We start from the raw sequence: 71,522 nt of genomic DNA on the forward strand, positions 1-71,522 counted from the left end.
ACTCTCAATAACTTCGTGTGAGGAACAGATAGAGCGGAAATTCGGCCCTTGTTGTTTGGAGCAAACTGATCAATATAGCAATGAGAAGCTCCGTAACCCCCTGCGGCTTGGACATGGGTGGCATCAGATGCAGAACTCTGGCTGGGTTCAAAAGTAGGAAAGGCGTGTCTTGCTTGAAATGAAATGAGATGAACATAGAATTTAAGTCGATTTGTGCACGGATCTTACCTCTTCCGACAACGCATCAGGATGGCCGAGCAGTCTAAGGCGCTGCGTTTAGGTCGCAGTCTCCTCTGGAGGCGTGGGTTCGAATCCCACTCCTGATATTGAGTTTTCTTCCACGAGGTTAAATTTCTCCAGCTAGATTATCAACCTCAGGAAGATCCAATATCTCCATTCCAAAGGAAATGATTTGTTCCCAGGACATGAGATTTCTTCTCAAATACGCACAGCAACACACCAAAGGGTCAGTTAAAGAGTCGACAATCTGCTTCAGTGACTCTGGTTGAGGAATTAATAATGATCCCAGGACTCCGCGTAAAATTCGTCGTCCCTTGTTGTAAACAGCGAAAGCTTTATTTCCTTATTGGCCCCCTGTGAGGTATTACTGGATTTCAGTATTATCTATATTGCTCCTCTGTGGGGTATTACTGGATAACGTTACCTGTTTGGACACTGGAGGGGTTCTTCGGCTGCTTGTCTGTGAAAGCAGCATCGGAAGCATCTGCGGAGAGAGATTCCAGTCGCCAGGATGCAACTCTCCAATTGGATACTTCACGTCTCTCAGATCTTAGACTCTCAATATCTTCGTGTGAGGAACACGTAAAGCGGAATTTCGGTCCTTGTTGATTGAGGGAAACTGATCAATGAGAAGCTCCTTAACCCCCAGCAGCTTGGACAAGGATGGTACTCAGATACAGGACTCTGGCTGGGGTTCAAAAGTAGGAAAAGCATATCTTGTTTGAAAAGAAATGACGATGAAGACCGCATTGAAAACGATTTGTGCACGGAGCACGATTTTGGCGGCAACACGTCAGGATGGCCCAGCGGTCAAAGGCGCTGCGTTAAGGTCGACGTCTCTCCTTGAGGCGTGGGTTCAAATCTCACTTCTGATATCAACTTTTCCTCCACCTAGCTACGTTTCTCCAGCAAAATGTTCAATCCCAGGATAATCCATTACCTCCCATTCAATGGGGAAGCGATGACCCCAGGACATCAGATTTCGCCTGAAATACTTACATCAAGAAGCGCAGTTCATGACTGGATGATCTGCGCATTACATCTGTCTGATGAATTAATGTTGATCCCAGGACTCTGGGTAAAATTGGTCTTCTCTTGTAAGCAACATGTTGCGTTGGATTGTCGAGGTGACTCAGTTGGCATCTCCCAGAATCCTCTTCTGCCGCCTTCACTGGATGAACCTCCTCCTGTTTGGACACTGAACGGGTTCTTTGGCTACTTGTCTGTGAAAGCTGCACCGGAAGCAGCTGTGGAGAGATATTCCAGTCGCCAGGATGCAACTGTCTAATTGGATCCTTCTCGCCGCTCAGATCTTAGACTCTCAACACCTCCGTGTGAGGAAAAGGTCTGCGGCATTTGGGTCTTTGTTAATTGGAGCAAACGCATCAATTCAGCAGTGAGAAGCTCCTTAACACACAGTCCCTTGGACAAGGATGGAACACAGATACAGGACTCTGGCTGGGGTTCAAAAATAGGAAAAAAACGTCCAGTTTGAAATGAAATGACGATGAAGATAGAATTTAAACCCATTTGTGCACGGAGCATATATTTTGCCGCAACATGTCAGGATGGCCGAGCCGTCGAAGGCGGTGCGTTTATCAACTCAATGGGCTTCATAATTCCTTTTGAATTTGGTTTGATTGTTAAAGTAACATCAAAACAAACTCTTTTTTGTCCCTCGCTTTTCTTTTCGGGATCATTGGGTCAATTCGGTTTTTTCTGGTTTGTTGGCCTCCACTGCGAGCAGAACAATAGACATTCTGGACCAGGCGTCAAGGAGCAGTTGAGCCCCAAACACGCCCCTTCCTCCTTTTCCTCCAAATTGCTCCCAATGCAGTTGGGAGTGCAGTGGCACCAAATCGATCGCCGAGATGTTAAAAAGTGCCTTGCAGGGCTCGTCCGGGATTTGAACCCGGGACCACTCGCATATCACCGCAGCAGAAGACCCTAAGCGAGAATCATACCCCTAGACCAACGAGCCAGACGGTGGTCCGTGTCCCGCTGAAACCACCTTACCATTACCTCCCAAAGCAAATGGGCTTCTTAATTCCTGTTGAATTTGGTTTGTTTGTTAAAGTAAAATCAAAATAAACTCTTTTTTTGTCTCTCGCTTTTCTTATCGGGATCATTGGGTCAATTTGGTTCTTTCTGGTTTGTTGGCCTCCACTGCGAACAGAACAATAGGCATCTGGGACCAGTCTTTATAAATGGAAGCATCGACCACAAAGGCAATGTCGCAATGGAGATTCTTCATAAAATCCTGAAAGAGCAATAGAAAATGTTGGATAACTCGGCTGGTCTGGCAACATCTGTTAAGAGAGAAAAACAGTTCCAGTTCCAAACCCAGTATGACCCTGCTTCCCATTCTCTGTTTCCCTCTCCACGGCTGCTGTCAGCCTGTTGAGACTTTCCAGCATTTTCTGTTTAAATCACGGGACAACACGCCAGCTCTCAACGACTGACATGGACACGATGGGCAGAATGGACTCACCCCGATCTGTCACCATTCTCTGATTCTCGAAACGAGAGTGTAAGATCTGAGCAACGTGAAGTATCCAATTGGAGAGTTGCATCCTGGTGATTGGAATCTCTCTCCCCCGCTGCTTCCGGTGCTGCTTTCACAGACAAGTAGCCGAACAGCGGACAAACAGGAGGAAATTCATTCAGTTGAAGAGGCAGAGGAGGATTCTGGAAGAGGTCAACTGAGTCACCTCGACTCCACTGTGGGTAGCCGAAGAACAGGTGTCAAGGAGCGGTTTAGCCCCAAACATTCTCATTGTCTTTCTTTATAACTCGTCAAATCTATATTGCAGAAAGGATTCGAGCAAATGGTAGAACAATATAAACCCTTCCTGCTCCCCCCCCCCCCCCCCCCGCCCCTCCGCAGCAGAAGGCACTCCGATGGCATCTTCAACATAACTGTTGCAGGTATTGGATTATGTCCGACCTAATGATTATTGCGATGGCCAGGAATCGCACCCGGCTGTACTCCTTGGATGGCAGCTGTGCTCACCACGATACTACCATCGTTCACTGACGGCGACCAAAACCTTTTGGTGCTTTACATTAGTTTGAGAACAGTTGTGGTGATATGAGTGGTAGCACTGCCATTGGTGCAGAGCATTGGTTTCCCATTGGCTCTGGCTGGTCATGTGCCACTCGTCTGATTGGCTGGGACTAGTCATGTAACTGCTCACCAATTGGTCCAGAGGCAAGTAGACCCCGCCTCGGAGGCGGGGTATAAGTACCCAGGTTTCCCGGCGGTCGGCTTTTCTCTGTAGTCGACCACCGGGCTAACGACTGGCTGATTAAAGCCACAGTTCGGATCTTCATCGTGTCTAGCGTCCAATTGATTACACTGCTTCTGAAGATCCTCCACCCAGACTATAGAAAAGGGGGATTCTATGGACTACTTCATGCAACGTTATCTGGTTGCTCGTGAAATCCATTCTCACTCCTGTACTCATCCAGATTTCACTTTAAAACATTTCTGCTCTGCGTCTTAACTGCTCCTTAAGATAGACACTTCCAAATTCTACCACCTCAATTGGAAAATACATGAATATTGACTGTTTAACTTGTATTTACTCCAAACCCTACCTCTCCATCGACCGGATCACATCCCATCACTGATTGATCATGTTGATCTGTTTCTGCAACACCAACAGTTTAAGTGAATGTCTCCCTCTCTGTTGCGGTTCTGTGTTGTGGCCAGTAGATTGAAGGAGACAGCGAAATTCACAGATCAGAGAGACAGAACTGATCAGAACAGTCGAACACTGTTCATGTTGAAACCACATGATAAAAAGGTGGAAAAGTTGCTTAATTCACTCCCCGCCCTAATAGCGCATACATTACGTGTTGGAAACCATTTCTTTCCCTCAGTTTAAAAGTTATGAAGTCGCGCAAAAGAGAGGTTCGTCAGATATTAAGCCATTAGACGCATCGAATCTGCCCGCCATTCTATCATGACTGATATGTTCCTGATCTGATACCTTGAATCTTACAGACCAAAAGATCGATTGTGATATCAGCCAGAACATCTTCTCCCGAGAACACATGACCTCGGAGCGGGAGTAGGTAATTTAGCTTCCTGAGCCTCACACATGCCATGTGATCTTGGCTGATTTCATCCTGGCCTCTCCTGCACCGTCCTGAACGTTTTCCATAACCCTTCAACTCCTTACAAATAAAAATCTCTCTAACTCCTCCTTAAATTTACTCCCTCTCCGTGCATCCAACACTGCCTGGCGTAGCGAATTCCGCAGAATCACAACCCTTTGGAGAAGTAGTTTTTCCTCAAATCTTTTTTAAATTTGCAATCTCTTATTCTAAGATGATGACCTCAGGTTTTAGCATGCCCCACAAGAGGAAGCATCAACTCCATGTATACCTTGTCCGTAGCTTTTGACGTCTTACACGTCTCAATTAGATAATTGCGCATAAATTCGGAGTGAAAAACTGCTGGTGAGTCTCCCTCAGTTTGAAACTCACGATGTTGCGCAAAAACATCCAATACAACTATTCCTGCGCCGGCTGGGAATATAATCCTCGTCAACTGCTTGGAAGGTGCTATGCTCACCACTATACCACCATCACTGCATTTTGCATCTTAACACCGGGTTGAATAGAAAGAGGAAGAGAACTCCATCAGTTCATAGATGAAAAACAAATTCAGGCGTGTTGACGTCGAAACTTATGGGACGATGTGGCTGAGCAGTTAAGGCGATGGACTGTTCGTCCATTATGCTGAGCACGAGTCGGTTTCAAACACTAGCGTTCGGAGCACTGCTCCTTCCTCAGGTGAATTAGAGGAATGTTCCAGAAACATGTATATAAACAAATTCAAAGATGCCAGACAATGCTTAGAATGCAAGCATTTGCAGGTAATTAAGTATTTACAGATCGAGAGACAGGGGTAACTCCAGGTTAAAGAGGTATGAATTGTCTCAAGCCAGGACAGTTCCTAGGATTTCGCAAGCCCAGTCCAGATGGTGGGGGATGAATGTAATGCAACGTGAATCTCAGGTCCCGTTTGAGGCCGTACTCATGTGTGCGGAACTTGGCTATAAGTTTCTGCTAGGCGATTCTGCATTGTCGCATGCCCTGAAGGCCGACTTGGAGAACGCCTACCCGGAGATCAGAGGCTGAATGCCCTTGACTGATGAATTGTTCCCCGACTGGAAGGGAACATTCCTCCCAGGTGATTGTCGCGCGATGTCCGTTCATTCGTTGTCGCAGTGTCTGCATGGTCTAGCAGCCAATGTACCACACTTCGGGACATTGTTTCCTGCAGCGTATGAGGTCGACAACGTTGGCCGAGTCGCACGACTAATTACCGCATATGCGATGGGTGGTGTTCCCATGTGTAATGGTGGTGTCTATGTCGATGATCTGGCGTGTCTTGCAGAGATTGCCATGGCTGGGTTGCGTGGTGTCGTGGTCGCTGTTCTGATGGCTGGGTAGTTTGCTGCAGCAATGGTTTGTTTGAGGTTGAAGGCAAGTAGTGGGGGTGTGGGGAGAACATTGGCAAGACTTTCCTCAACATCAATGACGTGTTTAAGGCTGCAAAGAAGATGTTGTAGTTTTTCCGCTCCGGGACAGTAGTAGAGAACAAAGGATAATCTGTTGGTTGTAGAACATAGAACAGTACAGCACAGAACAGGCCCTTCGGCCCTCTATGTTGTGCCGAGCCATGATCACCCTACTCAAACCCACGTATCCACCCTATACCCGTAACCCAACACCCCCCCCCCCTTAACCTTACTTTTTAGGACACTACGGGCAATTTAGCATGGCCAATCCACCTAACCCGCAAATCTTTGGACTGTGGGAGGAAACCAGAGCACCCGGAGGAAACCCACGCACACACAGGGAGGACGTGCAGACTCCGCACAGACAGTGACCCAGCCGGGAATCGAACCTGGGACTTTGGAGCTGTGAAGCATTTATGCTAACCACCATGCTACCGTGCTGCCCGTGTCCTGTGTTTGTCTTCTGAGGAGGTCTGTGCGGGTTTTTGCTGTGGCGCATTGGAACAGTCGATCAATGAGTCGAGCTCCAGATCCCGTTTGTACGAGAGCATCTTTCAGCGTTTCTAGATGTCTGTTACGTTCCACTTCGTCTGAGCAGATCCTGAGGGCTTGTCCATAGCGGATGGCTTCTTTCATGTGTTTAGGGTGGAACCTGGAGAAGTGGAGCATCGTGAGGTGATCTGTGGGCTTGCGGTAAAGCAAAGTGCTGAGGTGACCATCCTTTATAGAGACGAGTGTGTCCGAGAATGCAACTGATTTTGTAGAATAGTCCATGGCGAGTCTGATGGTGGGATCGAACTTATTGATGTCATCGTGTAGTCGTTTCAGTGATTCTTCTCCGTGGGTCCAAAGGAAAAAAATTTCATCGATGTACCTGGTGTATAACGTCGGTTGAAGGTCCTGTGCGGTGAGGAGGTCATGTTCAAACCTATGCTTGAAGATGTTGGCATATTGAGGTGCGAATGTGGTCCCCGTGGCTGTTCCGTGTGGCTGGATGAAGAACTTGTCGAAGGTGAAGATGTTGTGATCCAGAATGAAGCGGATGAGTTGCAGAATTGCGTCTGGAGATTGGCAGCTGTCGGTGTTAAGCACCGAGGCTGTTGCAGCAATGCCGTCGTCATGGGGGACGCTGGTGTAGAGTGCCGAGACATCCATTGTGACGAGGAATGTTCCTGGTTCAACTGGTCCATGGGTGCTGAGTTTCTGTAGGAAGTCCGTTGTGTCGCGACAGAAGCTGAGCATACCTTGTACGATGGGATTCAAGATGCCCTCGATATAGCCAGAGAGGTTCTCACACAGGATCCCATTGCCTGAAACGATAGGACAGCCTGGTGTGTTGGCAAGGTGTATTTTCGGGAGGCAGTAGAGATGTCCAATGCGGGGATTACGTGGGATGAGAGCACGTAGGGTGCTCTGAACGTCTGGATCCAAAGTCTTAATCAGTCTGTTGAGTTGGCGGATGTGTTCCTTGGTCGGATCTGCGTGTATCTGTCTGTAGTGTTCCTGGTTGTTGAGTTGTCGGTATACTTCTTTGCAGTAGTCCGTTCTGGTCAGTATGACGGTTGCCTCTCCTTTGACTGCTGGTTTGATGACGATGTTGCGGTTGGTTTTGAGAGCGCGGATGGCGTTGCGTTGTGCTTGGGTGACGTTTGGGGCTCTCTTGTGAATGCGACTGATGAATCTGGCATTGACGCAACACCGGACGGCTTGAGCATACATGTCGAGTCTACGGCAGCGGCTACTTGCCTTCAAACAGCCGCGCAAGCTCAAACAAACCATTGTTTGCAACAAACTACCCAGCCATCAGAACAGCGGCCACGACACCACAAAACCCTGCCATGGCAACTTCTGCAAGATGTGCCAGATCATTGACATGGATACCACCATTACACGTGGGAACACCACCCACCATGTATGCGGTACCTACACGTGCGACTCGGCCAACGTTGTCTATCTCATACACTGCAGGAAAGGATATCCGAAAGTGTGGTCCATTGGCGTGACCATGCAGATGCTGCAACAATGAATCGACATATATAGCGCGACAATCACCAGGCAGGAATGTTCCCTTCCAGTCGGGGAACACTTCAGCAGTCAAGGGCATTCAGCCTCTGATCTCCGGGTGAGCATTCTCGAAGGCAGCATTCAGGATGCGCGACAATGCAGAATCGCCGAGCAGAAACTTATGGCCAAGTTCCTCACACATGAGTCCGGCCTCAACCGGGACCTGGGATTCATGTCGCATTACATTCATCCCCCACCATCTGGCCTGGGCTTGCGAAATCCTACCAACTGTCCTGGCTTGAGACAATTCACATCTCTTTAACCTGGGGTTACACCCATCTCTGGATCTGTAAAGACTGAATTACCTGCAAACGCTTGCATTCTAAGCATTGTCTGGCATCTTTGAACTTGTCTATATGTATGTTTCCGGAACAGACCTCTTCATTCACCTGAGGAAGGAGCAGTGCTCCTAATGCTAGTGTTTGAAACAAACATGTTGGACTTTAACCTGGTGTTGTAAGACTTCTTACTGTGCTCACCCCAGTCCAAAGCCGGCATCTCCACATCATTCTACTCAACCCGGTGTTAAGATGCGAAATGCAGCGATGGTGGTTTAGTGGTGAGCATAGCGCCTTCCAAGCAGTTGACCAGGGTTCTATTCCCAGCCGGCGCAGGAATAGTTGTATTGGATGTTTTGCGCAACATCGTGAGTTTCAAACTGAGGAAGACTCACCAGCAGTTATTCACTCCGAAATTATGCGCAATTATTTAATTGAGATGTATATGATGTCAAAAGGTATGGAGAAAGTAGACTTGGTGTTGATGCTTCCTATTCTCGGGTGTTCTGATACCTGAGGTCATCATCTTAGAATAAAAGATTGCAAATTTAAAAAAGATTTGAGGAAAAACAACTTCTCCCAAAGGGTTGTGATTCTGCGGAATTCGCTACACCAGGCAGTGTTGGATGCACGGAGAGGGAGTAAATTTAAGGAGGAGTTAGAGAGATTTTTATAGGTAAGGAGTTGAAGGGTTATGGAAGACATTCAGGACGGTGTAGTTGAGGCCAGGATGAGATCAGCCAAGATCACATGGAATGTGTGAGTCTCAGGAAGCTAAATTACCTACTCCCGCTCCGAGGCCATGTGTTCTCGTGAGAAGATGTTCTGGCTGATATCACAATCGATCTTTTGGTCTGTAATATTTTAGGTGGCAGATGATGAACATAGCAGCCATGATAGAATGGTGGGCAGATTCGATGCGTCTAATGGCTTAATATCTGAATAACTTCTCTTTTGCGCGACTTCATAACTTTTAAGCTGAGGGTAAGAAATAGTTTCCAACACGGAATGTATGCGCTATTAGGGCGGAGAGTGAATTAAGCATCATTCTCACCTTTTTATAATGTTGTTTCAACATGGACAGTGTTCGACTATTCACTACCCGCCAATCCCTTAAACAAAAACTAAAAATCACAACATTTTTACTTTACCCTCATGAAGTGAAGCAAACCGAAACGCAACAGATACATCCCAGGCGAGGATTAGATACGAACCCACGTGCGGAGAGCACAAAGGGTTATTATACATCCCCTTAACCACGTGGTACAACGCCTTTATTTCTGAAGAACTTGAATATACGATCTTCTCACGGACAAGTAGCCGAAAAACCCTTCCAGTGTACAAACAGAAGGAGTTTCATCCAGGAGAGGTGGCTGAAGAGAATTATGGGAGAAGCGAGCCCGGTAACCTGGACTGTCCTGTTGGTAGCTGTGGAAGAACTGGTGGCAATGAGCGGTTAAACACTGAACCCGTCTGCCTCCATTAGTCTATCCTCGAACCGAACTCGATGTAATGTGGCCTGATAACTTGGAATAGATTGTCACATCAGAGATTGCAGATCCATCTTGGAAAAGTGAGCCTCACTACCGAGAATCAGTGGATGAAAAATCGACGAGGATGTGATTCAAACCGCCTCGTGCTCAGCATAATGGACTAACAGTCCATCGCCTTAACCACTCGGCCACATCGTCCCATAAGTTTCGACGTCAACATGCCTGAATTTGTTTTGCATCTATGAACTGATGGATTTCTCTGCCTCTTTCTATTCAACCCGGTGTTTAAGGTGAGAAATGCAGCGATGGTGGGATAGTGCTGAGCATCGCTGCCTTCGAAGCATGTGACCCGGGTTGTATTCCCAGCCGGCGCAGGAATAGTTCAAACGGATGTTTTTGCGCCACATCATGCGTTTCAACTGAGGGAGACTGGCCAGCAGTTTCTCGCTCAGAATTTATGCGCAATTATCTAATTGAGGTGTAGAAGGTTCAAAAATATATGGATAAAGTAGACGTGGTGCTGATGCTTCCTCTGTGGGCCATTCTAAAACACGAGCTCATAATCGTAGAATAAGAGATTGCAAATTTGAAAAAGGGTTGAGGAAATGAAATGAAAATGACTTATTGTCACAAGTAGGCTTCAAATGAAGTTACTGTGAAAAGTCGCTAGTCGCCACATTCCGGCGCTTGTTCGGGGAGGCAGATACGGGAATTGAACCGTGCTGCTGGTTTGCCTTAGCCTGCTTTCAAAGCCAGCGATTGAACTCTGTGCGCTAAATAACCAGTTCTTCCAAAGGGTTGTTATTCTGTGGAATTCGCTACCCCAGCGTGCGCTGAATGCAGGAAGAGTGAATGAATTAAAAGGGGAGTTAGAGAGATTTTTATCGGTGAGGACTTGAAGGGTTCTGGAGAACGGGAAGGCCGGTGGATTTTTGGCCAGGATGGGATCAGCATGGAAGCACATGCGCACCGCAGAGCACAATGGATTATTATGCACCTCCTGAACCAAATGGGCCAACACCTTTACTTCAATAGAACTGTAAAATGCGCTCTTCTGACAGACAAGTAGCCGAAGAACACCTCCAGTGCATAAACAGGCGGAGGTTCATTCAAGAGAGGTGGCTAAAGAGAATTATGAGAGAAGTGAAACCGGTAACCTGGACTGTCCTGTGAGTAGTTGAAGAAGAACTCAGGAGGCTAAATTGCCTACTCCCGCTCCTGCGCCATGTCTTATGGGGAGTAGGTGCTCTGGCTGATATCGCAATCGACCTCTTCATCTGTAACATTGTTGGGCAGCAGATGAGGAACATATCAGCCAGGATAGAATGGCGGAGCAGCCTCGATGGGTCAAATGGATTAATTCTGCTCCAGTATGACAGCCCCCCCCCCCCCCCCGACAGGCCGGACGGCGGAGGAGCCGGAGCGGGAGCCGAGGAGACGGAGCCGAGGAGCCGGAGCGGAGGAGCCGAGGAGCCGAGGAGCCGGGGAGCCGAGGAGCCGGGGAGCCGGGGAGCCGAGGAGCCGAGGAGCCGAGGAGCCGGGGAGCCGAGGAGCCGGGGAGCCGAGGAGCCGGGGAGCCGAGGAGCCGGGGAGCCGAGGAGCCGGGGAGCCGAGGAGCCGGGGAGCCGAGGAGCCGGGGAGCCGAGGAGCCGGGGAGCCGAGGAGCCGGGGAGCCGAGGAGCCGAGGAGCCGGAGCGGAGGAGCCGAGGAGCCGGGGAGCCGAGGAGCCGAGGAGCCGAGGAGCCGGGGCGGAGGAGCCGAGGAGCCGAGGAGCCGGAACGGGAGCCGAGGAGCCGGAGCCGAGGAGCCGGAGCGGGAGCGGAGGAGCCGAGGAGCCGGAGCGGGAGCGGAGGAGCCGGAGCGGAGGAGCCGGAGCGGCGACAGGGGGGCCCAACAGCAGCAGGTCCATCCCCTCTCCCTCCCCCCCCCCCCCCACGCGGGCCAGGAGCGGTGCGGCGGCGGCCCCTCTTCTCTCCCCCCCCCCCCACGCGACCCAGGAGCGGTGCGGCGGCCCCTCTTCTCTCCCCCCCCCCCCACGCGGGCCAGGAGCGGTGCGGCGGCGGCGGCCCCTCTTCTCTCTCCCCCCCCCCCCCCACGCGGGCCAGGAGCGGTGCGGCGGCGGCGGCCCCTCTTCTCCCCCCCCCCCCCAGCCAGCAGCGGGGACCCCCCCCCCCCCCCAGCCAGCAGCGGGGACACAACCCCCCCCCCCCAGCCAGCAGCGGGGACACAACCCCCCCCCCAGCCAGCAGCGGGGACACAACCCCCCCCCCCCAGCCAGCAGCGGGGACACAACCCCCCCCCCCAGCCAGCAGCGGGGACACAACCCCCCCCCAGCCAGCAGCGGGGACCCCCCCCCCAACCAGCAGCGGGGCCCCCCCCCCCCCCAACCAGCAGCGACCACCGGCCCACTCGCCCCTCCCCCCCCCCCCAACTGCTGTGACCACCACGTGGCAAAGACAAAGGGACTCTCTCTCCTGGTTGAGTGGGGAAAAAAGAAAAAAGAGACTTGTATTTCTGTTCTTCCCAAAAGAAAACTGGTAAAGAGAAAAGGGGTAGGGGAAATAAATTTAAAAAAAAAAAATATATATATATATATATATATACATATATAGATATATAATAATAAATAAAATAAAAATAGGGTGCGGAAAAGGGGGAAAAAGAAGAACAAGGAGAGAAGAAAAGATGAAGGGGAAGGGGGAGAAAAAAGTGCCAGAAAGGAGCCAAGAGAAAGGGGGCACCGGAAGTAGACTGGGCAAAGGGAAAGCCAGCTCGGGCGAACGAGTCAACACGCGAAGCGGCGGGAAGGATGCTTCGCCGCATCCAGAAGAGCTGGACGGGCGGGCAACCTCTCCCCTGGGGTTAGAGGGGGGCGTGAATTGGAAGGAAGCCTTTGCCGAGGTGGTGAGGGAGCAGCTGCAGGCATTCAAGGCAGAGTTAAAAGCAGACGCAGAGGCCGCAGCACAGGCAGCAGCGACCAGGGCCATGTCAGGGGTGCAGCAGGTTCTGACCAGATTGGAGAAGAAAGTGGATGCCCAAGGGAAGATACTGGAAGCCCAAGGGAAGATACTGGAAGCCCAGGGGGCAACCATTAAAGAGCTGGAGAAGGCAGCGACTGACGCGAGCGACCGGGTCATATCCCTGGAGAGGGGAATGGTGAAACTGAGTGCAACACAGGGGAGCCTGAAGGGCAGGGTAGACGACCAGGAGATCAGCTCGAGAAGGCAAAATATCAAGATAGTGGGCCTGCCAGAGGGGATAGAGGGTAGAAATCCCACAACATTCGTGGCTGCGATGCTGGGCTCCTTAGTGGGGCGGGAAACTTTTCCCACCCCACCGGAAATGGACAGAGCTCATCGGTCACTGCGCCCGAAGCCCAAGGAAGGGGAAAAACCGAGAGCAGTTATAGCCAGACTGCACCGGTACCGGGATAGGGAGACAATCCTGCGCTGGGCCAAGGAGAATAGAGTCTGCAATTGGGACGGGCACGCCATCCGAATCTACGAGGATTTTGGAGCGGACATAGCTAAGAGACGGGCGGAGTTCAACAGAGCGAAAGCAGCTCTCTATAAGAACAAAGTACGTTTTGGTATGCTGTACCCAGCAAAACTCTGGGTCACATACCAACACAAGGAATATTTCTTTACAGCCCCTGCCGAGGCGAATAGATTCGTCGAGGAGCACGGGCTGGAAAAACGCCATGGGAAGTAGGGACGAGGGGCCCATGGCAACGAGACACGTCATGCCGACGGGGGGGTGGGGAGGGGCGAGGCAAAGCCAGCCCCCTCCCCCCTGGCAGAAACACCCAGAACGGAAAACAACCCAATGCCCTAGGGCCCGCTCCAGGTGGGAGGCCAGGCCCCGGCACGAGGGAACGGGAGTACTGGAGAGGGGAGAGGGGAAGCGGGACAGCAACCTCCGAGAGGGGAGCCACCGTGCTAGCAGGAAAGCTAGCGAAGGGGGCGCGCAACAGAGCAGGGCCGCAGCGCACCCCCAACAGGGGGGAAGGCGCCAGGCAGGGGAGGGGGGGGATCACCCATCAAAGGTGGGAGAGCAAATGGGGACAGGAATGGGGGAGAGAGGGGCAATGGAGGGGTACACAGGGGTATCCCCGAAAGGGATAGAGCGGGGGGGGGGGCACCCGGGGGGCGAGAGACCAGGGAGGGGAAACGCAGGGACGAAGGGACAAAAGAGGCCAGTAAGGGAATAGGGCCACAAAGTGCCACAGACAAGGGCTCGAAACAGGGAACTGCTGCAAGCACCCACCCAGTACGGTCTGTGGGTGAAGGGGCCCCCCGGAGTGCAGGGGACTACCCGCGTGGCGGACACAAAGTGGACGGCCATGGCGGGTGTCCCCGGGACAAGGGGGAACCCCGGAGCGCAGGGACCCGACCGCATGGGGAGAGCAGTGATAGTGGACATCCTGGACGGCCCCCTAACATAGGGAAACCCCAGAGGGCAGGGGCGCGTCCACCGGACAAATATGGTTAACCCCACAGGAGCAAGGGGGCAGAAGCCCCCCACCAGAATAGTCACCTGGAACGTAAGGGGACTTAACGGCCCAGTGAAGAGATCTAGAGTCCTCACCCACCTTAGAAACATGAGGGCCGACATAGTCTTCCTCCAAGAGACGCACTTGAGGGAGCGGGACCAACTGCGGGTAAGAAAGGGCTGGGTGGGACAAACCTATCATTCCTGTTATGGGGCAAGGGCCAGGGGGGTGGCGATCCTGATTGGCAAGAGGACAATGTTTAGGGCGACAAAGACGGTTACGGACCCAGGGGGACGGTATGTCATGGTCAGCGGGGCCCTGGATGGGGCGCCGGTAGTTCTAGTTAACGTGTACGCGCCCAACTGGGACGACACGAGCTTCATCCAAAAGACCATGGCAGAAATCCCGGACATAGCGACGCACCGACTAATCATGGGGGGGGACTTCAACTGTGTACAGGACCCAACGACGGACAGATCAAACCCCAGAACGGGGAAAACCTCAAACATGGCAAGGGAACTCAGCCACTATATGGAGCAGATGGGAGCAGTAGACCCCTGGAGATTCGCCCACCCGGGGGAGAAAGAATTCTCTTTCTTCTCCCCAGTACACAACGTGTACACCAGAATTGACTTCTTTGTGGTGGGGAAAACGGTGCTTCCAGAGATAGACAAGGTGGAATACTCCGCAATTGTGATATCAGACCACGCTCCACACTACATGGATGTACGGCTAGAGACGGGAAGGGCCCAGCGCCCCAAATGGAGGTTGGACGGTGCCTTACTAGCTGACAAGGCCTTCAGCGAAAGGATAGCGCAGGCCATAGCGGAGTACACTGAGATCAACCAAAACGGGGAGGTCTCACCCTCCACGTTCTGGGAAGCGCTTAAGGCCGTACTAAGAGGGGAAATCATAGCCTACAAAGCGCAAAGAGATAGGGAGGAAAGGGTGGCTAGGCAGAAGCTGGTCGACTCCATACTGGAGGTAGACCATAAATACTCCGAGGCCCCGACTGTAGAACTCCTGGCGGAGAGAAAAGAATTACAAAGGAACTTTGACCTGCTCTCCACCAGGAAAGCAGTACACCAACTCCGCCAGGCACGCGGGGCCCTATACGAACACGGAGACAAAGCCAGCCGCCTGTTGGCCCACCAGCTGAGAAAGCAGGCAGCCAGCAGAGAAATCGCGCAAATCAGAGATACCAGAGGCACGTTGGAAACAGAACCAGAGAAGATTAACAAAACCTTCAAGGCCTTCTACCAAGAGCTGTACACCTCAGAGCCCCCAACGGGGAAGGCTGGGATGAACCGGTTTCTTGACGGACTGAACATACCAGTTGTGGGAGAGGGCAGAAAACGGGATCTGGAAGCACCACTAGCACTGGGAGAGATCATGGACAGCATTAGCTCCATGCAGGCGGGGAAGGCGCCGGGACCGGACGGATTCCCGGCGGACTTCTACAAAAAATTTGCGACAGCGCTGGCCCCGCACATGCGGGAGATGTTCACAGACTCGCTAGCTAGGGGCACGTTGCCACCCACGTTAGCACAGGCCTCAATCTCGCTGATACCTAAGAAAGACAAAGACCCAACGGAATGTGGGTCATACAGACCCATATCTCTGCTGAATGCAGACGCCAAAATACTGGCCAAAATCCTAGCCAAAAGGCGAGAAGACTGTGTACCTGAGGTGGTCACAGAGGACCAGACGGGCTTTGTCAAAGGTAGACAGCTGACCGCGAACATCAGGCGCCTGCTGAACGTGATAATGACCCCCTCCGGGGAGAGAACACAAGAGGTGATCGTCTCCCTGGACGCAGAAAAGGCCTTCGACAGAGTCGAATGGAAATACCTCATAGAGGTACTGGAGCGGTTCGGGCTTGGAACAGGGTTCACCGCTTGGGTAAAGCTCCTGTACAACGCTCCCATGGCGAGTGTACAGACCAACAATACCAACTCCCAATACTTCCAGCTGCACAGGGGCACCAGACAAGGATGCCCACTGTCCCCGCTGCTGTTCGCACTAGCAATCGAACCGCTAGCAATCGCGCTCAGGGCAGCAAAAAATTGGAGGGGGATCCGAAGGGGAGGTAGAGAGCACAGAGTCTCACTCTATGCGGATGATCTGCTCCTCTATATTTCGGACCCACAAAGCAGCATGGACGGAATCATCGCGCTCCTGAAAGAGTTTGGAGCCTTCTCGGGCTACAAACTCAACATGAGCAAAAGTGAGATCTTCCCATTACACCCGCAAGGGGGGGGGGGGGGGCAGCACTAAAGGGGCTGCCGTTCAAACAAGCCCGACATAAATTCCGCTACCTGGGGATCCAAATAGCCCATGACTGGAAAGGGATCCACAAATGGAACCTCACCATCCTGACGGAGGAAGTTAAAAAGGACCTGCAAAGATGGAACACACTCCCGCTCTCCCTCGCGGGGAGAGTTCAGACGATCAAAATGAACGTACTGCCCAGGTTCCTCTTCCTGTTTAGATCCATTCCGATCTACATCCCCAAGGCCTTTTTCAAAGCGCTGGACAAACTCATCATGGCGTTCGTATGGGGGGGTAAAAATGCTAGGATCCCAAAGAAGGTCTTACAAAAAACAAAAACCAGGGGAGGGTTAGCCCTCCCGAATCTACAATTCTACCACTGGGCAGCAACAGCCGAGCGAGTAAGGGGATGGATCCAGGAGCCAGAAGCTGAGTGGGTGCGTGCGGAGGAGGCCTCCTGCATGGGAACCTCCCTCCGGGCCCTCGCCACGGCAGCACTCCCATCCCCACCCAAAAAACACTCCAGCAGCCCAGTGGTGACAGCCACCCTCCAATCCTGGAACCAACTGCGGCAGCAACTTGGCCTGACCAAAATGTCGAACAGGGCTCCCATCTGCAACAACCATAGGTTCAAACCAGCACTGACCGACGCCACCTTCAAAAGGTGGAGGCAGGACGGGGGGACACTGACAGTCAGGGACCTATACACGGACGACAGGATCGCAACACTGGACGAACTGACAGAGAAATTTCAGCTAGCTGGGGGGAACGAGCTACGGTACCTGCAGCTCAAAAACTTCCTACGAAAGGAGACAAGGACGTACCCACAACCGCCACGACAGACACTACTGGAAGACCTACTGGACGCAAGTATCCTAGAGAAAGGGAACTGTAGTGACATGTATGACCGACTGGTAGATAGGGACGACACCGTACTGGACGCAACAAGGAGGAAATGGGAGGACGACCTGGGGATGGAGATCGGGTGGGGACTCTGGAGCGAAGCACTGCATAGGGTCAACTCCACCTCCACGTGCGCAAGGCTCAGCCTGACGCAACTAAAAGTGGTACATAGAGCCCACTTAACAAGAACCCGTATGAGTAGGTTCTTCCCGGAGGTGGAAGACAGATGTGAACGGTGCCAAAGAGGCCCGGCCAACCACGCCCACATGTTCTGGTCCTGCCCCAGACTCGTGGAGTACTGGACAGCCTTCTTCGAGGTAATGTCCAAAGTGGTGGGAGTGAGGGTGGAGCCATGCCCGATAGTGGCGGTCTTCGGGGTTTCAGAACAGCCAGATCTATTCCTGGGGAGGAGGGCGGATGCCCTTGCCTTTGCCTCCCTGATCGCCCGCCGTAGAATCCTGTTTGGCTGGCGGTCAGCAGCACCGCCCAGAGCTGCGGACTGGCTGTCCGACCTCTCGGAATCTCTCCAAATGGAGAAAATCAAATTTGCCATCCGAGGGTCGGACGACGGCTTCCACAGAACGTGGGAGCCATTCATGCGACTGTTCCGGGACCTATTTGTGGCCAATGTACAAGAGGAAGAATAGTCGGGGGAAGGTAGCGGGAGGGGGGGGGGGGCTACAGGTTCGTTACGGGGGTTCGATGGCTAGCTAAGGCCCAAAACCAAGCTAAATAAACATGTTGAGGGGGGGAGGGGGGGGGGGGGGGGCGCAGTTACTACTACGAAGATGCTTACCTGTAAATATGTGTGTTAATTTTTGCGTGTTTGTTTTTGTTTGTTTTTTTTTTTCTCTCTCCTAACAATTTGTAATTTGTTCAATATAAAATACGAAAACTGAATAAAAACATTTATAAAAAAAAAAAAAAATTCTGCTCCAGTATTTTCTGAACTTCTCTTTTCCGCGACATCGTGAGTTTCAAACTGAGGGAAAGAAACGGTTTCCAACTAAGAATTTATGCTCGATTAGGACAGTGAGTGAAATAAGTAACGTTCTCTGCGTTTTACAATATGTTTTCGACATGGGCAGTGTTCGACTATTCACATCCCGCCAAGCCCTTAAATAAAAGCTAAAAATCGCAGCATTTTTCTTGATCCTCATGCATTGGAACAAACGGGACAAACAACAGACACGTTTTTGACGAGGATGGGATTGGATTCCACGTGCGCAGAACACAATGGATTATTGTTTATCTCCTGAACCACCTCCTTTACTTTAATAGAACTTTAATATACGATCTTCTCACAGACAAGTAGCCGAAGAACACCTCCAGTGTGCAAACAGGAGGAGGTTCATTCAAGAGAGGTGCCAGAAAAGAATTATGGGAGAAGTGAAGCTGGTAACATGGACTGTCCTGTGGGTAGCTGAAGAAGAACTGGCAGCAATGAGCGGTTCGGCCCCAAACACGTCTCCCTCCGTTCGTCCCTCCTGGAACCCAACTCGATGTATTCTGTCCTGCCAACTTGGTTGTCACATCAGTGATTGCAGATCCATCTTGGAAAAATGAAGCGCACTACCGAGAACCATAGGATGAAAAATCGACGAGGATGGGATTCGAACCCACGCGTGCAGAGCACAATGGATTAGCAGTCCATCGCCTTAACCACTCGGCCACCTCGTCCCATATTGCTACGTGCCAATACGTGTAATTTCCATTAGCATTCATGAGCTGATGGAATTATCTGCCTCTTTCTCTTCACCATGGAGGCAAAATGTCGAAATGCAGCGATGGTGGTATAGTGGTGAGCATAGCTGCCTTCCAAGCAGTTGACTCGGGTTCGATTCCCGGCCATCGCAGTAACAGATGTATTGTATGTTTCTGTGCGACATGGTGAGTTTCAAACTAAGGAAAGCTGATCAACAGTTTTTAACCTCAGAATTTATGCGCAATTATCTAAATTGAGATGTATTAGATGTCAAAAGGTATGGATAAAGTAGACCTGGAGTTGATGCTTCCTCTTGTAGGGCATTCTGAAAGCTGAGGTCATGCTCTAAGAATAAGAGATTGCGTATTTAAAAAAGATTTCAGGAAAAACTACTCCTCCCAAAGGGTTGTGATTCTGTGGACCTCTCTACCCCAAGCGTGCGCTGAATGCAGGAAGAGTCGGTGAATTTAAGGAGGAGTTACAGAATATTTTTTGGTAAGGAGTTGAAGTGTTATTGGGAACGGGTAGGCCGGTGGAGCTGAGGCCAGGATGGGATCAGCATGGACAGTGCGCAGAGCACAATGGATTATTATGCACCTCCTGAACAAAATGGTACAACTCCTTTACTTCAATAGAACTTTAATATACGAGCTTCTCACAGACAAGTAGCAGAAGAACACCTCCAGTGTACAAACAGTACACTGTTCAAGAGAGGTGGCTGAAGTGAATTATGGGAGATGTGAAACCTGTAACATGGACTGTCCTGTGGGTAGCTGAAGAATAACTCAGGAGGCTAAATAGCCTACTCCCGCTTCTGCGCCATTTCTTATGGGTTATAGGTGCTCTGGCTGATATCGCAATCGACCTTTTCATCTGTAACATTGTTCGGCAGCAGATGGGGCACATATCAGCCATGATAGGGTGGCGGAGCAGACACGATGCGTCAAACGGATTAATTCTGCTTCTGTATTTTCTGAAGTTATCTTTCCACGACATCGTAAGCTTCAAACGAAGGGAAAGAAACGGTCTCCAACTCAGATTTATGCTCGATTAGGACAGTGAGTGAAATAAGTCACGTTCTCAGCGTTTTAGAATATGATTTCGACATGAACGGTGTTCGACTAGTCACCTCCCGCCAAGCCCTTAAATAAAAGCTACAAATCGCAGCATTTTTATTTGATCCTCATGAAGTGGAACAAACAAACAAACTTGGCACATTTTTGACGAGGAAGGGATTGGATTTCATGTGCACAGAGCACAATGGATTATTGTGAATCTCCTGAAGCACATGGTACACCTCCTTTACTTTAATAGAACTTTAATATACGAACTTGTCACAGACAAGTAGCCGAAGAACACCTCCAGTGTACAAACCAGAGGAGGTTCATTCAAGAGAGGTGCCTGAAGAGAATGATGGGACAAGTGAAACCGGTAACCTTGACTGTCCTGTGGATAGCTGTTGAAGAACTGGCGGCAATGAGCCGTTCGGCCCCAAACACGGGTACCTCAGTTCGTCCCTCCTGGAACCCAACTCGATGCAATCTGTCCTGACAACTTGGAATAGATTGTCACATCAATTATTGCAGATCCATCTTGGCAAAATGATAAACACTGCCGAGAACTATTGGATGAAAAATCGACGGAAATGGGATTCGAACCCCCGGGTGCAGAACACAACAGATTAGCAATCCAGCGCCTTAACCACGTGGCCACCTCGTCCCAATATTCGTATGTGTCAATACGTGTAATTTCGGTTAGCATACATGAGCTGATGGAAATGATCTGCCTCTTTCTGTTCACCATGGTGGCAAAATCGCGAACTGCAGCGATAGTGGTATAGTGGTGAGCATAGCTGCCTTCCAAGCAGTTGACCTGAGTTCGATTCCCGGCCATCACAGTAACAGTTGCATTGGATGTTTTTGCGCGACATGGTGAGTTTCAAACTGTGGAGGACTGGCCAATAGTTTTTAACCTCAGAATGTATGCGCAATTATCTAATTGGGATGTATTAGATGTCAAAAGATATGGAGAAAGTAAACCTGGAGTTGATGCTTCCTCTTGCAGGGCATTCTGAAACCAGAGGCCCTGCTCTTAGAATAAGAGATTGCGTATTTAAAAAAGATTTCAGGAAAAAATACCTCATCCAAAGGGTTGTGATTCTGTGGAATTCGCTACCCCAGCGTGCGCTGAATGCAGGAAGAGTGAGTGAATTTAAGGAGGAGTGAGAATTTTTTTTTTTTGGTAAGGAGATGAAGGCTTATGGAGAACTGGCAGGCCGGTGGAGTTGAGGCCAGGATGGGATCAGCATGGAAGCACATGCGCACCGCAGAGCACAATGGATTATTATGCACCTCCTGAACCAAATGGGCCAACATCTTTACTTCAATAGAACTGTAATATGCGCTCTTCTGACAGACAAGTAGCCGAAGAACACCGCCAGCGCACAAAAAGGAGGAGGTTCATTCAAGAGAGGTGGCTGAAGAGAATTATGAGAGAAGTGAAACTGGTAACCTGGACTGTCCAGTGAGTAGCTGAAGAAGAACTCAGGAGACTAAATTGCCTACTCCCGCTCCTGCGCCATGTCTTATGGGGAGTAGGTGCTCTGGCTGATATCGCAATCGACCTCTTCATCGTTCAACATTGTTGGGCAGCAGATGGGGCACATATCAGCCAGGATAGAATGGCGGAGCAGCCTCGATGGGTGAAATGGATTAATTCTGCTCCAGTATTTTCTGAACTTCTCTTTTCCGCGACATCGTGAGTTTCAAACTGAGGGAAAGAAACGGTTTCCAACTAAGAATTTATGCTCGATTAGGACAGTGAGTGAAATAAGTAACGTTCTCTGCGTTTTACAATATGTTTTCGACATGGGCAGTGTTCGACTATTCACATCCCGCCAAGCCCTTAAATAAAAGCTAAAAATCGCAGCATTTTTCTTGATCCTCATGAATTGGAACAAACGGACAAACAACAGACACGTTTTTGACGAGGATTGGATTGGATTCCACGTGCGCAGAACACAATGGATTATTGTTTATCTCCTGAACCACCTCCTTTACTTCAATAGAACTTTAATATACGATCTTCTCACAGACAAGTAGCCGAAGAACACCTCCAGTGTACAAACAGGAGGAGGTTCATTCAAGAGAGGTGCCTGAAGAGAATGATGGGAGAAGTGAAACCGGTAACCTGGACTGTCCTGTGGGTAGCTGAAGAAGAACTGGCAGCAATGAGCGGTTCGGCGCCAAACACGTCTGCCTCCATTCGTCCCTCTTGGAACCCAACTCGATGTATTCTGTCCTGCCAACTTGGTTGTCACATCAATTATTGCAGATCCATCTTGGAAAAATGAACCACACTACCGAGAACCATAGGATGAAAAATCGACGAGGATGGGATTCGAACCCACGCGTGCAGCGCACAATGGATTAGCAGTCCATCGCCTTAACCACTCGGCCACCTCGTCCCACATTACTACGTGCCAATACGTGTAATTGCTATTAGCATACATGAGCTGATGGAAATTATCTGCCTCTTTCTCTTCACCATGGAGGCTAAATGTCGAAATGTCGAAGTGAATTATGGGAGAAGTGAAACCGGTAACCTGGACTGTCCTGTGGGTAGCTGAAGAATAACTCAGGAGGCTAAATAGCCTACACCCGCTCCTGCGCCATTTCATATGGGTTATAGGTGCTCTGGCTGATATCGCAATCGACCTCTTCATCTGTAACATTGTTCGGCAGCAGATGGGGCACATATCAGCCATGATCGAATGGCGGAGCAGACACGATGGGTCAAACGGATTAATTCTGCTCCTGTATTTTCTGAACTTATCTTTCCACGACATCGTGAGTTTCAAACGGAGGGAAAGAAACGGTTTCGAACTCAGAATTTATGGTCGATTAGGATAGTGAGTGAAATAAGTCACGTTCTCAGCGTTTTACAATATGGTTTCGACATGGACAGTTTTCGACTATTCACCTCCCGCCAAGCCCTTAAATAAAAGACAAAAATCGCAGCATTTTTACTCGATCCTCATGAAGTGGAACAAACAAACAGACTTGATACATGTTTGACGAGGATGGGATTGGATTCCATGTGCGCAGATTACAATGGATTATTGTGTATCTCCTGAACCACATGGTGCACCTCCTTTACTTTAATAGAACTTTAATATACGATCTTCTCACAGACAAGTAGCCGAAGAACACCTCCAGTGTACAAACAGGAGGAGGTTCATTTTTGAGAGGTGCCTGAAGAGAATGATGGGACAAGTGAAACCGGTAACCTGGACTGTCCTGTGGGTAGCTGAAGGTGAACTGGCGGCAATGAGCGGTTCGGCCACAAACACGTCTGCCTCCGTTCGTCCCTCCTGGAACCCAACTCGATGCAATCTGTCCTGGCAACTTCGAGTAGATTGTCACATCAATTATTGCAATCCATCTTGGAAAAATGATTAACACTACCGAGAACCATTGGATAAAAAATCGACGAAGATGGGATTCGAACCCACGCGTGCCGAACATAACAGATTAGTAATCCATCGCCTTAACCACTCGGCCACATCGTCCACATCCCTCCGTGTCAATACGTGTAATTTCGGTTAGCACACATGAGCTGATGGAAATTAATTGCCTTTTTCTATACAGCACGGTGCCACAGACTCGAAATGCAGCGATGGTGGTATAGTGGTGAGCATAGCTGCGTTCTGAGCAGTTGACCTGCGTTCGATTCCCGACCATCACAGTAATAGTTGCATTGAACATTTTCGCGCGACTCGCTGAGTTTCAAACTGAGCAAAGCTGATCAACAGTGTTTACGTGAAAATTTATGCGCAATTATCTAATTGAGATGTATTAAGGTATGGAGAAAGTAGATGCTTCCTCTTGTAGGGCGTTCTGAAACCAGAGGTCATGCTCTTAGAATAAGAGATTGCGTATTTTAAAAAGATTTCAGGAAAAACTACTCCTCCCAAATGGTTGTGATTCTGTGGAATTCTCTACCCCAGCGTGCGCTGAATGCAGAAAGGGCTCAGTGAATATTAGGAGGAGTTAGAGAATATTTTCTTGGTAAGGAGTTGAAAGGTTATTGGGAACGGGCAGGCCGTTGGAGTTGAGGCCAGGATGGGATCAGCATGGAAGGTGCGCAGAGCAGAATGGATAATTATGCATCTCCTGAACCAAATGGTACAACACCTTTACGTCAATAGAACTTTAATATACGATCTTCTCACAGACATGTAGCCGAAGCACACCTCCAGTGTACAAACAGGAGGAGGTTCATTTCAGGGACGTGGCTGAAGTGAATTTAGGGAGAAGTGAAATCGGTAGCTGAAGAAGAACTCAGGAGGCTAAATAGCCTACACCCGCTCCTGCGCCATGTCTTAGGTGCTCTGGCTGATATCACAATCGACCTCTTCATCTGTAACATTGTAGGCAGCAGATGGGGAACACATCAGCCATGATAGAATGGCGGAGCAGACTCGATGGGTTTAATGGCTTAATTCTGCTCCTATATTTTCTGAAATTATCTTTTCCACGACATCGTGAGTTTCAAAAGGAGGGAAAGGAACGTTTTCTATCTCAGAATTTATTATTAATTTTGGTATGATGCAAAAGTTCCACATTGCCTGTCACCCGCTGTCCAGCGGCATTGTGGAACACATGAATCGGTCACTAAAGGCCACACTTAGAAAAATGGTGCAGCAGCACAACATGACATGGGACGCAGCGCTCCAATTCGCACTGATGTTTGTTAGGAACACAGTGTCGAGTTCAACAGGATATACCCACCAAACCCTCATGACAGGACGACCCATGAAGGGTACCGAGTATTTATTTGGGCTTGATTTGGCCAGCCCCGCAGTCACCGCCCTGACCCATGAGAAAGCAGTCCAGCACATGGTAGAAAATATTAAAGCAGCACAATTCCCTGCAGCTGTTCGTCTAGGCGCTAAACAATAGCAGAGTAAGGCCTGCTTTGATAAGACAGTACACCCGACAGAGTACACAGTCAGACAGCAAATAATGATCAGCTTATACAACCCCAGCTCATTTCTCTCCCCTGGGTTTGCAGGCCCCTATTCAAACTCGGACAAACTAAGCTAATCAGTTTATAAAATCACGTATCGAACGGAAAATCAGGATGGTTCCATGTAATTCAGCTTAAGGTTATGGAACGCAGTGCAGCCACTCGCACCACCTCTCGTTCGCGTTTGCACACAATGAAGACCCGCCCACTGATAACCCAATCCCCCACTCCCCCAGCAGCAGCAACACGTCCAGAGACACAACCTTGACCCCGCGCCCAGAATCCAATTTCACCCTGAAGCTTGATTCGGCTGCTAGTGACAGCGACAGGACAACTGAAGCCCCTGTGAAATCTGAACAATGGACACTCAGACCAGGCCGCAGTCACTACAGCCCGAGAGACACCGACAGGATATGTTCAGCCCCTTTGTGACCATTTATTTGCCCACATCAGAAACAGACCCACCATCCGACGATAGCGACAACCCCCCTTACCCAGACCGCCTTACGGAAAATGAAACACTGGCACCACGAAAATTCCTGCCGTCTGACACGGAATGATGAAATGGACCCCACATCAGCACAGGCCGCATTAGCACGAAAACTCTACACGCGACTTTGGCACCCGGTAGATGGTGATGACTCCGAGTCTGACTCCCACCATGGTAACCCCTTTGAAACCCTTTTTGGAATGGAATCTTGAGTTGTCCAGATGATTAGTGACAGGAACCGATTGGGATTTACGGTGTCCTATACTATGATGGAACCTGCCCACTTTTCTTCTTTAGTTCGGTTTTAAATATTGTACGTTCTTTCTTGTACGATTTTGTGTGTCAGACTCATGAATAATTCCCTGATACAGTAATAATTGCTGACGCACATGGCAGATAAGGAAACAAGTTTGTTCGAGCCCATATATTTCCAAATCCTTACCGCTCTTGGAAGGTCAGTCAGGCAGTGGAGTAATGGCACTTATCCCCGCCCTGCCTGAGGACCCCCTATACATTTGGTCAGCCAAGCTGGGGTAGTGGAGTAACGGCACTGGTCACCATCCTGCCCGGGGATTCCACCCATTCTTACCCTGCCACGGATCATACACACCCCATTCGGAGAATTGTTTGCGAAACTCTTTTGCTGTTCTTTTTCATTCCTGTGGTTTAAAGAATGCATTTTGCCACAACTTTGCCTCTTTCCGCCAACCCTTCGGGTGATATCCCCCCACCTACTATTTACATGTCAGAATCACTTGGTTAGAAACGAGTTTGCAGAGGACAGAGAAATTGTCCAACCACCCAGCCCATCAAACACAGGCTGCGAGAGTGCTCGCACCGTGACAGAATTTTTATTTTCGGATGTCTTGTCTCCGCAAATTGTTGGTTTAAAAAAAATGAAGGAGGCTGATATGGTGACGATTCTAACAGGAAATTGACGTTAAGGAGAAACAGACAGACAACCGAGATGTTAAGCAACAAGATAATAACAGATATTATGCTTCACCCCGAGGAAGATACAAAGATACTTTCAGACGGAGAAAAGCCTGAACAAGATGAAGACCACCCTGATGATCAAGATCATGATCGTCGCTGAAACAGTACAGTTGCACGTGTTACCTATCTCTACCTCCCTCACCACACAGGCCCCGAACACGAATACCCAAAACAACAACCCCATCCTGGACACTACACAACACATAGACCCAGCCACCGATACCCCCACATGGTGTGAGAATCTCATTAAATGTTACTCCCTGTGATACACAGCAGAGGCTTTCCCAGTGGGAGTCATACTGTGCAGTGTCATCCAGACAATCAGATTGCGGAAATGGAGAAGGAGAGCCTCCCGCCCTCCAGTACACACCTTTGGAGCCCCTTTCCTCGGACTTCAGCAAACCCCACAAACTTTCTGAACCTTTTTCTTTAATAAATTCCGCGGTTGGGCGGCACGGTGGCACAGTGGTTAGCATTGCTGCCTACGGCGCTGAGGACCCGGGTTTCGAATCCTGGCCCTGGGTCACTGTCCATGAGGAGTTTGCACATTCTCCCCGTGTCTGCGTGGGTTTCACCCCCACAACCCAAAGATGTGCAGGACAGGATAGGTGGATTTGCTACGCTAAATTGCCCCTTAATTGGAAAAAATAATTGGGTACTCTAAATTAAAAAAAAACATATTTTTATTTTAAAATATTCCGCGGTTGTTGTTTCATTATTAAAGCTTATTTTCTGTTCATGAATGTTCGCGATAAGAGAAAATGTGATGCTGCAATGTGATGTGGTTTTTGTATTGTAAGATAAGTTCTTTGATGGTTAAGAAGCAGCATGAGTGTAGTGTAGTTAGAGACAGTTAGAGGTCCCCTTTTTTGTTATTTACAAGGAGAATGAAAGACAGGATTGAATGTTAAATGGCCCCTTCGGAATTTTTAGTTATGTGTTGAATTATGGAAATTTGGGTAAATGCTTATGACCCGTATCACAGAGTAGGGAAGAATCTTTCCTTGATTGAGGGTACCCGGCATTTCAGAGAACAGAAGACCCAGTATTGTGATCCATCACGGTGCGCGTTGAGGATCAAGAGGACGGAGTGTCGCCATCTGGGAAGGTCTCTTACAACTAGGGACAGAGAAACTCCCAAAGCCTAGTGGGTAAAACTGAGAAGGCAAGACTCAGACAGCCTCAGAGCCTGAAATAGATTTAGATAGAACAGTACAGTACAGAACAGGCCCTTCGGCCCTCAATGTTGTGCCGAACCATGATCACCCTACTCAAACCCACATATCCACCGTATACCCGTAACCCTTTACCTTACATTTATTAGGACACTATGGGCAATTTAGCATGGCCAACCCACCTAACCCGCACATCTTTGGACTGTGGGAGTAAACCGGAGCACCCGGAGAAAACCCACACACACAGGGGGAGGACGTGCAGACTCCACACAGACAGTGACCCAGCCGGGAATCGAACCTGGGACCCTGGAGCTGTGAAGCATTTATGCTAACCACCATGCTACCCTGCTGCCCCTTTAAGGAAGGAAGAATTCCAAACGGTATCGAAACTCCGACCAATTAGTATTTTGATGGGGCCGATTAACATTTGATGGCCCATCTTCATCAAAACAAAGGACTAGTACTCGAGTGAACGGTACAGTCCCAGACATTTCGGCGCCACTCCCTGTTGAGGGGAAGCGTAAACAACGGGATCACCCAATTAGTAGGGTCCGAAATTGGCCGCCCAAAAGAGCGCGAAAACCCCCAAGTATAAGAAGAAGAGTTCGCCATATGTTCGTCCTCTCTTGGACTTGGCGCCCCGGCCACGACCATTTCCAAGTGCAGCAACACCAGAAGCAATTCCAAGTTCAACGCTCGCTGCCAGACGGATGAGCCCAGCAGAGCAGCCGTTACTTCTCCAGACTCGATTGCTCCAGAATCGGACTGCGGCCACTGTTGCTCTCACCTAAGGTGGGTGCCTGAAGTTAAGTGCAGGTTGTCTTAGTCGATAGGTGAGTTAACAATGTAGCCACTGTAGCCACCTAAAATGGACACTGGACTGACAAGATGGAGAATTGCTAAGACTGCAGGGAAAAGCAGTTTAGCCAAGACAGCAGTCTGCAAAGACTGATTAGCATTTTGCAAGCAGCAAAACTAGTTTCTGGCCAGGTGGAAGATCTCAAACCAAAGGTATTAATGGCAAAACGCTTTGCATATTAATGAGGCAATCCAGATCTGGGCACACACAATGGCAACATTCAGGTTTGAATAGATACTTTAAGTGGATGTCCAGACAGAGCGGCACCAGAAGTATCCACTATAGAAACCGCCCCCTCCATCAAGAAGAGACCCTCACATTGGGGGGGAATTCAAAAGATATCGATTAGAATTCGGTCCAATCGATACCTGAAGGTAAAGCCCGCCCCAAAAGAGGCACGGACATTGGGGTGCTATAAAAGATAGACCCCACACATGGTCCTGTCTGTTGTTTTCGTGCTCCGGCTTTGACCAAGAACTTCGACCTGTATCCTGACTCCAGCCGTTGAGCACCAGCCGCCGAACCATAAGTGACAATACGATGCTCGCTACGCGAACCAGGCCCACTAGACCCCCAGCGACCAGCACACTCTCTGAAGGTTGCAGACCAAGATCGGAACGAAGGCCTCGCTCCCTGTCCTTGCCTGTTCCTGTTTAGTTAAGTATTCTGATCGCTTAGTTTAGTTATAGCTTAGTCGCTTAGCGTGTGCATACGTTTTTATTACATTTGTATAATAAATATTGATCGTTTGGAACTTACTAATCGGTGTATCGTTTTATTACTTTGAACCTGACCTTGGAATATTTGTGAGTTGTCTAGGTACGGCAACTGGCGACTCCCGAGCTGAAAATACATACATAGAGCCTAGCAGTGTTAAGCACAAGGCCTTTAAACGGAGGCGTGTTAATACACTCCAATAAACGAATTACACTCAAGTAAAACGTGCAACAACTAGCAGTGTTTGTGTTGCATGACTAATTGTGTGTAAATAAAGTAGCTTGACCTTGAACTAACTAACTCGTGTTTGGCTCTTTAATCGACAGCCGGTTGTACCTTGTGGTGGTATCATTGTGGTGACTCTGAATATTAGAACATAGATATCAAAAGAAAGGAGGGTAAACTCACTGATTGCCATAATTGGAACAGAGCCATAGAAAAAGACAATTAAAGAAAAAGCAACACCTTTCATTCTGTTTTCAATCACGACAAAATACATTGATACACAAAGCAGCTCAACACAAACTGATTGAGAGATAACAGAAATAAACACACAATTATTCAGCACTATCACGCTGATACACACAAAATTCAATTGCAAATATCGCAATAGTAATCATGAATATTGTTTTATTTTGAGCATGATATAATCCAATACCTGCAACAGCTACGTTGAAGATGCTATCGGAGTGCGTTCTTCTCCGGGAGGAACCCGAATGTTTTATATTCTTCTGGCATTTGTCGCATTCATTCTGCAATTTAGATTTGCGGAGATTTAAATAGGAACATGTGAATTCCATCGGCTAGAACGAAATAAACTGATATGTGTCTGTAGAATACAAGCTGGAAATGCAATGAATAGTAGATTCAGAGGCAGTCAGTAAAGATGTGCGGTGCTACACAACAGACTTACATTGCAGGACCAGTGGGAAATTGGAGTATTTTGCAGATGGTGAGAAACGATAGACCTTGGAGGAGCAAGGGGATTGGAGACACTGGGTACGGAATCATTCACCGTCAGTGGAATTATCCGATAACTAGTTTCTAGCTCTCAACTTCCAGGTTGTCATATCAGAGGAGCCATTCATTCCTCCAGTTCGTTATCAGGGCACCTCTCTAGAATGAGTTGCTGCAATTAATGGAAACATAGATTGCCTGGAGGGCAGAGTGGGGCCATCACGTCTTCACGGACCCTCCGAACGAGCATCATACCGAGGCCCTGTCCATTCCCTGCCCATAACTCCATGTCATGTCTGGAAAGTAATGGCCAAGTATACATGGCCCATCCAACTATCCTGCAGATGGTTGGATTGTGGGAGGCAGTCGGTGCAGTGCCGAGGTCCCACTGCTGCTCTCCCCTCGTTCTATTCTTCCATTAGCCTCTGATTTGAGCAATGAAGTGATATCCAGTCATTTTGCTCATTTGTCGGCGAGATCAGCGGCCACTAAGAACCGCAGAGGAAACTTGCCGTTCGACACATTTTCACGAAAGTTCGTTTGACATTTTTTTGTTTTACACCACCTCACAGCTTTCCGTGTTGGGCATGACTTACAACAAAGAAACTTACGCGAATTTCGAAATTGCACGAGTAAAGGAAGACACGTCGCCAGCAGGATTCGAACCTACGCGGGGAAAGCCCAATGGATTTCTGCTTCATCGCCTGAACCGGTATGTTCGGGAGCAGCGCAGGGTTCCCGGTCGTTAAACAGCGTTCGATTGCCTACCATAGTTGCGTCGATTTATTTGGAAATTTATGCGGGCTGGCCTGTTTCAAAATAAGAGAATAAAAAGATCCAAGAAATGACAGGCAAAAATAAATTTGAAGCTTTGTTATCATCGATTTTCACAATACTGCTGCCCGATGAAGTTACTGAATGAAATTCAGAGCGAAAGCAGAATGAGGATCAGAGGAAGGTTCTTCTGTCATGACAGACAGACATTTAATTAGAATACCTTGAATGAACAAAAACTTCTAATTGACATCGTGCTCTGCAAGCAGTTTGCTCTCAACGGAGTAAAGATTTCGGATCACAGCCGCTGCGAGTAGCGTTCGAACCTACGCGGGGAAACCCCATCGGATTTCGAGTCCAACGCCTTAACCACTCGGCCATCGCAGCTGACAGCTCGTTTGGAGAAAGCATTGTAAAATCAAGCGCTCCAGGTATTGCAGTAACGCGATGAAAAGTGTCCCAGTATTTATCTGAGAACGGGAGAATTCACGTGGAAAAAAGACCGTGAGATTTGGAGCAACGCCTTGAGCTGCACGTAAATCTCATCTTCCAAAACCCACTGTTCTACTTTGTGTCACAATATCAGTTGCAGTGGAAATATGCGATAAATTCATGTTTTTTGAACGGACCAGTACAGAACTTCCCAGTCTGAATCAAAATTAAAGTAATTAAATCATAGAAGCTTACACCACAGGAAGAGACCTGCGCAGACCGAGTGGTCACGTGATGACTGGGTTGTCAGGAAGTTCCACCAGATTCTGTGTGAAGTGACCGCGGCAGGTCTGGAACCTGGACTCAACGTTAGATTCCCCGAAGTCAGACGCCCTTTCCATCCGCTGCAAAGAGGAAGCTGATGGTTGCACCATGTTAATAATCACTGTGAATATATTCATTTCAGTTCTGTTTTTTGATGATACCCGGTTTTCCAGATCGCAGAAAATACACGGAAAGCTCCAGTTGCCGGACATGGACATTTTCGATGTCGGAAAAGTCCTTCACACTGAATGCCGTGAAGATTCATGGAGCATCATCCTCAAATTTAGCTGCTCACGGACATGTGTCACATCCTCTGCCTGCTCCGCGATCACATGCAGTCAGTGATCCTCACAAAGTGAATCAACACAAACCCCGCTCATTAAAAACTGCAGACAGACAAAGGGTGCGTCATTGCACCAATTCTCTTTTCCATATTCCTCTCTTATCTTCTTTATATTCCTCTCTTCAATATTGTACCTGTCATCCAGCAACTTCCCGACAGGCCTGGAGATAATCAAAGGAAGGACAGGAAATTGATCAAACTACAACCGTTTTCATTACAAAGTCAAACACTATCTTCAGACATTGAGCTCTAGGCTGCAGGCAAAGTTTGTGTGGGTGTAAAATCAGAATCTCAGAATCAAGCAGATTCAGCATGGCTTTATGAAGGGGACGTCATGGACGACAAATTAATTAGAATTATTTGCGGCGGTACTGATCAGGATAAATAAAGGAGACCCAAAAGGTTTAATACACTTGGATATCCAAAAACGCTCGTTTTTGATGTCGATATGATGCCGCACATAAGTTAACTTAAGAAGATAAGAGCCCATGGTTTTCTGGCTAATATATTAGGACGTTCTCCTTGGATTTTATTTTGTTTATTGTCACGTGTACCAAGGTACAGTGAAATGTATTCTTCTGCAAGCAGCTCAACAGATCATTAAGTAAATGAAAATAAAGGGAAATAAAAGAAAATACATAATAATCGTACATCTCCTCTGAACCTTGTCCCTCGCACCTTAAACCTATGCCCCCTCGGAATTGACCCCTCTACCCTGGGAAGAGGCCTCTGACTATCCAAAAGCCTCTGATTATCCAAACGCCTCTGTATAAACAGAGGCTTCAAAATACAACATTATTAAAAACACAGAACACAGGGCAGCACGGCGGCGCAGTGGTTAGCACTGCCGCCTCATGGCACAGACGTCCCACTTTCGATCCCGGCCCTGGGTCCCTGTCCGTGTGGAGTTTGCACATTCTCCCCGTGCTTGTATCCGTCTCCTCCCCACACCCAAAGATGTGCAGGGTAGACGGATTGGCCACGCTAAATTGCCCCTTAATTGGATAAATAAATTGGGTACTCAAAATTTATATTAAAAAAAACACTGAATAGATCCTCAGAGAGCAGGACTCAAATCAAAGGAGAAAATCCGGTCGATTTCTAGTCGAAAGATTTAACAACTGGATAACATCAGCTGACATCAGTCATTGTATTAAAATCCCTGTAGATATTCCACAGGAAAGGGAAGGCGAATTTGCAAAAGACAGACATCCCCCTTTATGGAGGGTGTTCTCATTTTCACAGATGGTCAAAGGGAATAAGGCTCGGCTGAGATTTCAATCCATATTTTCCTTTAGGGAACAGACACTTTAACGGACTGAACTACAGAGTGTGGGGATGTTAAGCGAATCACAGCGGAATGCTGGAAACACTGTACGGAACTGCAGTATCTGTGAAAAGAGAAATAGTTAACCATTGAGTTCCTGCCCTTTCACTGAAACGACCTGTTCATCTCTCCACAGAAGCTACCGGAACAGCTGAATAATTCCAGCATTTTCTAACTTTATTTCGGGTTTGCAGCATCCGCAGTATTTTGCTTTTGGGCAAAAGGACAATGAGTTGCCTTTCCTGCTCTGAGGGTTATTGCGCCTCTCTCTTGATGTGATTATCGCTGATTATCCATCTCTAGGTTTTTTATGAATCTCCTACTTTGCCGCTATTTGGGAGTGAGCGCGAGACATTCAGATGGATTGACATGATTTCTTTGTAAACCTTTTAAATCTCCGTCTTTTGCCGAATTTGGACAGGCTCCTCAATGACGGAATCACACACATCACTCAGTGAAATTCCTCCGGGAAACATTGAACGGTTTATCGTGAGCTGGTTCCATTTACTGCATTCAGAAGCAGCATTCCTGTCAGTGAGCAGGTCACACTCGCTGCTGCCGCCTGCTGCCTGTGACCAGCAACAAAACCAATTGCAGAGACAGAGTCAGATCATCATCATGGGACAAATAGTAAGAATAATAACCGCTTATTGTCACAAGTAGGCTTCATTGAATTTACTGTGAAGTCGCCACATTCCGGCGCCTGTTCGGGGACGCCGGTATGGAAATTGAACTCGCGCTGTTGCCGTGGTTCTGCATTACAAACCAGCTGTTTCGACCACTGTGCTAACCCAGTCCCTCAACACAAATCCCGAGAGACAGGATCAGAGGAAAGGTTGATTTTCTGCAGTGTGGACTTCACTACAGAACAATGAGAAAAGCAGGACATGAGAGTTGAATGAGGGAAAGAGACTTTTCTTCACACAAAAGGGAACGGAAATTAGGAACTCGCGCCCAACAAGCCAGTGAAACTGAGAGTCAACAAAATAGTTTTGAATATTCAATTTATTTTAAACCAGCTCTGGTCTGATTGTTACTGAAATCGTTTGAGGGAGCTGGAGTTATGATGCACTTGAGCCCTGAATCAATGTTAATGAAGAGCGGAACAGTCAGGAGGCGCTGAATGGCCAGCACAGTTTGTTCGCTCCTGTGAATACAACAGAATATCAAGAGAAACAGCTGAAAACACACATTGCATTTCATTCATTGAGTCCTAGTGAGCGATGGTGGTATAGTGGTGAGTATCGTTCCCTTCCAATCGACCCCGGTTCGATTCCCGCAATAGCAAATTAGAAATTTCTGCCTCACTTCCTGAGAAAGAGATTTTCACGTTTTTAGGGGCAGCAGGGTAGCATGGTGGTTAGCATAAATGCTTCACAGCTGGTTCGATTGCTGTCTGTGTGGAGTGGGTTTGTGGAGTACCGGCAATAAGTACCGGCAATAAAGAATTCGGAATACAAACTTGACCAACTGGAGTCAGCCAGAGGTCTCGTGTCAAGGAGTGCAAACACCACATTGACTTCCATAGTGTTCGCTCAGAATCAGAGGCGTCCCTCTGCAAATTTTGAACTTCAGCTATCTCTGGCATGCCCTTCGTCCGTAATGCAGGTACCCGGTTTAGAGCCTGATAAGCCCCACTGGGAACAATTAAAGAGGTTGATGAAGCTGCAGTTTTAGCAGCTGAATCAGCACGGGCATTTCCTAATTGAACAGGAGTGTCACCCTTTGTGTGCGCAACACATTTAATAACTGCCAATTGACTGGGTAGCTGAATAGCATCGAGGAGATTTTTAACCCAAAGTGCATTTTGAATGGGAATTCCCACAGAGGTGAGAAAACCTCGCTGTTGCCAGAGGCGGCCGAAATCATGGGTCACGCCAAAGGCATACCTAGAATCAGTGTAAACATTAGTACTTTTGCCTGTGGCCAAAATACATGCTGGAGTCAGGGCGAATAGCTCGGCTTTTTGTGCAGAGACAGGGGTCTGGAAGGCTGCTGCTTCCTGGACGTCAGTGTCGGTTACCACGGCATATCCCGACTGTGGGACCCCAAATAGGGAAATGGAAGAACTGCCATCAACATCAAAAATTAGATCTGGATTATCAATAGGCCTGTCTGTTAAATCCGGGCGAGGTGCGGTAAGGAAGTGATTCCGAAGCAAACAATTGTGTGGTGGGTCCCCAAGGTTATTGGGGGTGGGGGGGGAGCTGTTCAAGGAACACAGCCGGATTTAAGGTTGAACAATAATGAATCGAGAGGTCGGGGTTTTGCAATAGTGAAACCTCATAGCGGCTCAATCGCGCTTGAGTCAGATTCTGGGTTTGCTGAGACGTTAGGAGAGCCACGATAGAGTGTGAAGTATGCACTTGTACTGGTTGGTGAAGGGTTAGATTAGAGGCTGCCTGGACTAACAAATGGACAGCAGTAAGAATTTGGGTGAAAAGGTCTGTCATACATAGGTCGTGTGCTGGGGCGGTAGCCAGGGTGTTTTTCAGGGTAATAAAAGATTGCTTTGCTGAATCAGGTAGATCAAACTTAAGAGGAGCATTTTGAGAGGAGTAGGGAGTTAATTCTTTAGTATATACAGTAACATTCGGAATCCATTGTCTGCAAAAGTTCACTAATCCTAAAAAGGCTCGCACCTGCTTGGGCGATGTAGGAAATGGGGTCTGCAGTATAGGAGTAATGCGTTCTTGAGTAAGGGAGCGATCAGTAGCACTTATTAGGACATCCAAAAATTTGACCTGTTGTTGGCCTTTATGAACTTTAGCGGGCGGGATCACATATCCCCATGAATCGAGACGGATGAGGAGGTAAAAAGTGTCACGTTGGTTAGCGATGAAATGAGGGCTGGCAATGAGTAAGTCATCAACATATTGAATGATGGTGGAGCCACCAGGAGGTGCTAATGTTGCTAATTGGGAGTGCAATGCCTGTGAGAAAAGGGTTGGAGAATAAATAAAACCCTGTGGAAGTCGAGTCCAAGTGTATTGCGTCCCCTTAAATGTAAAGGCAAACAAATACTGTGATTCAGGGGCGAGGGGTATCGCAAAAAAGGCATGTTGCAAATCAACAAGGGTAAAAATAGTCGCTTCCGGTGGGACATTGCTAAGGATTGTCACTGGATTTGGGACAATAGGATGTAAGGGTTCAACTATCTGATTAATAAGCCGGATGTCTTGGACTAAACGTCATTCGGATGGTATTCCTATCTTAGGAACAGGAAGAATCGGGGTGTTACAGGGCGATTGGCACGGTATCAAAATTCCCTGTTGAAGGAACGATTGAATCATGACCGAGACTCCTTCTTCAGCCTCTGGCCACAAAGGGTACTGTGAAATTGAGGGCAAGGGCATATCAGGTTTGACTCTAATAACAACAGGAGGGACATTAGTGAGACCAACTTCGTGTTTGGAGGCTGCTCATAAATCTGCGTAGTTCAAAAGTTGTAGATTGGGTTGAATGATGATGGTGCAGTGTGCCAATGTGGACAAATGGGCGTTTAAAATATTCTAAAGTGCCTGCGGGTAGGGTTTGACTATCATAAAGGAAAGGATCAGCTTTTCCTCTTAGTGCAGCTGCCAGAAATCCCAAGGACTTGGCACTGTGGCCTTCGTTGACAGAAAGGGTCACGTGGGGTGATACAAGTCTTGACTGACGTCATAGGCTGTGGGGTAAATCGACAAGAAAGGTAGACCCTTCTTTTGTCTTGGTAAATGCTCTCCAAATCGGGCGAGGTTACTGTATGATCGTAGCAAGAGTGACATGTGGATTGGGAATATCTAAGGGAGGTGAAAAGTGTGAGGGATCAAAATCAATCGACCACCACTGTGGAGTAGTGAATAGGGGAAAGTTTCGAAGCTGGGCCTGCGGGATAGGTGATATGGTAATGCCGTTATAAAGGCTTGGGTTACTATATTCTCTCATCTGGACTCTATCGGGTGTTTTAAACAGTGGTACTCAGGGTTAACGTTAGCTGCCAGCATAGAACACAGAGCAATCAGGCGCAGGCACAGAAGTTATTAAATCTTGCAGCTGGTGACCTCGTATTTGAGACAGTTCTATAAACATTCCATTATCAATGCACTGTATTACCGCTCCGAATTTGCAGTGTCTGTCTGCCTAATATGGTCAGGTGTCGCTAGTTGAGGTACATCTTTCCTGCGAGAGTGCTATGAATACCAGCAGAGGGCAGCAGAGCAGAGCTACTGATCAGCTGTTCTGGGGAAATTTGCATACGTGCAGTGCGGTCAGCCTAAGTTGAAGGTGAACCTGCGAAGAAGACCCAAGGAGTTTGAGTAAAGGCAAGCAACCAGCAGAGGGCAGCAGAGCAGAGCTACTGATCAGCTGTTCTGGGGAAATTTGCATACGTGCAGTGCGGTCAGCCTAAGTTGAAGGTGGTTTGTGGAGGGGCTGTTGGCAAGTGACAGTTAAACCCGAAACACTTTGTGAGTGTTTCCCACCCTACCTCCTCCTCTAACCAACCCCCCCACCCCACGGTGGTTGGGAAGCGGGAGCAGGGGCCTGTCGTGAAGGTGAGTGAGTGCCTTTAAATTTGCTTACCTTTCAGCGGGATAAGGGTTTGAGGTAATATCAGGTAAGCTCTTCCTTTCTTTTTCTTTTTCTTGTTTTTTTTTTTTAATCTAGAGGGGATGTCAGGGAAGGCAGTACAATGCTCCTCCTGCAGAATGTTTGAGGTGAGGGAAGCCGTCAGTGTCCCTGCTGATTTCATCTGTGGGAAGTGCACCCAACTCCAGCTCCTCAAAAACCGTGTTAGGGACCTGGAGCTTGAGCTGGATGAACTTCGGATCATTCGGGAGGCAGAGGGGGTCATAGATAGGAGCTTCAGGGAAGTAGTTACACCAAAGACTGGAGATAGATGGGTAACTGTAAGAGGGACTGGGAAGAAGCAGTCAGTGCAGGGACCCCCTGCGGTCGTTCCCCTGAGTAACAAGTATACCGTTTTGGATACTTGTGGGGGGGACGACTTACCAGGGGTAAGCCATGGGGTACGGGCCTCTGGCACGGAGTCTGTCCCTGTTGCTCAGAAGGGAAGGGGGGAAAGGAGTAGAACATTAGTAATTGGGGACTCAATAGTCAGGGGCACAGATAGGAGATTTTGTGGGAGCGAGAGAGACTCACGTTTGGTATGTTGCCTCCCAGGTGCAAGGGTACGTGATGTCTCGGATCGTGTTTTCCGGGTCCTTAAGGGGGAGGGGGAGCAGCCCCAAGTCGTAGTCCACATTGGCACTAACGACATAGGTAGGAAAGGGGACAAGGATGTCAGGCAGGCCTTTAGGGAGCTAGGATGGAAGCTCAGAGCGAGAACAAACAGAGTTGTTATCTCTGGGTTGTTGCCCGTGCCACGTGATAGTGAGATGAGGAATAGGGAGAGAGAGCAATTAAACACGTGGCTACAGGGATGGTGCAGGCGGGAGGGATTCAGATTTCTGGATAACTGGGGCTCTTTCTGGGGAAGGTGGGACCTCTATAGACAGGATGGTCTACATCTGAACCTGAGGGGCACCAATATCCTGGGGGGGAGATTTGTTAGTACTCTTTGGGGGGGTTTAAACTAATTCAGCAGGGGCATGGGAACCTGGATTGTAGTTTTGGGGTGCGAGAGATTGAGAGTAGAGAGGTCAGGAGCACAGTTTTGACTTCGCAGGAGGGCGGCAGTGTTCAGGTCTGTGGTTTGAAGTGTGTCTATTTCAATGCCAGGAGTATACGAAATAAGGTAGGGGAACTGGCAGCATGGGTTGGTACCTGGGACTTCGATGTTGTGGCCATTTCAGAGACATGGATAGAGCAGGGACAGGAATGGTTGTTGCAGGTTCCGGGGTTTAGGTGCTTTAGTAAGGTCAGAGAAGGGGGCAAAAGAGGGGGAGGTGTGGCGCTGCTAGTCAAGGACAGTATTACGGTGGTAGAAAGGATGCAAGATGGGGACTCTTCTTCCGAGGTAGTATGGGCTGAGGTTAGAAACAGGAAAGGAGAGGTCACCCTGTTGGGAGTTTTCTATAGGCCACCTAATAGTTCTAGAGATGTAGAGGAAAGGATGGCGAAGATGATTCTGGAAAAGAGCGAAAGTAACAGGGTAGTTGTTATGGGAGACTTTAACTTTCCTAATATTGACTGGAAAAGATATAGTTCGAGTACATTGGATGGGTCGTTCTTTGTACAATGTGTGCAGGAGGGTTTTCTGACACAATATGTTGACAGGCCAACAAGAGGTGAGGCCACTTTGGATTTGGTTTTGGGTAATGAACCAGGCCAGGTGTTAGATCTGGAGGTAGGTGAACACTTTGGAGACAGTGACCACAATTCGGTGACCTTTACGTTAGTGATGGAAAGGGATAAGTATACCCCGCAGAGCAAGAGTTATAGCTGGGGGAAGGGCAATTATGATGCCATTAGACATGACTTAGGATGTGTTGGTTGGAGAAGTAGGCTGCAAGGGTTGGGCACACTGGATATGTGGAGCTTGTTCAAGGAACAGCTATTGCATGTTCTTGATAAGTACGTACCAGTCAGGCAGGGAGGAAGGGGTCGAGCGAGGGAACCGTGGTTTACCAAAGAAGTGGAATCTCTTGTTAAGAGGAAGAAGGAGGCCTATGTGAAGATGAGGCGTGAAGTTTCAGTTGGGGCGCTTGATAGTTACAAGGAAGCGAGGAAGGATCTAAAGAGAGAGCTGAGACGAGCAAGGAGGGGACATGAGAAGTCTTTGGCAGGTAGGATCAAGGAAAACCCAAAAGCTTTCTATAGGTATGTCAGGAATAAAAGAATGACTAGGGTAAGAGTAGGGCCAGTCAAGGACAGTGGTGGGAAGTTGTGTGTGGAGGCTGAGGAGATAAGCGAGATACTAAATGAATACTTTTCGTCAGTATTCACTCAAGAAAAAGATAATATTGTGGAGGAGAATGCTGAGACCCAGGCTATTAGAATAGATGGCATTGAGGTGCGTAGGGAAGAAGTGTTGGCAATTCTGGACAAGGTGAAAATAGATAAGTCCCCGGGGCCGGATGGGATTTATCCTAGGATTCTCTGGGAAGCCAGGGAAGAGATTGCTGAGCCTTTGGCTTTGATTTTTAGGTCATCATTGGCTACAGGAATAGTGCCAGAGGACTGGAGGATAGCAAATGTGGTCCCTTTGTTCAAGAAGGGGAGTAGAGATAACCCCGGTAACTATAGGCCGGTGAGCCTAACGTCTGTGGTGGGTAAAGTCTTGGAGAGGATTATAAAAGATACGATTTATAATCATCTAGATAGGAATAATATGATTAGGGATAGTCAGCATGGTTTTGTGAAGGGTAGGTCATGCCTCACGAACCTTATCGAGTTCTTTGAGAAGGTGACTGAACAGGTAGACGAGGGTAGAGCAGTTGATGTGGTGTATATGGATTTCAGTAAAGCGTTTGATAAGGTTCCCCACGGTCGGCTATTGCAGAAAATACGGAGGCTGGGGATTGAGGGTGATTTAGAGATGTGGATCAGAAATTGGCTAGTTGAAAGAAGACAGAGAGTGGTAGTTGATGGGAAATGTTCAGAATGGAGTTCAGTTACGAGTGGCGTACCACAAGGATCTGTTCTGGGGCCGTTGCTGTTTGTCATTTTTATAAATGACCTAGAGGAGGGCGCAGAAGGATGGGTGAGTAAATTTGCAGACGACACTAAAGTCGGTGGAGTTGTAGACAGTGCGGAAGGATGTTGCAGGTTACAGAGGGACATAGATAAGCTGCAGAGCTGGGCTGAGAGGTGGCAAATGGAGTTTAATGTGGAGAAGTGTGAGGTGATTCACTTTGGGAAGAATAACAGGGATGCGGAATATTTGGCTAATGGTAAAATTCTTGGTAGTGTGGATGAGCAGAGGGATCTCGGTGTCCATGTACATAGATCCCTGAAAGTTGCCACCCAGGTTGATAGGGTTGTGAAGAAGGCCTATGGTGTGTTGGCCTTTATTGGTAGAGGGATTGAGTTCCGGAGCCATGAGGTCATGATGCAGCTGTACCAAACTCTGGTACGGCCGCATTTGGAGTATTGCGTACAGTTCTGGTCGCCTCATTATAGGAAGGACGTGGAAGCTTTGGAACGGGTGCAGAGGAGATTTACCAGGATGTTGCCTGGTATGGAGGGAAAATCTTATGAGGAAAGGCTGATGGACTTGAGGTTGTTTTCGTTAGAGAGAAGAAGGTTAAGAGGTGACTTAATAGAGGCATACAAAATGATCAGAGGGTTAGATAGGGTGGACAGCGAGAGCCTTCTCCCGCGGATGGAGGTGGCTAGCACGAGGGGACATAGCCTTAAATTGAGGGGTAATAGATATAGGACAGAGGTCAGAGGTGGGTTTTTTACGCAAAGAGTGGTGAGGCCGTGGAATGCCCTACCTGCAACAGTAGTGAACTCGCCAACATTGAGGGCATTTAAAAATTTATTGGATAAGCATATGGATGATAAGGGCATAGTGTAGTTAGATGGCCTTTCGTTTTTTTTTTCCATGTCGGTGCAACATCGAGGGCCGAAGGGCCTGTACTGCGCTGTATCGTTCTATGTTCTATGTTCTATGTTCTAATAGTCAATTTTCAATATTTGCTATTTAACCAGTTTTTTGGAAAGAGACATTACTGGATGTTTATCATTTCTTTTTATTTCAAATGAACTGAGCCACCGCCGAGTCTATCTGGACAGCCTGAAACGATCTGGTTATTTTAGACAAGAATCTATTGTTAAGTTCCTAACCGTAATCTTGTTTTGACTTTGCTCCCCTTTTTTTCATTTTGGGAGATTTGTTATCCTCAGATATTCCTGAACAAAAACTAATGGAGTGTTTTAGCCCCTTTCTGATCAAGGTGGATAGCCTAACTTGGTTTTTTTCCATATGCACATTCCATTTTCAAGATCTGTCAATTCTATACTCAATTTTAATTCTTTATCCTGCTAATAAGGAAGCATCCTTCAATTTTGGACAATATTCCCTCCATAGAACAACTAACTTTTTAGCAGTTGACGCCCTATTACTTTCCTAAATCACTTGTTGAGCTTCTATTACTGTTGATAGGCCTTTAGTTGTTCACACAGCGTTTGCAGTACGCTGCCATTTTAAAAAGTTGTATCTAAAGTTTTACCCATTGCACACTTTGTCTGATGCCAGATGGTCCTTCCGATTACAATTTTAACAATTGATTAAGGAAATTACGTGTGTGATGTTTTGTCAGGGTCCGCACGATTTTTGCCCTGTTTATGTGTTGTTAAGCAGAGTTATCAGCATCTGCAGGAGATTATAATTTAAATCACGGAGTAATCGCGCTCCATGCAAACCAATTAACAGCTCGAAGGTGACACTGTAAAGATTCTATGCCACCCGCCTTACAAAGTTAACGGGAACCTTTTATCGCGAAAGTTTCAAGTAATAACAAGGACCATGTTGGCATCGATATCTCTTTACCTCTTTCAAATAATCATAGCTTGAAACATATTTTTTAAAGTCAAAGTCTGAAAAATGAGATATGAATTATTTCCTTCTCTCTCTTATCTATCTCTCTCCCTCTCTACATAACTCTGTCTGTCTTTGGAACTCTTGTTGCTCTTTCTCTTTATCTGCCTACCTCTCCATCTCTGCCTCTCCCTGACTCGCTCTCTTTCGCTATCTCTTCCTCTGTCTCTCTTTCTCTCTCTTGGATTCAGCCCTTGTCCTCGCGGACAAATTTTGAACAAAAATGTTTCATTCTCTTTCGAAAACTTTATCTGTGTTATTCCATTTAAGTCAATTTGCACTGATTAATCTTGGAGGCATTAGCTATTCTTAGAGACGTATTTTTTTTGTCAATTCAGAAAAGACCAACTGTCTGCTGAAATGGTTAATGTTTCCTGCAGAATCTAAGGGGCGGAGAACTTGGCGTGATGCCATTTACGTCTTTTCACGCAATCTAAAAACGTATTCATATTTAATTACTCTTATTTGTAAAGTTACTTTCTTTTAAACTGATATAGTGTGAACTGAACAACTTTGAGAACATTTGCAAGAGGAAATATGAATGTTTTGCCATTAGTTTAAAAACAATTCAAGTACGCATTTTGTTGTCCTTCAGAAGATCCACTTGTTATCATAATAAGGCCAGTACAACATTCCAAGCAGTAGTTAGTTAATATCATCTGATCTACTAACTTTCATTCAAAAGCAATGTTAAACTTTAGTCATTATTACTGGCATGCTTCTAAATTGGTAACTCATTAACTTCACTTCTATAATTCCCTTATTGTAGATCTTTTAATGAACACCTTTTAGTCAATTATCATGTCTTACGTAGAGAAGGGTTGTTCGATATTTACGGCTTGCGTCTGTGACCGAGTGCGTGTCGCTAAGGGGGATACGTTAGCAGGAGTTTCATTGGTAATGGGATCAGAAGTGGGAGTCAGGACTTGGGAAAGTGGAATTGTAAGATCAGGGAGCGCAAAATGAGGGTGGGGTCCAGGGTTCAAATTCTCCTCGTCTTCCGTATCGCTTGAATAGGGGAACATCGGCATGCCAGAGCAACTGGGAGGATCCTCCTTTCCTATAATCTTACGAGCTAGCCCTATTTGTCTGGTGAGAGGAGGTTTCTTATTGCCGAATTGCTGTTTTAGTGTTTTGACTGTTTTCTATCCCAAAGCTCACATTACAATTTTAAAGTCTTCCAATCTTTCGCTTTACTGTTCACACACTCATTAATATCTCTTTTGCGGGCATTATCTCTCCAACTCATTGTGATTGTTCGTTGCGTTCAATGGACTGTTTTTTTCCACAGTAAAATTAAACAATTTGAAACCGGCATTTTTTTCTCCAGATTGCTTTTTGTTTCTGCATCAATGCTATTGTCAAAGTTCCAAGATCCCTGTGTTACCTAGTGGCCAGATATCGTTACCTAACTTATTGTTTAAAGCAGCGCTGCAGCCAATCTTCAAATATTACGTTCTTGAGAAGGGGTTTCTAAACACATGAAAAATAGAGGGGCATTGCCGCTAGTTTTGTCTAAAGTTTGTCTCATAATGTGCCCCAGGCAAAAAAACGCTCAAACAAAATTTCTGGTACCAAATCAAATTGGAGCGTCCCTGACCCCAAAAAATTACTGACAGGGTCCCTGACCCGAAAACTTAATCAAAGGGTCCCTGACCCCAAAACTTATTGACAGCCTGTATAAATCTGATGCGGATGAAAAACGAGATCAACAAGGTCCCTGACCTGCGGCTAATTACACAAAAACAATGTACTGACAGTCAAATTTAGATTCGAAAACCGTCACCTGTTTAGTTACTTCCGTCAGGGATGAGGGGTCGCAGCACAGATCCGAGAGAGAGAGAGACCAAGGTCAATCTTACCTTGTGCCGGCGTCTGTCTCTTTACTCCGGTCGTTGCTTTGATCACTTTTTCTCAGTCCCTCATGGAAGCTCACTTCAGGATATTGGATTTTTTCTCGCAGCGCCAAATGTTGTATTTTATATTTTCCCCGCGTCTTGACTGTGATAGAGAAATTCAAACAGCATTCATTAGGTAAGCAAAACTGAACTTTATTTCCGAATTAGAGCTGACTGCTAGCAGTAAATGGCTGCTACTTGGAGTCGGAAAGCCGTCAAGTACAAACTGCTGGGTCCGCCCCAAGTCTGCGCTCTTACAGGAAAAGAAGGCGATTCTTATACATTATAGGATCAAGATAACATGAATACAGCTTGGTCAGGAATTTTATTGAAAGTAAAACACAAGTAATAATCGTTACAATGGCGTCACCTTGCTGACCTTTAGGGGACTGGAGTTTCATATCATTATCTTGTCTTTGTTTTAAGAAAGGGAAGAATTTGTTTAGGAACAGGAAGAGACAGTTGTTCAGCTTGTTATGTATTGAGACTACATTTAGGCGCATGATGAAAACACCTTATCTTAGAATTTTAGAGTCACTCGGTTCTTAGGTCAAGTCGACCTCGGCTGTGTATATCTGTGTATTTTGAATCTGTGCCTTAGGTTATGTGAAAATCCGTTTAAATTCAATTGTACTAAGAAGACTTGACTAGTTTTCCCATCATGCCATTATTTGCTTCACACAATACCACACAGGGACCACTGTAAATAATGATATACTGCCCAGGGACCACTGTAAATAATGATATACTGCCCAGCGACCACTGTAAATAATGATATACTGCCCAGGGACCACTGTAAATAATGATATACTGCCCAGGGACCACTGTAAATAATGATATACTGCCCAGGGACCACTGTAAATAATGATATACTAGCCAGGGGACCACTGTAAATAATGATATACTGCCCAGGGACCACTGTAAATAATGATATACTGCCCAGGGACCACTGTAAATAATGATATACTAGCCAGGGACCACTGTAAATAATGATATACTGCCCAGGGACCACTGTAAATAATGATATACTGCCCAGGGACCACTGTAAATAATGATATACTGCCCAGGGACCACTGTAAATAATGATATACTACCCAGGGACCACTGTAAATAATGATATACTGCCCAGGGACCACTGTAAATAATGATATACTAGCCAGGGCCACTGTAAATAATGATATACTGCCCAGGGACCACTGTAAATAATGATATACTACACAGGGACCACTGTAAATAATGATATACTGCCCCGGGCCACTGTAAATAATGATATACTGCCCAGGGCCAACTGTAAATAATGACATACTGCGCAGGGACCACTGTAAATAATGATATACTGCCCAGGGCCCACTGTAAATAATGACATACTGCCCAGGGACCACTGTAAATAATGATACCTACTTAAGGCCACTGTAGATAATGAGAGAGATGCAGAGAGAGGTGAATAGAACTCTCTCTCAGAATGTCTCTCCCTGTATCTTTCTCCCCCTCTTTCTTTACCTCCCTCTCTTTTTCTCTATTATAACTCTCTCTCAGGATCTCTCTTCCTGTATCTCTGTCTGTATCCCACCGTCTACACATATGCAGAGAGAGGTGCAGAGAGATACAGAGAGGGAGACAGAGAGAGAGAGAGTGAGAGACAGATACAGAGAGACAGTGAGAGAGAGAGACAGAGAGAGAGGTACATAGGGAGAGATACAGAGACAGACAGATACTTAGAGATAGAGATAGAGATACAGAGAGAGATGCAGAGAGGGATTCTGAGAGAGATACTGAGAGGGTGAGACAGAGAGAGATACAGAGATACAGAGAGAGATAAAGAGATAGATAGAGAGAGAGACAGAGAGAGAGGCACAGAGAGAGAGATAGAGACAGAGATACTTAGAGATAGAGAGAGAGATGCAGAGAGAAATACAGAGTGATACAGAGATATACAAAGAGAGATACACAGAGAGAGATACAGAGAGAAATACAGAGAGATACAGAGAGAGATACAGAGAGTGAGATACAGGGAGTGAGATGAAGAGAGAGATACAGAGAGAGATACAGAGTGATATTCAGAGAGAGATACAGAGGGAGGTACAGAGAGATACAGAGATTGAGAGACAAATACAGAGACAGATACATACAGACAGTGAGATACAGAGAAAGATTCAGAGAGAGGTAAGAAGAGATACTGACAGAGAGATACAGAGAGTGATACAGAGATAGGTACTGAGAGAGATACAGAGATAGGTACAGAGAGAGATAGAGAGAGAGATTCAGAGAAAGGGATACAGAGATAGAGAGACAGATACAGAGGCAGGTACACACAGAGAGATACACAAAGAGATACAGAGAGAGATCAGAAAGAGATACAGAGAGCGATACAAGGAGAGGTACAGACAATGATATACAGAGAGATACGGAGAGATATAGAGAGAGATTGGGAAAGATACAGAGAGAGAGATACAGACAGATAGATACACAGATACAGAGAAAAACCGAGATACAGAGAGAGACACAGAGACAGAGTGCAACAGAGACAGACAGTGAGAGATAGAGAGAGAGAGAGAGAGAGAGAGAGAGAGAGAGAGAGAGAGAGAGAGAGAGAGAGAGAGAGAGAGAGAGGTACAGAGAGTTTGGAGCACTGTAAATAATGATATACTGCCCAGTGACCACTGTATATAATGATATACTACCCAGAGACCGCGGTAAATAATGATATACTGGCCAGGGACCACTGTAAATAATGATATACTGCCCAGGGACCACTGTAAATAATGATATACTGCCCAGGGACCACTGTAAATAATGATATACTGCCCAGGGACCACTGTAAATAATGATATACTGCCCAGGGACCACTGTAAATAATGATATACTGCCCAGGGACCACTGTAAATAATGATATACTGCCCAGGGACCACTGTAAATAATGATATACTGCCCAGGGCCCACTGTAAATCATGATATTCTAGCCAGGGACCACAATAATAATGATATTCTAGCCAGGGGCCACTGTAAATAATGATATACTAGCCAGGGATCACTGTAAATAATGATATACTGCCCAGGGACCTCTGTAAATAATGATATACTGCCCAGGGACCACTGTAAATAATGATATTCTAGCCAGGGGCCACTGTAAATAATGATATACTACCCAGGGACCTCTGTAAATAATTATACCTACTTAAGGCCACTGTAAATAATGAGAGAGATGCAGAGGGAGGTGAATAGAACTCTCTCTCACAATGTCTCTCCCTGTATCTCGCTCTCCCTTCTTCTTTACCTCCCTCTCTCTTTCTCTATCATATCTCTCTCAGGATCTCTCTTCCTGTATCTCTTTCTGTATCCCACCGTCTACACAGATGCAGAGAGAGGTGCAGAGAGATACAGAGAGAGAGACACAGAGAGAGAGAGAGAGACAGATACAGAGAGAGAGAGCGAGAGAGAGACAGAGGGAGAGGTACAGAGAGAGAGATACAGAGACAGACAGATACTTAGAGATAGAGATAGAGATACAGAGAGATACAGCGAGAGATTCAGCGAGAGGTACAGAGAGAGATACAGATTGAGATACAGATACAGAGAGAGATACAGAGAGAGAGATACAGAGAGAGAGATAAAGAGAGAGATACAGAGAGAGAGACACAGAGAGTGAGATACAGAGAAAAATACAGAGAGAGATACAGAGATAGAGAGACAGATACTGAGACAGATACACATAGAGAGAGAGACACAGAGAGATACAGAGAGAGGTACAGAGAGAGGTACAGAGAGTAGATACAGAGAGAGATACAGAGAGAGATACAGAGATAGAGAGACAGATACAGAGAGATATACAGAGAGATACAGAGAGATACAGAGAGAGGTACAGAGAGAGGTACAGAGAGAGATACAGAGAGAGATACAGAGAGAGATACAGAGATAGAGAGACAGATACAGAGACAGATACACACAGAGAGATACTGAGAGAGATACAGAGAGAGATGCAGAGGGAGGTAGTGAGAGACACAGAGAGATACAGAGAGAGGTACAGAGAGCGATACAGAAACAGATATAGAGATATATACAGAGGGAGGTAGAGAGAGTCACAGAGATACAGAGATAGACACAGGGACAGATACACACACAGAGAGATATAGGAATGCAGTCCCTGGTTCTGCTGGTCACGGATGACACCATTCCCTCCCTGCCAATCTTTCCCCTGCCCTTCGTTCTGACTCCAGAAATCTTCTGGTGACTAACATTATATTGACTGATCTGTCACTCCAGGGTTTATCCCTCTTTCCTTTTATACACAGGATGGGACATTGACAATCCCCCAGTCCCCTGGAATCACTCAGATATCAATGGGGATTGAATATCAGGGTCAGTGTTTGCACTATTTCCACACTGCATCCCTCAGTCACTGTCACACAGCCAATTCAGACCCTGTTAATCTTCTATTCATTGTGATATAAAAAGTATTGGATTGAAAGGGGTTAACTGAGCCTGTTTGTTTAGTGAGTGTGATTAATGTCAGTCTCCATGGATCCTAACCGTGTCACTGGAGGGTTTCTCTCTGCTATTAATAACAGATTCCTTTCATTGTGTTATCCCAAACTGTCAGGGGGAGCGTCAATTCCAACACTGACAGAGATCAGCTGCTCCAGAGAGACTGAGAGGAGGGATCAGAATCTGGGAACTACCCACAGGAACGTTACAGCAATGGATCAGAATCTGGGAACTATCCACAGGAACGTTACAGCAATGGATCAGAATCTGGGAACTACCCACAGGAACGTTACAGCAATGGATCAGAATCTGGGACCTATCCACAGGAACGGTACAGCAATGGATCAGAATCTGGGAAATATCCACAGGAACGTTACAGCAATGGATCAGAATCTGGGAACTATCCGCAGGAACGTTACAGCAATGGATCAGAATCTGGGAACTACCCACAGGAACGTTACAGAAATGGATCAGAATCTGGGAACTATCCACAGGAACGTTACAGCAATGGATCAGAATCTGGGAACTAGCCACAGGAACGGTACAGCAATGGAGAGGAGTTTATTCTGGGGTCTTTATTACATTTCTTACTTTCCTTTCGGTTCACCAGATTGGATCTACGGCGCACTGATGATAATTCAAGTGGGTTATTTTCCCCTCCTGGCTGTTGTCGGTGTCCCTGGTAAGTCTCCCTGTCCAGTTATTTATTGTATAAACTGCTTTAAGTGTATTATTGCTCTGGTCATTTCCATCTTGGAAAGATTGAATGCATGTTCTTCAGTTCCAGTCACTAATCTCAGTCCCTATCCACTATCCACACACCGCTCCCTGGCTGAAATCGGAGTCTGTTCACAATCTCCGCACTCCCTTTGACACTGACATTATTTATATCCAGATGTTCTCCATTCCCAATCCTGCCCACACGCCATGGCCTCACCCCAGCCGCAGGATAATCCATCATCTGTGTCTGTGTTACATCCAGGCTGGACTATTGCGATTAAATTCTAGTCACACAATTGCTGTTACAAATCTTTATGAAGCACAGATCAGCCCCCAACTCTGCTGTCCATATCCTAACCCTTACCCAATCCCAGTCACATACCATCCCTGTGCTCACTGATACCCAATCCCAGTCACATACCATCCCTGTGCTCACTGATACCCAATCCCAGCCACATACCATCCCTGTGCTCACTGATACCCAATCCCAGCCACATACCATCCCTGTGCTCACTGATACCCAATCCCAGCCACATACCATCCCTGTGCTCACTGATACCCAATCCCAGCCACATACCATCCCTGTGTTCACTGATACCCAATCCCAGCCACATACCATCCCTGTGCTCACGGATACACAATCCCAGCCACATACCATCCCTGTGCTCACTGATACGCAACCCCAGCCACATACCATCCCTGTGCTCACTGATACCCAATCCCAGTCACATACCATCCCTGTGCTCACTGATACCCAATCCCAGCCACATCCCTGTGCTCACTGATACCCAATCCCAGCCACATCCCATCCCTGTGCTCACTGATACCCAATCCCAGCCACATACCATCCCTGTGCTCAATGATACCCAATCCCAGCCACATACCATCCCTGTGCTCACTGATACCCAATCCCAGCCACATACCATCCCTGTGCTCACTGATACCCAATCCCAGCCACATACCATCCCTGTGCTCACTGATACCCAATCCCAGTCACATACCATCCCTGTGCTCACTGATACCCAATCCCAGTCACATACCATCCCTGTGCTCACTGATACCCAATCCCAGCCACATACCATCCCTGTGCTCACTGATACCCAATCCCAGCCACATACCATCCCTGTGCTCACTGATACCCAATCCCAGTCACATACCATCCCTGTGCTCACTGATACCCAATCCCAGTCACATACCATCCCTGTGCTCACTGATACCCAATCCCAGCCACATACCATCCCTGTGCTCACTGATACCCAATCCCAGTCACATACCATCCCTGTGCTCACTGATACCCAATCCCAGTCACATACCATCCCTGTGCTCACTGATACCCAATCCCAGCCACATACCATCCCTGTGCTCACTGATACCCAATCCCAGTCACATACCATCCCTGTGCTCACTGATACCCAATCCCAGTCACATACCATCCCTGTGCTCACTGATACCCAATCCCAGCCACATACCATCCCTGTGCTCACTGATACCCAATCCCAGCCACATACCATCCCTGTGCTCACTGATACCCAATCCCAGTCACATCCCATCCCTGTGCTCACTGATACCCTAATCCCAGCCACATACCATCCCTGTGCTCACTGATACCCAATCCCAGTCACATACCATCCCTGTGCTCACTGATACCCAATCCCAGCCACATACCATCCCTGTGCTCAGTGATACCCAATCCCAGTCACATACCATCCCTGTGCTCACTGATACCCAATACCAGCCACATACCATCCCTGTGCTCACTGATACCCAATCCCAGCCACATACCATCCCTGTGCTCACTGATACCCAATCCCAGTCACATCCCTGTGCTCACTGCTACCCAATCCCAGCCACATACCATCCCTGTGCTCACTGATACCCAATCCCAGTCACATACCATCCCTGTGCTCACTGATACCCAATCCCAGTCACATACCATCCCTGTGCTCACTGATACCCAATCCCAGCCACATACCATCCCTGTGCTCACTGATACCCAATCCCAGCCACATCCCATCCCTGTGCTCACTGATACCCAATCCCAGTCACATACCATCCCTGTGCTCACTGATACCCAATCCCAGCCCCATACCATCCCTGTGCTCACTGATACCCAATCCCAGCCCCATACCATCCCTGTGCTCACTGATACCCAATCCCAGCCCATACCATCCCTGTGCTCACTGATACCCAATCCCAGCCACATACCATCCCTGTGCTCACTGATACCCAATCCCAGTCACATACCATCCCTGTGCTCACTGATACCCAATCCCAGACACATACCATCGCTGTGCTCACTGATACCCAATCCCAGCCACATCCCATCCCTGTGCTCACTGATACCCAATCCCAGCCCCATACTATCCCTGTGCTCACTGATACCCAATCCCAATCACATACCATCCCTGTGCTCACTGATACCCAATCCCAGTCACATACCATCCCTGTGCTCACTGATACCCAATCCCAGTCACATACCATCCCTGTGCTCACTGATACCCAATCCCAGCTACATACCATCCCTGTGCTCACTGACACCCAATCCCAGTCACATACCATCCCTGTGCTCACTGATACCCAATCCCAGTCACATCCCAGCCCTGTGCTCACTGATACCCAATCCCAGCCACATACCACCCCTGTGCTCACTGATACCCAATCCCAGTCACATCCCATCCCTGTGCTCACTGATACCCAATCCCAGCCACATACCATCCCTGTGCTCACTGATACCCAATCCCAGCCACATACCATCCCTGTGTTCACTGATACCCAATCCCAGCCACATACCATCCCTGTGCTCACTGATACCCAATCCCAGCCACATACCATCTCTGTGTTCACTGATACCCAATCCCAGCCACATACCATCCCTGTGCTCACTCATACCCAATCCCAGCCACATACCATCCCTGTGTTCACTGATACCCAATCCCAGCCACATACCATCCCTGTACTCACTAATCCAACATTGGTTCCCAGACTGGCAGCATCTCAATAGCAATATTCTCATTCTGAGATTGAAATTCTTCACAGTCTCACACAATCATTTGTATCATTTCGAACGAATGTGAAATCAGATAATTTTCATTCCATGTCCAGTTCTGTAATTGGGAAGTTTGTGGAGGTGATGAGGATGGGTTTCTGGAGGTTGTGTTATTGGGAAGTCAGTGGGGGTGATGAGGATGGGTTTCTGGAGGCTGTGTTATTGGGAAGTTTGTGGGAGTGATGAGGATGGTTTTCTGGAGGCTGTGTTATTGGGAAGTTAGTGGGGGTGATGAGGATGGGGGTCTGGAGGCTGTGTTATTGGGAAGTTAGTGGAGGTGATGAGGATGGGTTTCTGGAGGTGGTGTTATTGGGAAGTTAGTGGGGGTGATGAGGATGGGTTTCTGGAGGCTGTGTTATTGGCAGTGCCGGCCCTAGGGTTGCTGGCGCCCCGGGCAAGCTGAACTTCGGCGCCCTTACAAGTATAATTTTTTTAAATTTTCACAAGTAGAAAAACTGAAAATGTAGAATAAAGAGTTTATTACAATATTACAAAATCGAGGCATTCAAATCTGCACAGAATCTGATCAAACTGAGAAGCATACTATATTCCGTAAGTTCACGATGATAAAAACTGTAGCTGTAACGAATTTGCTCCTAATAAAAAGTATGAACAAATGAACAGATAGAACATAGAACATAGAACAGTACAGCACAGAACAGGCCCTTCGGCCCTCGATGTTGTGTCGAGCAATGATCACCCCACTCAAACCCACGCATCCACCCCATACCCGTAACCCAACAACCCCACCCACCCCCCACCCCCCAACCTTACTTTTTAGGACACTATGGGCAATTTAGCATGGCCAATCCACCTAACCCGCACATCTTTGGACTGTGGGAGGAAACCGGAGAACCGGGAGGAAACCCACGGACACACGGGGAGGACGTGCAGACTCCGCACAGACAGTGACGCTGGAAAACATTTATTATCCTACCTAAAACATTTTTTTCTAGCCTTTAGATCTTCAAATCTTTTCATGGCACTTTCTATATCTATCTTCTTTACAAGATCATTTTCTATTGACAAAATTGCCAAAGAATTTAATCTGTCTTGAGTCATGGACGACCGTAAGTATGTCTTTGTAAGCTTCAGTTTACTAAAGCTTCTCTCTCCGGTGGCCACAGTAATAGGTATTGTAAGCATTATTCTTAATGCAACCCAAAGATTTGGCATGACAGCCTGTAACTTATTAATGTTTATGAACCTAACGGCTTCTATTGGAAGCTTTCCATCTTCAGGAAATAATTCTTTTGCAATATCCAGTTCAGTCAAGAGATCACATCCATTAATATCACTATTTTCTTGGTACTTTAACTTATCCTCCAAACCTTGACATGCTACTTTGAGTTTACTTTTATCTGGCAGATCTTTTAGGTTATTTAAAAATCCCCATGTGTTATTGAAACTTTGTAACTGTTCAAATCTCTCTGATAAAGAATTAATAGCTCTGTCGAGTATTACATTGAACACATGATTATGAAATCTTTTTTCTGGGTCATCTGCATTTGGAACCTCGTCAATGCACTCATATTCAAACAGCTTCCTTTTTCTGCTTATTCTTTTACTTCTGAAAATGGGCTCTACATCTAATTCTGTAGCTAATTCTTTTGCTGACTCTCGTGCTTTTTCATATCCATTTGCACGATAATCAATTAAGTAATCATTGACATTATTCATTAATGAAACTGCGGTAGACATTTCCACAGAGGTGTTCTGCATAGTTTTACTGACAACATTTACTCTGCCTAAGACATCATACCAGACATTCAGCATCACTAGAAAACTGTAATCTTCTATTTGTGTTACAAGAGTCTCTGCTTCATGTCGCATTGCAGGATCAGAAGCAGGCATTTCTGAAAGTTCATAAAGAGCTTCTCGGATTCCTATAATTTCATATTTAATGGCTTTGACACATTCTAATCTGCACTCCCATCTAGTCTCGCATAAAGGTTTTGCAGTGAGGCATTTAACATGTTTTTTCAGTGCATGCCATCTGCAAGGAGAGGCAGAAAACAAAATATATATGCGCTGGACAGTACCAAAAAGTGAAGTGGATTCCCGGCAACTTGTTGCCCTGTCACCAACCACTAAGTTTAGGCTATGACATCCACATGGCATATAAAACGCCTGTGGATTTTCTTTCATGATCCGTGCCTGAACCCCTTTATTCTTTCCTTTCATATTTGAACCATTATCATAGCCCTGACCTCTGCAGTTATGTAAGTCTAGCTCGCTCGCTCTCAGAAAATCAAGTATACTTTCATATAATCCTTTGCCTGTAGTATCTATAACTGGTTTATAGTTAACAAAATGTTCCTTTATTGAAATGTCTTCTACATCTAAAAATCGTATTGTAAATGAAAGCTGCTCCACATGACTTATATCTGGCGTACAGTCTAAGATAAGACTAAAATATTTGGCTTCTTTAGCTCGGTTTAATATATTTTCCTGAACAGCATTTCCCAACAAATTGATTATTTCATTCTGAACATTTTTTCCGCAATAGTGAATGTGAGTTTCTTTAGACACAACCCGACGTAAATGTTCACTCATTGTCAGATCATATTTTCCAAGTAGCTCGATAAGACCTAAAAAATTCCCATTGTGCGGTGTAAATAATGTGTCTGAAGTTCCTCTGAAAGCCAAATTATGTTCAGCTAAATACAGAGTGATGCTCATTAAACGTTCCAAAACTTTACACCAATGCTCTCGTTCTTTTCCCACTCGTGACTGCATCCCCTTATCAATAGATTTATTAGTCTGCAATCGCAGTGATGTTTCAAACCACTTCTTAAGACATTCCAGATGATGTACTGCATTTTCATGTGACTGCAAATATTCATGAGCATGCTTCCAGTCATTAATTCCAGATTTTCCTAACAATGACTTATTTGAGAAGCCAAAAATTTTGCAACAAAAGCAATAAATTTTATTGGTGCTCTCTGAATAAATAAGCCACCTTCTAAGAAAATTCTCACCGTTGTTTATTTTCCTATACATCATTGTCACAGAGAAACTACGTTTATTTGCATCTTTTGGAAAATTGTACTGTTTATTAATAGGATGCGACCCATTCATAATGATGTGATCACTTTCAGCCATTGATAATTCATCTGGCCAGTGTGCTGGATCATTGTAGTTGATATTTCTTTTGGGGGAGTTTTCAAATTTACTTTCAACATTCTCAGTATTACCTGCTGTGACATTATTGCCTAAGTCGTCAACAGCATTACAATTGTGATCTTGATGTTTTAATTCATGCATGCAATTGTTCTTTCCTTCAGAAAGTACAGTATCTTCAGTTGGTTTGACTTCACAATTATTAGATGACAAATCTGGAGAGATAGATGTAGCTGAAGAAGTTGAGCCTGCATTGTCCCCACTGTTAGACTTAGGACTGAAAAAACTTGATAGCTTTGGGTGTTTCCTGGCTGCTTCTTCTTGTTGAAGACGTCTTTTTCTGTTTTCATAGCCGGATAACTTTTTTGGAGGCATTTGCTATCTAGGAAAATATTAAAACAAATCTAAAATGGAATATAATATATATGTATAGTATATACACATATATATATATATATATATATTGTTGGTGAGTGTAAGATACTGGTCTTTTTGTTCCAGTCTGATGAGGAACTGTTCAGAATAAATCTGTTTACCACCAGTGTGGGTTTTCTTCATATAATGCTCTTCACGTTATTGTGATTTGTCCGTGTGTCAATGTCATTGCGTCAACACCAGGGGCAGCACGGTAGCCTTGTGGATAGCACAATCGCTTCATAGCTCCAGGGTCCCAGGTTCGATTCCGGCTTGGGTCACTGTCTCTGCGGAGTCTGCACATCCTCCCCGTGTGTGCGTGGGTTTCCTCCGGGTGCTCCGGTTTCCTCCCACAGTCCAAAGATGTGCGGGTTAGGTGGATTGGCCATGATAAATTGCCCTTAGTATCCAAAATTGCCCTTAGTGTTTGGTGGGGTTACTGGGTAATGGGGATAGGGTGGAGGTGTTGACCTTGGATAGGGGGTAGGGTGCTCTTTCCAAGAGCTGGTGCAGACTCGATGGGCCGAATGGCCTCCTTCTGCACTGTAAATTCGATGTAAGTCTATGTAAATCAGATTCAGATAATATAAAATATAGTCAGGGTCAGTCAGTTGCTTAAAGGTATTGTAACTGATGAATTTTGAAAACCTAGTGTGTCTGGGCGAACTCTGAATCACGCAATAAGCATCGACGCTTCGGTTTCAAAATTCAGCCTTGCAAATAAACTTAACAGATAAGGTTAACTCGGCAAGGAGTACCCAGAAACTCCCTCCAAATGCAATTTACGGCGGCAAAGTCTGCCTCGTGTGTGTGTTTTTTTAAACAACACTTTGAGAGAGCACCAGATGTATAATGACATTTCGGGAAGCTAATTAGACCCAGTTAGTTAATCTACAATACCTGACTCTATTATAAGAGTTATAAAACTCTATATTTTATAATAGAGTCAGGTATTGTAGATTAACTAACTGGGTCTAATTAGCTTCCCGAAATTTCACTATACTTCTGGTACTCTCTCGAAGTGTTGTTTAAAAAAACACACACACGAGGCAGACTTTGCCGCCGTAAATAGCATTTGGATGGAGTTTCTGGGTACTCCTTGCCAAGTTAACCTTATCTGTTAAGTTTATTTGCAAGGCTGAATTTTGAAACCTAAGCGTCGATGCTTATTGCGTGATTCAGAGTTCGCCCAGACACACGAGGTTTTCAAAATTCATCAGTTACAATACACTATAGTCAGTTGCTTAAGTGTATTGTAACTGATGAATTTTGAAAACCTCGTGTGTCTGGGCGAACTCTGAATCACGCAATAAGCACGACGCTTAGGTTTCAAAATTCAGCCTTGCAAATAAACTTAACAGATAAGGTTAACTCGGCAAGGAGTACCCAGAAACAAGAAACTCCCTCCAAATGCTATTTACGGCGGCAAAATCTGCCTTGTGTGTGTGTTTTTTTAAACAACACTTCGAGAGAGCACCAGAAGTATAATGAAATTTCGGGAAGCTAATTAGACCCAGTTAATCTACAATACCTGAACCTGACTCTCGCTGACCTAAGGTGCGCATTCCAATTTCCACCAAGAGGGCTAAATAGGCATAGCACCTCAGAAACTGCAGCGCTCCGAGTAGGAAAAATTCCGAGCCAGTCTCAGAGTCTGAGGCATTATTCTCCTAAAGTTTGCTTTCAGCCCACTTGTGGCTGTTCAGCTTATTGTAGCCCAAACTAAGATTGTGAGGGTTTAACTCACAGTTTGTTTAGTCTCTCTCTCTCTGACTCTCTCTCTCATTCCTTCGTCTGGTTCCTTTTCTCTCCTTCAAACAAGTTAGTTTTTTTTTTGTCTCGTGATGGGATTTTGTCTCGTGATGGGATTGGCGCCCCCGAGCACATGGCGCCCCGGGCGACTGCCCGAGTTGCCGGTACCTTGAGCCGGCCCTGGTTATTGGGATGTTAGTGGGGGTGATGAGGATGGGTTACTGGAGGTGGTGTTATTGGGGAGTGAGTGGAGGTGATGAGGATGGGTTTCTGGAGGCTGTGTTATTGGGAAGTTAGTGGGGGTGATGAGGATGGGTTTCTGGAGGCTGTGTTATTGGGAAGTCAGTGGAGGTGATGAGGATGGGTTTCTGGAAGATGTGTTATTGGGGAGTTAGTGGAGGTGATGATTGGATTGGATTTGTTTATTGCCATGAGGTACAGTGAAAAGTATTTTTCTGCGAGCAGCTCACCAGATCGTTCAGTACATGGGAAGAAAAGAAAATACATAATAGGCAACACAATATATACAATGTAACTACATCAGCATTGGCATCGGATGAAGCAGACAGGGTGTAGTGATAATGAGGTCAGTCAATAAGAGGGTCATTTAGGAGTCTGGTGACAGTGGGGAAGAAGCTGTTTTTGAGTCTGTGCGTGCGTGTTCTCAGACTTCTGTATCTCCTGCCCGATGGAAGAAGTTGGAAGAGTGAGTAAGCCGGGTGGGAGGGATCCTTGATTATGCTGCCCGCTTTCCCCCGGCAGCGGGAGGTGTAGATGGACGTGAGTGGACCAGGACAGATTTTTGGTCACCCCTAGGAATTTGAAACTGCTCACCATCTCCACCTCGGCCCCATTGATGCTGACAGGGGTGTGTACAGTACTTTGCTTCCTGAAGTCAATGACCAGCTCTTTAGTTTTGCTGGCATTGAGGGAGAGATTGTTGCCGATACACCACTCCACTAGGTTCTCTATCTCCCTCCTGTATTCCGGCTCATCGTTATTCGAGATCCGGCCCACTATGGTCGTATCGGCAGCAAACTTGTAGATGGAATTATAACCAAGTTTTGCCACGCAGTTGTGTGTGTACAGGGCGTAGAGTAGTGGGCTAAGTACGCAGCCTTGCAGGTATTGCTGACTACTGTGGAGGAGGTGTTGTTGTTCATTCTTACTGATTGTGATCTGTTGGTCAGAAAATCGAAGATCCAGTTGCAGAGTACGTACTGCTTTCTTTGGCACGCAGTCGTCCACACATTTGCTGATGAAGTCTGTGACGGTGGTGGCATACTCATTTAAGTTAGTCGCTGAGTTCTTAAATATGGACCAGTCCACTGTCTCCAAGCAGTCACGTCAGGACTCTTCTGTCTCCTCGGACCAGCACTGCACAACCTTCTTAGCTGGATTCTCCCGCTTGAGTTTCTGCTTGTAAGCCGGAAGAAGGAGAACCGTCTTATGGTCTGGTTTCACAATGTGTGGTCGTGGGATGGAACGGTAGGCGCCCTTGATTTTTGAGTAGCAGTGGTCAAGAGTGTTGTCACCCCTGGTGGGACAGGAGATGTGCTGGTGGAAGTTTGGTGGACGTTGGCCATGTTGAAGTCTCCGGCCACGATGAACAAAGCCTCCGGGTGTTCTGTTTCGTAGTTGTTTATAACTGTGTACAGTTCGTGAAGATGTGTTTCTGGAGGTTGTGTTATTGGGAAGTTAGTGGGGGTGATGAGGATGGGTTTCTGGAGGTTGTGTTATTGGGAAGTTAGTGGAGGTGATGAGGATGGGTTTCTGGAGGCTGTGTTATTGGGAAGTTAGTGGAGGTGATGAGGATGGGTTTCTGGAGGTTGTGTTATTGGGAAGTTAGTGGAGGTGATGAGGATGGGTTTCTGGAGGCTGTGTTATTGGGAAGTTAGTGGAGGTGATGAGGATGGGTTTCTGGAGGCTGTGTTATTGGGAAGTTGGCGGAGGTGATGTGGATATGTTTCTGGAGGTTGTGTTATTGGGAAGTTGGCGGAGGTGATGTGGATATGTTTCTGAAGTTTGTGTTTTTGGGAATTTTCGGCGGGAGCAGGGGCCTGTCGGGAAGGAGAGAACCTCTATGTAAGTTGGGCGGTTGCTAAACCCTAGACACTACGCTTGTAGTTTCCCCCACCCTTCCACCTCCTCTAACCTGAGGGGTTGAGGGAATAAAGAGCTAGAACAAACAGAGTTATTATCTCTGGGTTGTTACCCTTGCCACGTGCTAGCGAGACGAGGAATAGGGAGAGAGCGCAGTTAGACATGTGGCTGCAGGGATGGTGCAGGAGGGAGGGTTTCAGATTCCTGGGCAATTGGGGCTCATTCTGGGGTAGGTGGGACCTCGACAAACGGGAATGGTCTACACCTGGACCAGAGGGCTACCAATATCCTGGGGGGGAGGTTTGCGAATGCTCTTCAGGAGGGTTTAAACATGTTCAGCAGGGGATTGGGAACCTGAATTGTAGCTCCAGTACACAAGAAGCTGAGAGTAGTGAGGTCATGAGTAAGGTTTCAAAGTTGCAGGAGTGTACCGGCAGGAAGGAAGGTGGTTTAAAGTGCGTCTACTTCAATGCCAGGAGCATCCGGAATAAGGTCGGTGAGCTTGCGGCATGGGTTAGTACCTGGGACTTCGATGTTGTGGCCATTTCGGAGACATGGATAGAGCAGGGCGAGGAATGGTTGTTGCAGGTGCCGGGGTTTAGATATTTCAGTAAGCTCAGGGAAGGTGGTAAGAGAGGGGGAGGGGTGGCATTGTTAGTCAAGGACAGTATTACGGTGGCTGAGAGGACATTTGATGAGGACTCGAATACTGAGGCAGTATGGGCTGAGTTAAGAAACAGAAAAGGAGAGGTCACCCTGTTAGGGCTTTTCTATAGGCCTCCGAAAAGTTCCAGAGATGTAGAGGAAAGGATTGCAAAGATGATTCTGGATAGGAGCGAAAATAACAGGGTAGTTGTTATGGGGGACTTTAACTTTCCAAATATTGAGTGTAAACACTATAGTTCGAGTACTTTAGATGGGTCCGTTTTTGTCCAATGTGTGCAGGAGGGTTTCCTGATGCAGTATGTAGATAGGCCAACAAGAGGCAAGGCCGTATTGGATGTGGTACTGGGTAATGGACCAGGACAGGTGTTAGATTTGGAGGTAGGTGAGCACTTGGGTGATAGTGACCACAATTCGATTACGTTTACTTTAGTGATGGAAATGGATAGGTATACACCGCAGGGCAAGAATTATAGCTGGGGGAAAGGCAATTATGATGCGATGAGGAAAGCCTTAGGATGCATCGGATGGAGAGGAAAACTGCAGGGGATGGGCACAATGGAAATGTGGAGCATGTTCAGGAACAGCTGCTGCGTGTCCTTGATAAGTATGTACCTGTTAGGCAGGGGGGAAGTGGTCGAGCGAGGGAACCATGGGTTATTGAAGCAGTTGAAACACTTGTCAAGAGGAAGAAGGCGGCTTATGTGAAGATGAGATGTGATGGTTCAGTTAGGGCGCTTGAGAGATACAGGTTAGCTAGGAAGGCTCTAAAGAGACAGCTAAGAAGGGCCAGGCGAGGACATGAGACGTCTTTGGCAGGTAGGATCAAGGATAACCCTAAAGCTTTCTATAGGTATGTCAGGAATAAAAGAATGACTAAGGTAAGAATAGGGCCAGTCAAGGACAGGAGTGGGAAGTTGTGCGTAGAGTCCGAGGAGAGAGGAGAGGTGCTAAATGAGTATTTTTTGTTAGTATTCACAAAGGAAAAAGACAAAGTTGTCGAGGAGAATACTGAGATACAGGCTACTGGACTAGAAGGGCTTGAGGTTCATAAGGAGGAGGTGTTAGCGATTCTGGAAAGTGTGAAAACAGATAAATCCCCTGGGCCGGATGGGATTTATCCTCGGATTCTCTGGGAAGCTGGGAGGAGATTGCTGAGCCTTTGGCTTTGATCTTTAAGTCATCTTTGTCTACAGGAATAGTGCCAGAGGGCTGGAGGATAGCAAATGTTGTCCCCTTGTACAAGAAGGGGAGTAGAGATAACACCGGTAACTATAGGCCAGTGAGCCTTACCTCTGTTGTGGGAAAAGTCTTAGAAAGGTTTATAAGAGATAGTATGTACAATCATCTGAAAAGGAATAATTTGATTAGAGATAGTCAACATGGTTTTGTGGAGGGTAGTTCGTGCCTCACAAACCTCATTGAGTTCTTCGAGAAGGTGACCAAACAGGTGGATGAGGGTAAAGCAGTTTATGTGGTGTATATGGATTTCCGTAAAGCGTTTGATAAGATTCCCCACGGTAGGCTATTGCAGAAAATACAGAGGCATGGGATTCAGGGTGATTTAGCAGTTTGGATCAGAAATTGGCTAGTTGATAGAAGACAAACGGTGGTGGTTGATGGGAAATGCTCTGACTGGTGTCCAGTTACTAGTGGTGTACCGCAAGGATCCATTTTGGGGCCGTTGACCTGGAGGAGGGCGTAGAAGGATGGGTGAGTAAATTTACAGATGACACTAAAGTCGGTGGAGTTGTGGACAGTGCAGAAGGATGTTAAAAGGTACAGAGGGACATAGATAATCTGCAGTGCTGGGCTGACAGGCGGCAAATGGAGTTTAATGCAGAAAAGTGTGAGGTGATTTATTTTGGAAGGAATAACAGAGGAAGGCAGAGTACTGGGCTAATGGTAAGATTCTTGTAGTGTGGACGAGCAGAGAGATCTCGGTGTCCATGTCCATAGATCCCTGAAAGTTGCCACCCAGGTTGAGAGGGTTGTTAAGAAGGCGTACGGTGTGTTAGCTTTTATTGGTAGAGGAATTGAGTTTCGGAGCCATGAGGTCATGCTGCAGTTGTACAAAACTCTGGTGCGGCCGCATTTGGAGTATTGTGTGCAGTTCTGGTCGCCGCATTATAGGAAGGATGTGGAAGCATTGGAAAGGGTACAGAGGAGATTTACAAGAATGTTGCCTGGTATGGAGGGAAGATCATATGAGGAAAGGCTGAGGGACTTGAGGCTGTTTTCGTTAGAGAGAAGAAGGTTACGAGGTGACTTAATTGAGGCATACAAAATGATCAGAGGATTAGATTGGGTGGACAGTGAGAGCCTTTTTCCTCGGATGGTGATGTCCAGCACGAGGGGACATAGCTTTAAATTGAGGGGAGATATATATAGGACAGATGTCAGAGGTAGGTTCTTTACTCAGAGAGTAGTAAGGGCGTGGAATGCCCTGCTTGCAACAGTAGTGGACTCACCAACACTAAACGCATTCAAATGGTCTTTGGATAGGGATATGGATGATAAGGGAATAGTGTAGATGGGCTTTAGAGGGGTTTCACAGGTCAGCGCAACATTGTGGGCCGAAGGGCCTGTACTGCGCTGTAATGTTCTATGAGTGTCTGAGGGTGTGTGTGTGAGGGTGTGTGTGAGGGTGTGTGTGGGTGTGTATATGAAGGTGTGTGTGTGTGTGTGAGGGTGTGTGTGAGAGTGTGTGTGTGAGGGTGTGTGTGGTTATGTATGTGAGGGTGTGTATGTGTGTGTGTTTGAGAGTGTGTGTGAGAGGATATGTGTGAGGGGGAGTGTGTGAGGGTGTGTGTGGGTGTGTACGTGAGGGTGTGTGTGTGTGTTGGTGTGTGTGAGATGTGTGTGTAGGTTTGTATGTGATGGTGTCTGTGTGTATATGTGTGAGGGTGTGTGTGTGAGGGCCTGTGTGAGGGGAGTGTGTGAGATGGGGTGTGTGTCTGACGGTATGTGTGTTTGTGTGAATGTGTGTATGAGGGTGTGTGTGTGTGTGTGTGTGAGGGCCTGTGTGAGGGGGGTGTGTGAGATGGGGTGTGTGTCTGACGGTATGTGTGTGTGTTTGTGTGAATGTGTGTATGAGGGTGTGTGTGTGTGTGAGGGTTTGTGTGAGTGTGTGTATGTGCGGGTGTGTGTGTGAGAGAGTGTGTGTGTGAGGGTGTGTGTGGGTGTGTATGTGAGTGTCTGTGTGAGTGTGTGTGAGGGTGTGTGTGAGGGTGTGTGTGTAAGAGGGTGTGTGTGTGCGAGGGTGTGTGTGTGAGTGTGTGTTGGGGCGTGTACGTGAGGGTGTGTGTGTGTGTGTGTGAGAGTGTGTGCGAGGGTGTGTGACTGTGTGAGATTGTGTGTTGGTATGTACGTGAGGATGTATGAGTGTGTGTGTGGGTGTGTGAGGCTGTGTGTGTGAGAGGGTGTATGTGTGTGAGGGTGTGCGTGAGGGTGTCTGTGAGGGTGTATATGTGAATGTGTGTGTGGATGTAGATGTGAGGGTGTGTGTGTGTGAGGTTGTGTGTTGGTATGTATGTGAGGGTGCGTGAGTGTGTGTGAGGGTATGTTTGAGGGTGTGTATGTGATTGTTTGTTTATGTGTGTTTCAGAGTGTGTGTGAGAGGGTGTGTGTGAGGGTGTGTGTGGGTGTGTATGTGAGGGTGTTTGTGTGTGTTGGTGTGTGTGAGTGTATGTGTGAGGGTGTGTTTGGGTGTGTATGTGAGCGTGTCTGTGTGTATATGAGTGAGTGTGTGGGTGTGAGGGTCTGTGTGAGGGGTGTGTGTGAGAATGTGTGTGTGTGTGAGGGTATGTTTGTGTGTGTGAGGGTGTGTATGTGAGTGTGTGTGTGGGTGTGTGTGGGGGTTATGTGAGGGTGTGTGTGTGAGAGAAAGTGTGTGAATGGGAGTGTGTGAGGGTCTGTGTGAGAGGTTGTGTGTGAGAGGGTGTGTTTGTGTGGGAGGATGTGTGTGTGTGGGGGTGTGTGTGAAATTTTGTGAGATTGTGTGTGGGTGATTATGTGAGGGTGTGTGTGTGTGCGGGTGTGTGTGAGGGTGTGTGTGAGGGTGTGTGTGTGAGGGTGTGTGTGTGTGAGGGTGTGTGTGAGAGGGTGTGTGAGAGTGTGTGTGTGATGCTGTTTGAGGGTGTTTATGTGAGGGTGTGTGTGAGGGGCTGTGTGTGAGAGGGTGTGTGTGTGTGAAGATGTGTGTGTGTGTGTGTGGGGTTGTGCAAAGGTGTGTGAGGGTGTGCGTGGGTGTGTATGTGAGGGTGTGTGTGTAAGGGTGTGTGTGTATGTGTGAGTGTGTGAGTGAGGGTGTGTGTCTCAAGGGTGTGTGTGAGAGGGTTTGTGTGTGTGAGGGTGTGTGTGAGGAAGTGTGTGGGTGTGTATGTGAAGTGTGTGTGTGTGTGAGGGTGTGTGTTTGAGTGTGTGTTTCTGTGTGTGCGTGAGGCTGTGTGTGAGGGTGTGTGTGGGTGTGTATGTGTTTGTGTGTGTGTGTGAGTGTGTGTTTGTGAGAGAGAGTGTGTTTGAGGGGACGTGTGTGAGTGTGTCTTTGTGTGTGTGTTTGAGGGTGTGTGTTTGTCAGGGTGTGTGTGTCAGTGTGTGTGTGAGAGGGTGTGTGTGTTGGGGTGTGTGTGAGGGTGTGTGTGGATGTGTATGTGAGGGTGTGTGTGTATGTTGCTGTGTGTGAGGGTGTGTGTGAGAGAGTGTGTGTGGGTGTGTATGTGATGTTGTGTGTAAGGGGATGTGTGAGGGTCTGTGTGAGGTGTGTGTGAGAGGGTGTGTGTGTGTGAGGATTTGTGTGCGTGTGACGTTGTGTGTGAGGGTGTGTGGTTGTGCATGTGAGGGTGTGTGTGTGTGAGTGTGTGTGTGAGAGTGTGTGTGTGAGGGTGTGAGTGTGAGAGAATGTGTGTGAGGGTGTGTGTCTGAGGGTGTGTGTGGGTGTGTATGTGTGGGTGTGTGTGAGGGGGTACGTTAGGGTGTGTGTATGTGAGGATGTGTGTGAGGGTGTGTGTGGGTGTGTATGTGAGGGCGTGTGTGTGCGTGTGTGCGTGTGTGAGGGTGTGTATGGCGGGGTGTGTGTGAGTGTCTGCGTGAGGGGTGTGTGTGAGAGTGAGTGTGTGTGTGAGGGTGTGTGTGTGTGTGTGTGAAGGTGCGTGTGAGGGTGTGTGAGGGTGTGTGTGAGGGTGTGTATGTGAGGGTGTGTGTGGATGTGTATGTGTGTGTTTGAGGGTGTATGTGTGGGGATGTGTGAGGGGGTGTGTGTGAGGTGTGTGTGTGAGGGTGTGTGTGGATGTGAATGTGTGTGTTTGAGGGTGTATGTGTGGGGGTGTGTGAGGGGGTGTGTGTGAGGGTGTGTGTGTAAAAGTGTCTGTGGCTGTGTGTGTGTTTGAGGGTATGTGTGAGGGTGTGTGTGTGAGGGTGTGTGTGGATGTGTATGTGTGTGTTTGAGGTTGTATGTGAGGGTATGTGTGAGGGGGTGTGTGAGGGGGTGTGTGTGAATGTGTCTGTGGCTGTGTGTGTGTTTGAGGGTGTGTGTGAGGAGGTGTGTGTGAGGGTGTGTGTGGATGTGTAAGTGTGTGTTTGAGGGTGTATGTGTGGGGGTGTGTGAGGGGGTGTGTGTGAGGGTGTGTGTGTAAAAGTGTCTGTGGCTGTGTGTGTGTTTGAGGGTATGTGTGTGGGGGTGTGTGTGAGGGTGTGTGTGAGGGTGTGTGTGGGGGTGTGTGTGAGGGTGTGTGTGGATGTGTATGTGTGTGTTTGAGGGTGTATGTGTGGGGATGTGTGAGGGGGTGTGTGTGATGGTGTGTGTGGATGTGTATGTGTGTGTGTGAGGGTGTATGTGTGGGGGTTGTGAGGGTGTGTGTGAGGGTGTGTGTGAAGGGGTGTGTGTGAGGGTGTGTGTGGATGTGTATGTGTGTGTGTGAGGGTGTGTGTGGATGTGTATGGGTGTGTTTGAGGGTGTATGTGTGGGGGTGTGTGAGGGGGTGTATGTGAGGGTGTGTGTGGTTGTGTATAGAACATAGAACATAGAACGATACAGCGCAGTACAGGCCCTTCGGCCCACGATGTTGCACCGACATGGGAAGTCTTAGCTCTCTCTTTAGATCCTTCCTCGCTTCCTTGTAACTATCAAGCGCCCCAACTGAAACTTCACGCCACATCTTCACATAGGCCTCCTTCTTCCTCTTAACAAGAGATTCCACTTCTTTGGTAAACCACGGTTCCCTCGCTCGACCCCTTCCTCCCTGCCTGACTGGTACGTACTTATCAAGAACATGCAATAGCTGTTCCTTGAACAAGCTCCACATATCCAGTGTGCCCAACCCTTGCAGCCTACTTCTCCAACCTACACATCCTAAGTCATGTCTAATGGCATCATAATTGCCCTTCCCCCAGCTATAACTCTTGCCCTGCGGGGTATACGTATCCCTTTCCATCACTAACGTAAAGGTCACCGAATTGTGGTCACTGTCTCCAAAGTGCTCACCGACCTCCAGATCGAACACCTGGCCTGGTACATTACCCAAAACCAAATCCAATGTGGCCTCGCCTCTTGTTGGCCTGTCAACATATTGTGTCAGGAAACCCTCCTGCACACATTGTACAAAGAACGACCCATCTAATGTACTCGAACTATATATTTTCCAGTCAATATTTGGAAAGTTAAAGTCTCCCATAACAACTACCCTGTTACTTTCGCTCTTTTCCACAATCATCTTCGCCATCCTTTCCTCTACATCCCTAGAACTATTAGGTGGCCGATAGAAAACTCCCAACAGGATGACCTCTCCTTTCCTGTTTCTAACCTCAGCCCATACTACCTCGGAAGAAGAGCCCGCATCTAGCATCCTTTCCGCCACCGTAATACTGATCTTGCCAAGCAGGTGTATATGTGAGGTTGTGTGTGTGTGAGGGTGTGTATGTGAGGGTGTGTGTGTGTGAGGGTGTGTGTGTGAGAGAGTGTGTGTGTGAGTGTGTGTGTGAGGGTGTGTGTTTGTTTGTGTGTGTGTGAGGGTGTCTGTGTGAGTGTGTGTGTGAAGGTGTGTGTGGGTGTGTATGTGAGTATGTGTGTGTGAGGGTGAGTGCGGGTGTGTTTGTGATGGTGTGTGTATGTGTGCGTGAGGGTGTGTGTGAGGGTGTGCGTGTGAGAGTGTGCGTGTGAGGGTGTGTTTGAGGGGGTGTGTGTGAGAGGGTGTGTGTGAGAGGATATGTGTGAAAGTGTGTGAGTATGTGAGGGTGTGTGTGGGTGTGTATGTGAGGGCGTGTGTGAGGGTGTGTGTGGGTGTGTATGTGAGGGTGTGTGTGGGTGTGTCTGTGAGTATTTGTGTGTGTGACCATGTGGGTGCGAGTGAGGAATTGTGTGTGAGTGTGTACGTGTGAGTGTGTTTGCGTGTGTACGTGAGGGTGTTTGTTCGTGTGTGAGAGGGTGTGTGTGAGGCGGTGTGTGTGTCAGGGTGTGTGTCAGAGTGTGTGAGGTTGTGTGGGTGTGTATGTGTGTGTGTGTGAGGGTGTGTGTGAGGGTGTGTGTGAGGCTGTGTGTGAGAGGGTGTATGTGTGTGAGGGTGTGTGTGTGAGGGTATCTGTGTGGGTATGTATGTGAGGGTGTGTGTGTGTGAGTGTGTGCGTGAGGGTGTGTGTGAGGGTGTGTGTGAGGGTGTGTGTGTGTGAGTGTGTGCGTGAGGGTGTGTGTGAGGGTGTGTGTGAGGGTGTGTGTGAGTGTGTATGTGAGGGTGTGTGTGAGTGTGTGAGGGGTGTGTGTGAGGAGCGTATGAGGGTGTGTATGTGAGGGTCTGAGTGAGGGGTGTTTGTGAGAGGGTGTGTGTGTGAGGGTGTGTGTGTTGAGGGAGTGTGTGGGTGTGTATGTGTGTGTGTGTGTGAGGGGTGTGTGTGAGTGTGTGTTAGGGTGTGTGTGAGGCTGTGTGTATAAGAGGGTGTGTGTGAGGGTGTGTGTGTGTGTGTGAGGGTGTGTGTGGTTGTGTGTGTGAGTGTGTGTGTGAAGGTGTGTGTGAGTGTGGGTGTGTATGTGAGGGTGTGTGTGTGTAAGGCTGTGTGTGAGGGTGTGTGAAGGACTGTGTGGGTGTGTATGTGAGGGTGTGTGTATGTCTGCGTGAGGGTGTGTGTGAGGGTGACTCTGACGGTGTGTGTGAGGGTGTGTGAGAGGATGAGTGTGTGAGTGGGTGTGTGATTGTTTGTGTGTGTGTGAGGGTGTCTGTGTGAGTGTGTGTGTGAAGGTGTGTGTGGGTGTGTATGTGAGTATGTGTGTGTGTTTGTGAGGATGTGTGTGTGAGGATGAGTGTGGGTGTGTTTGTGTATGAGGGTGTGTGTGATGGTGTGTGTGTGAGGGTGGGTGGGGGTGTGTATGTGAGGGTGTGTGTGGATCTGTATGGAGGGTGTGCGAGTGTGTGTGTTGGTGTGTGTGAGGTGCGTCTGAGGGTGTGTGTGAGAGGGTGTGTGTGTGAGGGTGTGCGTGTGAGGGTGTGTTTGAGGGTGTGTGTGTGAGTGTGTATTTGTGTGTGTGTGAGAGGGTATCTGTGACAGGGTGTGTGTGAGGGTGTGTGGGTGTGTATGTGAGGGTGTGTGTGAGGGTGTGTGGGTGCGAATGTGAGGGTGTGTGTTACTGTGTGTGAGGATGTGTGTGTTTAAGGGTGTGTGGGTGAGGGTGTGTGTGTGTGTGAGGGTGTGTGTGGGTGCGTAGGCGAGTATGTTTGTGTGTGTGTTAGAGGGTGTGTATTTGCGTGTGTGTGAGGCTGTGTGTGTGAGGGTGAGTGTGTATGTGTACGTGAGGGTGTCTGTGTTTGTTTGTGTGTGTGTGAGGTTGTCTGTGTGAGTGTGTGTGTGAAGCTGTGTGTGGGTGTGTATGTGAGTATGTGTGTGTGTGAGGATGTGTGTGTGAGTGTGAGTGCGGGTGTGTGTGTGTGTGAGTGTGTTTATGTGTGTGTGTGTGTGCGGGTGTGTGTGAGGCTGTGTGTGTAAGAGGGTGTGTGTGAGGGTGTGTGTGTGTGAGGGTGTGTGTGGGTGTGTGTGTGAGGGTGTGTATGTGAGGGTGTGTGTGTGTGAGGGTGTGTGTGTGAGAGAATGTGTGTGTGTGAGTGTGTGTGTATGTGTGTAAGGCTGTGTGTGAGGGTGTGTGAAGGACTGTGTGGGTGTGTATGTGAGGGTGTGTGTATGTCTGTGTGAGGGTGTGTGTGAGGGTGTGTGTGAGGGTGTGTGAGAGGGTGAGTGTGTGAGAGGGTGAGTGTGTGAGAGGATGTGTGATTGTTTGTGTGTGTGTGAGGGTGTTTGTGTGAGTGTGTGTGTGAAGCTGTGTGTGTGTGTGTTTGTGAGGATGTGTGTGAGGCTGAGTGTGGGTGTGTTTGTGTATGAGGGTGTGTGTGAAGGTGTGTGTGATGGTGTGTGCGTGAGGGAGTGTGTGGGTGTGTATGTGTGTGTGTGTGAGGGTGTGTGTGAGTGTGTGTGAGGGTGTGTGTGAGGCTGTGTGTATAAGAGGGTGTGTGTGAGGATGTGTGTGTGTGTGTGAGGGTGTGTGTGGTTGTGTGTGTGAGTGTGTGTGTGAAGGTGTGTGTGAGTGTGGGTGTGTATGTGAGGGTGTGTGTGTGTAAGGCTGTGGGTGAGGGTGTGTGAAGGACTGTGTGGGTGTGTATGTGAGGGTGTGTGTATGTCTGCGTGAGGGTGTGTGTGAGGGTGTGTGTGAGGGTGTGTGTGAGGGTGTGTGAGAGGGTGAGTGTGTGAGTGGGTGTGTGATTGTTTGTGTGTGTGTGAGGGTGTCTGTGTGAGTGTGTGTGTGAAGGTGTGTGTGGGTGTGTATGTGAGTATGTGTGTGTGTTTGTGAGGATGTGTGTGTGAGGATGAGTGTGGGTGTGTTTGTGTATGAGGGTGTGTGTGATGGTGTGTGTGTGAGGGTGGGTGAGGGTGTGTATGTGAGGGTGTGTGTGGATCTGTATGGAGGGTGTGCGAGTGTGTGTGTTGGTGTGTGTGAGGTGCGTCTGAGGGTGTGTGTGAGAGGGTGTGTGTGTGAGGGTGTGCGTGTGAGGGTGTGTTTGAGGGTGTGTGTGTGAGTGTGTATTTGTGTGTGTGAGAGAGGGTATCTGTGACAGGGTGTGTGTGAGGGTGTGTGTGGGTGTGTATGTGAGGGTGTGTGTGAGGGTGTGTGTGGGTGTGTATGTGAGTATGTGTGTGTGTGAGGATGTGTGTGTGAGGGTGAGTGCGGGTGTGTGTGTGTGCGGGTGTGTGTGAGGCTGTGTGTGTAAGAGGGTGTGTGTGAGGGTGTGTGTGTGTGAGGGTGTGTGTGGGTGTGTGTGTGAGGGTGTGTATGTGAGGGTGTGTGTGTGTGAGGGGGTGTGTGTGAGAGAATGTGTGTGTGTGAGTGTGTGTGTATGTGTGTAAGGCTGTGTGTGAGGGTGTGTGAAGGACTGTGTGGGTGTGTATGTGAGGGTGTG

General features: G+C 47.5%; 1 protein-coding gene and 7 non-coding genes across 8 annotated transcripts; 2 read left to right on the forward strand and 6 right to left on the reverse strand.

Moving 5' to 3' along the window:
• Window positions 1–243: 243 nt before the first annotated feature.
• trnal-uag lies at window positions 244–326 on the forward strand. The gene has a single exon. It is a non-coding gene; the product is annotated as a tRNA-Leu (tRNA).
• Window positions 327–2,131: 1,805 nt separating this feature from the next.
• trnap-agg lies at window positions 2,132–2,221 on the reverse strand. The gene is given in 2 exon segments: window positions 2,132–2,167; window positions 2,186–2,221. It is a non-coding gene; the product is annotated as a tRNA-Pro (tRNA).
• Window positions 2,222–18,873: 16,652 nt separating this feature from the next.
• Window positions 18,874–18,955, reverse strand: trnas-gcu. Its single transcript has one exon. It is a non-coding gene; the product is annotated as a tRNA-Ser (tRNA).
• A 104-nt stretch (window positions 18,956–19,059) lies between these two features.
• On the forward strand, window positions 19,060–19,131 carry trnag-ucc. Its single transcript has one exon. It is a non-coding gene; the product is annotated as a tRNA-Gly (tRNA).
• Window positions 19,132–22,364: 3,233 nt separating this feature from the next.
• trnas-gcu lies at window positions 22,365–22,446 on the reverse strand. The gene has a single exon. It is a non-coding gene; the product is annotated as a tRNA-Ser (tRNA).
• Window positions 22,447–23,468: 1,022 nt separating this feature from the next.
• Window positions 23,469–23,550, reverse strand: trnas-acu. Its single transcript has one exon. It is a non-coding gene; the product is annotated as a tRNA-Ser (tRNA).
• Window positions 23,551–31,283: 7,733 nt separating this feature from the next.
• trnas-cga lies at window positions 31,284–31,365 on the reverse strand. Its single transcript has one exon. It is a non-coding gene; the product is annotated as a tRNA-Ser (tRNA).
• A 2,428-nt stretch (window positions 31,366–33,793) lies between these two features.
• On the reverse strand, window positions 33,794–58,353 carry LOC119958858 (zinc finger MYM-type protein 1-like). Its single transcript, XM_038787362.1, has 3 exons — window positions 58,322–58,353; window positions 54,709–56,542; window positions 33,794–33,973 (listed from the first exon to the last, which is right to left on the reverse strand). Exons 2-3 carry the CDS (start codon window positions 56,533–56,535, stop codon window positions 33,794–33,796), a joined length of 2,007 nt encoding a protein of 668 aa, XP_038643290.1. The 5' UTR covers window positions 56,536–56,542; window positions 58,322–58,353.
• Between the last annotated feature and the right edge of the window lie 13,169 nt (window positions 58,354–71,522).

The sequence above is a fragment of the Scyliorhinus canicula genome, chromosome 31 (genome assembly GCF_902713615.1).
Source record: "Scyliorhinus canicula chromosome 31, sScyCan1.1, whole genome shotgun sequence".
Taxonomy (NCBI): domain Eukaryota; kingdom Metazoa; phylum Chordata; class Chondrichthyes; order Carcharhiniformes; family Scyliorhinidae; genus Scyliorhinus; species Scyliorhinus canicula.

What these genes read in the sequence shown, in the direction of transcription:
- LOC119958858 (XM_038787362.1), bottom strand. Translation starts at nt 56,535, where the DNA reads ATGCCTCCAAAAAAGTTATCCGGCTATGAAAACAGAAAAAGACGTCTT. An exon ending in CAGTTTCATTAATGAATAAT is followed by an intron (nt 33,974 to 54,708) that starts GTCAATGATTAC and finishes TGCTGGTCACAG; the next exon opens with GCAGCAGGCGGCAGCAGCGA.